The 60,948-nt window shown below is 45.8% G+C and overlaps 3 protein-coding genes and 1 long non-coding RNA gene across 14 annotated transcripts in view; all 4 read left to right on the top strand.

Annotated features, from left to right (window-relative positions):
• LOC133139483 (uncharacterized) overlaps positions 1 to 2,723 on the top strand; it is a 24,047-nt gene extending 21,324 nt beyond the window's left edge. The window contains exon 2 of the long non-coding RNA XR_009709818.1: positions 1,659 to 2,723. This is a non-coding gene — a long non-coding RNA (uncharacterized LOC133139483). The remainder of the gene's footprint in view (positions 1 to 1,658) is intronic.
• An 8,657-nt stretch (positions 2,724 to 11,380) lies between these two features.
• Positions 11,381 to 28,125, top strand: lemd1 (LEM domain containing 1). Of its 6 annotated transcripts, XM_061256795.1 has the most exons (12): positions 11,381 to 11,515; positions 11,773 to 11,926; positions 17,003 to 17,144; positions 19,283 to 19,423; positions 20,343 to 20,428; positions 21,068 to 21,136; positions 22,064 to 22,141; positions 23,018 to 23,141; positions 23,610 to 23,695; positions 24,204 to 24,338; positions 26,084 to 26,148; positions 26,964 to 28,125. In XM_061256795.1, exons 3-12 carry the CDS (start codon positions 17,066 to 17,068, stop codon positions 27,280 to 27,282), a joined length of 1,182 nt encoding a protein of 393 aa, XP_061112779.1. In that variant the 5' UTR covers positions 11,381 to 11,515; positions 11,773 to 11,926; positions 17,003 to 17,065; the 3' UTR covers positions 27,283 to 28,125. The 6 variants fall into 6 exon arrangements, with proteins under 6 accessions (XP_061112779.1, XP_061112776.1, XP_061112775.1 ...); XM_061256792.1 differs by lacking the exons at positions 11,381 to 11,515; positions 11,773 to 11,926 and adding an exon at positions 12,087 to 13,122 and having other exon boundaries at positions 24,204 to 24,332; XM_061256791.1 differs by lacking the exons at positions 11,381 to 11,515; positions 11,773 to 11,926 and adding an exon at positions 12,088 to 13,122.
• A 1,198-nt stretch (positions 28,126 to 29,323) lies between these two features.
• On the top strand, positions 29,324 to 41,056 carry LOC133139364 (N-fatty-acyl-amino acid synthase/hydrolase PM20D1.2-like). 6 transcript variants are annotated; one of them, XM_061258849.1, is made up of 14 exons: positions 29,324 to 29,693; positions 30,007 to 30,093; positions 30,799 to 31,034; positions 31,707 to 31,793; positions 33,219 to 33,352; positions 33,697 to 33,816; positions 35,404 to 35,479; positions 35,878 to 35,939; positions 36,041 to 36,119; positions 36,303 to 36,374; positions 36,521 to 36,686; positions 37,444 to 37,543; positions 38,293 to 38,431; positions 40,054 to 41,056. In XM_061258849.1, exons 1-13 carry the CDS (start codon positions 29,474 to 29,476, stop codon positions 38,420 to 38,422), a joined length of 1,569 nt encoding a protein of 522 aa, XP_061114833.1. In that variant the 5' UTR covers positions 29,324 to 29,473; the 3' UTR covers positions 38,423 to 38,431; positions 40,054 to 41,056. The 6 variants fall into 6 exon arrangements, 5 of the variants coding, with proteins under 5 accessions (XP_061114833.1, XP_061114832.1, XP_061114835.1 ...); XM_061258848.1 differs by having other exon boundaries at positions 38,293 to 38,418; XM_061258851.1 differs by having other exon boundaries at positions 29,551 to 29,742; positions 38,293 to 38,418.
• A 1,761-nt stretch (positions 41,057 to 42,817) lies between these two features.
• On the top strand, positions 42,818 to 60,472 carry LOC133138821 (solute carrier family 41 member 1-like). The gene is made up of 11 exons (XM_061257902.1): positions 42,818 to 43,064; positions 43,523 to 44,869; positions 47,106 to 47,213; positions 53,564 to 53,635; positions 53,977 to 54,121; positions 54,934 to 55,080; positions 56,105 to 56,252; positions 56,441 to 56,520; positions 57,011 to 57,145; positions 57,577 to 57,725; positions 59,173 to 60,472. Exons 2-11 carry the CDS (start codon positions 44,471 to 44,473, stop codon positions 59,356 to 59,358), a joined length of 1,569 nt encoding a protein of 522 aa, XP_061113886.1. The 5' UTR covers positions 42,818 to 43,064; positions 43,523 to 44,470; the 3' UTR covers positions 59,359 to 60,472.
• The last annotated feature ends 476 nt before the right edge of the window (positions 60,473 to 60,948 follow it).

Consider the following 60,948-nt stretch of genomic DNA (forward strand, 5'->3'; position numbering starts at 1 on the left):
ATCGATTTTTGGCTCGAAGAAGAATGAATTAAACTCAGACTGAAAAGATTTAACGGCCGAGATTTCAGCTTCGGCGACAAGCCTGCGATTGCACAATCACATTTTTTTTTTCATGTCTACGAATTCGGTGAGGACCCTGTGGAGGAAAATCAATCAAACAGCGTCGAGATCAGATGCCCCTCTCCAACGAGATCACCAGGGAGGGCTCCTCACCATGCGCCAATGGAAGAAATGTAATGCAACTATAATTCCTCTATCGATCATAACCGCCCGCTACAGCGCACCAGGCGTTTCCAAATTCGGAAACGAATGAAGGTCCATCCCCTGGGTGCATCACAGAACAGGGGGAGCGACACAGAGGCCGTTTCTGTCGTGTCGGTAATGAAGTAGCGGGTTAACAATGACATACTGGGGACTGCAGGGTGGCTCAAGTTCAGGCAATCTTCTACTGCCTGATGTCCCCCATGGTCTGGTATCTGTTAAGGGACTGTTCTAGTGCATGGATGGGCCCCACAGTCTGGTATCTGTTAAATCACTGTCCTAATGCATGGATGGGTCCCACAGTCTGATATCTGTTAAAGCACTGTTCTTATCCCACCCTTGCAAAAATTATTTCCAGGAGACCAACAGGGGGGAGGTACTTTGCGGTTCATCAATTCCCGACAGTTTACCGATTCATGACAGATTCATGGAGGTTTCTAAACTTCACAGCCTGTGGTTGTGGTCGCTGATCTGCGGAAGATTTCCGACCTCTTGCGAGCATCAGGGAGCTGATGCCAAATTGCGGGAACTTCCAGGAGAGGTGGGATGTCTGGATGAGCCCCACAGTCTGGTACTGAATCAGTATCGTGCCAAGGCCAACTGTCTGCACCAATTACGCATCGTCCTGCAGAGCTCTTGGCCAGAACCGGCACGGACAGAACTACTCCAGATGAAACGGCAGACTGTGGAGGTTCACCCACACCTCAGAACAGGGTCTAACCAGGATGAGCCACCCAGCGCTCTGAGTCATCCACCGCAGCGTGTGCAGAAGCACCGGTGACATCACGTACTTCGCGCTTGTCAGCGCTCCCCTCGGTTGCGAGGTTGCGAGGCGAGCGTGATTGGGCATTCCAAATCAGGGAGAAATAAAGAAAAAGAGGGAGAAAAAAAATGAAAATGACCCAGCGGGACCTGAATGAGCGCTCAGGCATCCGTGTGCAACCGGGGGCATAATTTGAAAAGGGCACCACATCAAAACAACTTCTCTACAGGAGATGCCAAGAAATGTCAGCGCACCCCTTACCTGGGATTAGCAGGCAGGAGGAATGAGAGGAGACGGGTCAGTGAGGCAGGTAGGGAAACAACCGGGCAGCACAGGCCTCTACTTACACCTCTCTCTCTCTCTCTCCCTCCCTCTCTCTCGCTCTTTCTCTCACTCTCTCTTTTTCTCTTTCTCTCTCTCTGACTCTGTCTCTCTCTCTCTCTCCCTCTCTCTCTCTCTCCCTCTCTCTCTCTCTCTCTCTCCCTCCCTCTCTCTCGCTCTTTCTCTCACTCTTTTTCTCTCTCTCTCTCTCTCCCTCTCTCTCTCTCTCTCTCTCTCTTTCTCTCTCTCTCCCTCACTCTGTCTCTCTCCCTCTCTCTCGCTCCCTCTGTCTCTCCTCTGTCCGTGTCTGCAGGAGGGTCGCTCAAGTGGAGCCAGGCTGAGGTTTACCTCCATGCAGTCCTAATGGAGCCCGGAGGAAGAGAAGAGGAAGAAGGCCTCAGTGTAGGACCCAGTGGCTTGACTGAGCTGGACCGGCCTACACTACACCCTCACCATCCTCTGGCCTAACAAAACAGGGTTAAGACAGAGACATTTACATTTTAGCCATTTTACCGATGCTCACATCTAGAGCAACTTAGATTACATCAAGGCTGCCAAATCATGTTCCTGAAGATCCACAATCCTGTAGGTTTTCACTCCAACCCTAACAAAACCTAACAACACCTTAAACACCTCATTCAACGGATAGAGATCTCATTGAGCTGCTAATTAGTTGAGTCAGGTGTGCCGAATTAGTTGAAAACCTACAGAATGGTACATCTCCAGGAACAGGGTCAGCAGCCCTGGCTCACTGTCTCTTACACATAACCCATATACACTATTATATGGCTGGACGGTTCAGGTTCAAGCATACAATGGCAGTACCCCACCTGAGAATCAAACCTGGAACCAGCTGCAAGCCCAGGTCTCTAACCATTGTTCTGCATTGGCCCAGACAGGGCTGTAGCCCATGCACTGACACAATACCAACACCAGAACTTAGGCAATGCACTTATGCATGGCACTCTGGTTTGACAACAACATGACTGCCTTCACCCTGTTTCACCAAAACTCCTCATCATTCCCACAATGCATCACTGAATGGTCAGAGGTTTCAGACTACAGTCAGGCATGTTGATGATACACAGATTTGGTGCTTTCAAAATAATTTTTAATATAGCATTATAATCATCACTACTACTACTAATGCTAATAATTAGAAGCAGAAGAAATATGGCTCTCACTAGCCTATCAACACTCTAATCACATGTATGTGGATGGACCTCCCAGGGACCCCTGGTAAAAGCATTCAATTCAGCCACTACTCAAGCTGTTTTCACAGACCCTTTTCTTTTGCAGATAAGCAGGCCTAATCCTCCAAGCATAAATGTCCATGTACATTAAAAAAATGAACAATAAATGTTTTCCCTACATACAAGCGGAGTTGGTATCTTAATGGTATACCAATAAATAGTGGTTCAGTATGTATGATCATTCACGTGCAGTCTATCTGATCACACTCTCGACACAAGCTGACCCCATCGGTGGCGCGACTAGAGTGATCACAATAATATTACAGCAATTGGCTGCTACCAGAGCATTATTCCTCGGTCTTTGTTATGATTGGTTTTGCTCTTTGAATGTTGTGTCATGTTAGAAGGATGTGTGTCGTTATGGCAACCTAGCCTCGCCGTTACCCCTGTGACATCACCGTGCACCTGCAGCAATCTGCCACTTCGACAGGCAAACCCCCAGAAAGCTACACGACTGCTCTATTCTACTCTATTACAAGGGGAAAAGTGAACCCGTGTGGCAGAAACCAACTGATAACTCAATGAAGTCTGTAGCACTAAAAGCTTGACAAACAATTTAAAGGTGGCTTTCTTTCCAGGAACTTATCTATCCACAAAGCTTCTGCTCTCCGCTGCTTATCTTGACAAGACACAAATTAATAGGCTAGCGCCGAGCTGGCCGGACGCAGCCCGCTGATATTACCGTAGTGTTTATTTTCCACTAAAAGCGTGGTCCTTCTTCTTAGGCTGACTTCACCGTGGAGAAACGGCGTTTGTGTTCCTCAAAGTGCGTGGCAGATAACTATGAGCAATTCAGTCCACCTGTCCAGGCGCTTTCCAGGCCTACTTCTGGAATGCTATGTGGATAATTTGAAGACAGCGAATTAAAATATGCGACACGCAATTTTATATCTCGCACTTGACTAGCGGGTGATTTCAGTGTAGTTGGCCGAGCTGTATTCTGGCAGCCTAATTAGTTGGTCATGCTGTAATGCTGATGATGTTGCTGAATGGACCCAATTAAAAAGAGCGTGGGTATGAATAATGTTATAACATCAGACCTCAGCAGACCAATTGTGTTTTGCTGATCAGCTGGGCCAAACTGAATTAATAACAGTTTATATTTACGACTGGACTGTGTGATTTTGAGCTGCCACCCTCTCTCTCAAATTGTCTTGTGAAAATATTCTACGAGAACAAACAGCAAATAGCTAAAAATAGTACTAATGGCAGTCACAAATCTTTTATTAATAAAGCGCAACGAAGTGGTGCTCATACAGGCTGTCGTTCTCCAGCAGGGCGTGGGCCTACAGGTTCTAAATTTACAACGTTCATCTCTGGCTTCCAGGTGCACTCCCCCGCGCTATCTGTCTGCAGACGAGGGCCGGTCACCGGCTTCTCCTGCGGCTGTTCCAGCCCTTCTTTTAGAAGATGCAGTTCCGTTAACTTTTTTTTGCGCTTATGATATGTAAATAAATAATGAAAGGCGGCTCCCGCCTCCCAGAGCTGTTCTACCTAACGAGGCAAACAGACAGGCGCGGGGAGAGCAAGCAGCCACCGCCTGTGATGTCAGCGCTGATGACAGCGTGTGGCGAAAGTGAGATTTTAATTGAGAAACTAATGGATTTAGGCAGAAGCAACCTGTCAAGACTCCTTTCAAAACAGGGGAATATGGGAGGGGAAAAGCTTGAGAGGGAGGCAGAGAGATTAACCACAAACACTCCCACCCACACTCGCTAGCTAGCTAGCTACCCCAGTCCACGGTTAAACTGTAAATATCTACCCTCTTATTAAAAAACAGACTGCAGTGCTTAGCACTGTGCCTGAGGCGAGGAGAGTTGACCAACCTTGGATGGACAGCAAAGGTTATATCGCACTGCACTTAATTGCATTGTATTTTCCTGTATGCAACGCAGTGTAGGTTGGGAGGCTTGACGGCCTGGTAATTGCCCAACAAAAAGGAGTAGCCTCACTGTCCTCGCCCCGCAGACATGGCTGTCTCTTAGCCAGCCGTGTCAGCGCTGATGAATCTTCTGTCTCATTACGTGGCTGGCTTCACATCTGGCTGAGAGAGAAATTTCACATCATTAAACACCTACGGTGTATGGAGCACACTGCTGCTTAATACACTTCCGAAAGCATGAAATTAAAGGGTATGTCATCTGAAAATCCATTCCTTTAATAGGTCAGAAGAATCAGTATGTGATTTTTGGGGGTTTTCACAGAGATTCCAGGTTTTTCACAGAGATTCCAGGTTATTATGTTTTTAGTTTTTACTTCAGATAGAATGCTGGAGAAAACCTGATTTCATTCAAGGGGGTCAGAAGGTGGGGGCGGGGCCGGGGGTACTGGTGCATGTGACAGAGGCACAGGGTGAAAAAGGTATTGATACGCCAGCATACAACATTTCAGACATGCCGGATTAGTTTAACAGGATTTATAGCCACTTCGGCTGCATCCACATATGTGCACCCAATATCTGTGAGGAACTGCAGGGGTCCCACGCGGTAATGCAGTCCCCAGATATGGGGCCGTCTGTCTGACGGCAGGAGAGAAAACAATAACTCAACGAGGACGGGCGCTTCAGTGGCAGAGACACTTCAAGCCTGGATAACGCCGTCCAGGTATCAACCCCTGCATCTCAAGTGCTCCTCTGAGACACACTTCACCTCCCTCATATTCCCAAGGAGATGGGATTTCATAGACTGACTTAAAAAAATAATAATACAAAAAAACTGCTTATTCTATTCTTAAAATGGTAAAATGTTGTCATTTCCAATGGATAAAGTGTACCAGCGAATATAAGAATCCAAATACTGGCTAAACCACAATGTAATCCCAGTCAGGTGCTTATAATCCAAAGGTAAGCAATGCTGTTCCTCAAATCTCACATTTAAATGCCACAGGATAAACTAACACTGAAGCAAGGAAAGTCATCATTTTTCTCCAATAAGCCTGTAGCCACACTTTGACAGTGCAATGAATAGTAGGTTAGGGCCTAATTTGCACATACTGTATGCACCCACTCAATTCGACTACAGCATACTACAAGGGCAAAAAAAAAAACATAGTGCTGAAAGTGAAAATATTGCAATGCCTTAAGTGTCAGTTTTTTTTTACACCGGACCAATTCTGTATCATTAAGCACTGACCTTCTGCCTCATCAGGCCAAACTTAAGCACAAAACAACACGAAAACCAAACAAGCGGAACAGAACAATGTCGGTGAGAAAACACGCCGGCTAATCTGCGACTGCGCGGACAGCTGGCTTCTCGAGCGGAAGCGACGGCATTAATTGGAACGAGCGCACAGCGCATCGACGGTGTCTGAGAGCGGAGAGCTGCGAGCCAGCGTCGGAACAGAGCCGAGCTTCCCTCCCCCCTTCCCTCCCCGGGAAAAAGGGGTGCGCAGTCCGGCGCCCTGAGACTGGGTTTAGAACAGAGGAGGCTGTGTTATAACGCGCCGCACTGGACCGCCGAGCCTTATTAGAGCGTCTCATGCAGCAGCCGTTAAACTGGGTATAAGTTACCAGCCCGGCAGCAGTGATAAAAGAGTAATGTATCTGCGGCGCACACAGGGGGTGATAAAAATCCATTTAATCCAGATGGAACGCACGCGTGGCCATATATCATGTGTTACAGCAGCCAGAGCTTCGTGAACGAGCGTCTTGTACAAGCTGCTCCGTCTCATTCTCCTCCCTGGGGCCAAGATATACCTACACGCGTCGCAAAAAAACTAAACTTTGAATAAGAAAGAGCACCATCATTAAGAGAGAGCGAGAGAGAGAGAGAGAGAAAAAGCTCAGTTACAAGCTGTGTTCTGTGGACACATCACTGCATTTCTTGCCCTACAGTGCCATTCTTGTATTTTATATATGTAGAGACATACATTGAAGTGTACTATGTCCTACGCGCTGAACACTGATAACCTGATGTTCCTCCATTTGAAGAGACAATCTACTGGCAGCCAGACCTATTCATTGACATCCAGCTAGAGAAACGCATGAAACAATAATAATTAAAACACCACGCACAAACTGCACATTGTTGCATTCAAAACTACCCCTCCCCCACCCCTTACCCCCAAGGCAACATGAATATTGGAGAAGTTCAGCGATCAGAGAGCCGTGGGTCGAAAGAGCAGCTTTTCTGACAGGGTGTCAGCGACTCTCCATTTCTCTGATCAAACGCCAGGGCTGGTGATGCCCGCTTGCATCATCTGCTGAGGGGGCTGTGGAGTGGTGGGGGGGTGGGGGGGGGGGGTTTAGCCCAAAAGGATGTGCTGCTGAAGTTGGTCATAATAGCCATCTCTTCCCCTTTGTCTTAGCATACTGTAGATGTTTGTTTTCTCTCCAGTTGTGCATTTTATTTTTATTCTGTCTTGAGAAACACTATGTAACTTTGTTTTGAAAGGTGATATATTGTAAAAAGATTATTTTTAATAGGCCTATTATTATCATCGAAACACAGTGTGTGCATGCATGTACAGTATGTGTGTGTGTGTGTGTGTGTGTGTGTTTCCGTCTTTGTGCCTGTGTGTCTGTTGCTGTGATGATCAAAAGATTACTATTCAATAAAAATGCATTTTCCTGGCACAGCGGAGACCGTTTTTTGTTGTTGTTCTGAATTGCATCACACACCTGCTCGCAGAAGGGCTGGGCGAGGGCGGGATCTCTCCGTTATCGCCAGGCGTGCTGCTTAGTGAGATGTTAGCAGACGCCTCAGTATCGGTGTCAGGGAGCTGTCACGCGCGGCAGCACAACTCCCCTCACGGGTAAAATTAATTCACCGCGTGTTATTTGACGGCCGGCTCCTTTGCACGTCCGACACGTTCCTCCAGCGCTTCGACACAAACACCCTGAATCGCGCGTGCACTTTCTCCCTCGCTCTCATCCCCGCCCTTTCTCCTTTAATCGTGTTTGCATCCTGCCTCTCTCCCTCTCTACTCAGACACTCATTTGCATAATGGGCCCTTTATTGCTCCGCAGAAGGCTTGTAATTGTTTACAACCAGATAATTTCAGAGCGGCGCAGCCATGCTAAAGGCGGAACGGCAGCGGTGCGGGTGACTGTTTTTATCTCTTTATTTAATTTTAATCTTCTGTGGCTGGGAGCGCCCGCGTTACGGAGGGGCCTAATCCCACCAAATCCACAGACTCGATAAATAACAGACCGTCTGAAAAGGCAGATACCGCGGGCGAGAAACTGACCGCTGGTGGAGAGCCGCTAAAGAAAGGTAACAAGCCACATCACACAAATTCTCAAGAGCCTGGTAACCTAGCAACAAAAGCAGGCCAATCCCATTCCTTATAATTGCAAAGACTCTGGTTTACTATGTACATCAAAGACAGTAGAGATGTAGCCTACATACATACAGCCAGTGTCGTACGCCGCATTTACATTTATATAATACAGTGTGGAGGGTCTATGTATTACAGTGCTGTGGTTTCTGCATGGTGAACCCACAATGTTTAAAAATAGCGTTTAATAAAAGCTGAGAATCTAACCACGTGTGAATTGTTTGATTCCCAATATAAAATTGTGGAGTACAGAGCCAACTCTTGAAAAAATGTGTTTGTCCCAAAAATTATGGAGCTCACCGTATATCAAGAGAGATAGAGATTACCTCTCAACCTGTTTTGTGCTCAATTGCGAGTGGATATGCAAAAGATGCCCACTTACCCAATCTTGTGAAACCCTGCTCCTAAGAGGCTCTGAGAGAGAGAGAGAGAGAGAGAGAGAGAGAGAGAGAGAGAGAGAGAGAGAGAGAGAGAGAGAGAGAGAGAGAGAGAGAGAGAGAGAGAGAGAGAGAGAGAGAGAGAGAGAGAGAGAGAGAGAGAGAGAGAGAGAGAGAGAGAGAGAGAGAGAGAGAGAGAGAGAGAGAGAGAGAGAGAGAGAGAGAGAGAGCTGGTTTTATGCTAAGACATAATCAGGACCCAGGAGGGCATCTACACTGGTTCAGTAAAGACAGAGCAGAATTAACCAGCTAAAGCCCCTCCAGGATTACGGTTCAATTTCAAGTCCACACAACAACTTATTAGTTCAGGTTATTATCTGGAGATGATGTCCACTAGTCTAGTAGGTGTAAGGTGTAAATCAACTGCTAAGTCAAAAAATCAGGGTCTGAACCTGATCCTGTCCGATCTCTTTAAAGTTACAGTGACAATATCAACAGTGATTACATGCAAAACTGTGGATATGGGTACCATGGTGCTCTCCGCTAATGTAATATGTGCACTGAACACAGTGTCGTGTTCTCATTGTTCACTTTAGAAAATTCCCTAAATTTCAGCCGCTAGTTTTGATAATCAACAAAAGTGGCAATTTGTATGCAGTATATATTTTATCTCAGGAATGCCAGAAAAACGCAACAGCTATTTCCCCTCCCCCCTCAACCGTAAACTCACCGTGAAGACAGGTGGAGGGGGAGAGTGGTCATGGTTCACATGCACAAAAAAGGACTTTCTTACTTACCCAATATCCCAAAATTAGTCACACAAACCATGACAGACAAATATAAGCACACGCTTTCTTGGGCACTCACCAAGTCTTTGCTGAAGAAAATACCAGATGCATGCCTAAGCACAAAACAACCAGGGCTGGCTTTCTGAAACAAGCAATTAGCATCGTCTCAGGAATAGGGGGGCTGTGTACTATAATGGGTACAGAACTGGGCTTGCAACTCAAAAGTTGTGGATTCCTTTAGCTGGAGTGCTTTTGTTGCAGGCTACTCTTAAGCAAGGTAGATAACCTGAATCGCTCCTGTAAAAATATCCATATTTATAAATGGATTGTATGAAATCTGTACAAGCAAAGAAGAAAAACTAAGAAGAATAACTGACTCCCAGTATTATTATTATTATTATTATCATTATTATCATTATTACTATTATTATTATTATTGTTAATTAGTCATTCCTTGACAAAAATACACAACCACTGTACAATTACAAAGTCCCTCCATTCATCTTTTGAATGGGGTGAGAGGCCTTGACTCTGTAGTCACTACACATTCCATGGTGCTTATTGAAAAGACTTGGGGTTCTCCTGTGACCTGAACCACATCTTGACCAGTCTCTCTAAATCTCAGCGCCTCACAGAGCCACTCCACAGTCTAACTGGCTTCTGAAATCCTCCCACACCGTACCTGTTCAAGGAGCCCCTGAGCCCTGTCAATCTAGCCATGTCATTCCAGTGCTAATGGGATCTTGTGCGACCAGACGTGCAGCAGAAATCTAAAGTAGTTCAATAATAGATGAGATTACTCTGCACAGTTTTCATGAAAGGTACCGTGTGGGAGGAGTATTAAAATCAAAGTAAGGAAACAGAGCTCATGAAGAAAGAAGAAAGAAGAAAATAAGACCCACCAGCCGGGGGAACTCTTTCCTAGCCCTGTGGTGCTACGCCATTTGAGCAGAAATAACTGGAAATCAGTTTAAAACAAAAACAAAAAAACAAGACAGAGACAGAGAACTGCTCGGCAAACAGCGATAAGAACGAGAACAAAACAAAAAGACAGAGGCAGAAAGGATCATTGTATCCAAACCGCCTCAGGAGAGACAGCCCTCTTTGATTCCATTTTGCGCGTCAAGGTTTGTACAGTTGTTGAATACGGTCCCTCCCCTGGTGTACAGCTCGTACTCTGAACACAAGTGCACTGTCTGGAAGACGGCCCCTTTCTCGAGGACTTTCGGAAGAGCGTGTCGTTCGTTTGTGCTCCGCTCAAGCAGTTCCTATTATGCCCTTCACCTTGAAACTTCCAGAGAGTTATGTGAGTACTAGGCCACGCACACCCAAAGAAAAGCACACAAATGCAATACTTTACTGTTCAACCTGTTCAAGGTCTAAAAGCAAATGAGTTATTAGTTTAGCAAAATTGTGCTCATACGGAATTTGTATTCTTGTTTCTTGTTTTTATGTTCCCCTCAAGAGTGTCAAGACCCCAGCCCCCTAGGACCCAGCTCCTACATAAATACTATGGCTCAGTCCATGCCAGAGCGAATAAGGTTTTATTTTCTTCCAGTCACAAAGGTGATAGAATGTGCATCAGTGGTAACTCAAACCTCTTGTTGCTTCCATATTCCAATGCCAATTTCTCAATCTATTTTCATAGATGGGTACGTAGGATACAATTCTTCATCGAGGGTTACGTGACTGAGCCCTGCCTAGCAGGCCAGTTAAGTAACTGATTTGGATTCAAATACTTTTCTGTGCTCGATTGATCTTGCCTGGTGCAACTGAGCCAAACAAGAGGACCACAATGCAGGGCTTGCATTTTTTGTATTTCATAGGTTTCAATACACCAGACAAGCCACATAAAGCGTAGAAAAGTATTTTAATCCAAAACAATTATGTATTTGACCCAGGTCTGTTGCCTATTAATCATACAGACATCTGGTAAGCCCATATTTAAAAACATTGTATAACTGCACCGATTTTATTTGCATATTTAAATATATGGTTTTTAATACATTTTCAGTCTAACTAGATTTGATCAAATTGAACCTCTGGAGCACCCAGCTGAAGATCCAGACTGTTCATTTGCCTCTGGATCTTCAGGAATCACACACTCCTTCCCAACGTCATTAACTCACTGCAGCACCATAGACCCCTTGTGCTCTGCTACAACCAAAATACATAAATTTAGAAAAATAATTTACCTCAAAAATGGTAAACAAATACTAACCCTGTCCTTTATTAGGCCTACAGAATTAGTGATGCATACACACAATAAGGGCTATGCAGTGACCTGATTTGCATGTTATATGATGTATGTTATCTTCCTTGTGTAATGGGGTGGGGCCTGCGCAGTCCAAAAGGGCACCCAAGGAAACATGAGTAGTTCCCTTGGCATACTGTTATTTGTTTTGGCTCCCGGTAAAAAAACTAAAACCTTCATTAAAATACTTAATAATAGAGCACCTAAATCCTACTCCAGGGGTATGTAACCTTTTTTTGTGGAAGCTGCGGTGGTCAGATGTTTGGGGATAAGAGAATGGGTGTAAAATGAATTTGGGAGATTATTTGCATTGCTTTTTGTAGTATAGGCCTATAGTCAGCAAATGGCGTCCACATCTTTGACATTAATTATTTTTTAAGCAAGGTCAGAAAACAAGAGGTTAATACGTCCAGTACTGACTAGACCAAATGAGAAGCCTAAAACGGCACAAATAATCGAAATACTAACTTAATCACAGGTTTCTTAATTGACTCGTGGCTTTTCCGAGTGAAGACTTCGCTAACAGCTGTTTCCACGGAGATAGTCCTGACAACCCACAACCCACCACGCCACGACACCGTCGCGCCAACAACTAGCGGGCCACGGTAGCTAATTAAGAAGGTGCGGTTTTGGTAAGTTACTAGCACGCTTGAGTATCTTTTATTCATTCCGTTTATTTTATGCATTTTTATTGCAGTCAGTATGGGAGAGGAATTACCGTTTTGGCTGGATCGGGGCGCTGAAAGACCACTGATTTATAAAATATGTTCGTCAACTTAAATGAGAGTAATATATCCCACTTTAATCGTCTGTAACTCGTGATATATGGGAGGTGTGTAACTTAAGTTAAGGAAACTTAAGCAAATACCATTATGTACTTACAATGGCATTAAATTAACAACAAAATAACACGTGTTGGAGAACGTGGCTGGCCAAACTGATTTACGAGATCATGAGCTAGCTGGATAGTGGCTACATTTCGGTTCAACAAATACGGTGAAGCAAGAAGATAGCCAGTGTGTAGCCAGCATTATCGAGTAGACCAGCAATGAAGCAACCAGCAAACTAGATTTATTCGTGGCATCACTACTGGCTAGATTAATTTAATCTCCCTGGTGTCTCACTCAGAATAACCATCTACTAACTAGTCATTTCGGCAAGTGACATTGAGCTAAACCAATGTTCATTTTAGTCAGTGTTTCGATTCACAAATTAGCGCTCAGCGCGCCTTGCTAAGTTACTGGCTGTCTCGGTAAAAAAAAAGAAGGATTCTTTAAAGCTTGCAGTGCAGAAAACGAAGACATTCTGCTCACCATTTGCAGTTGTTTATAGCATAAGTGTTTAACTTGCCCTAATTAAAGTTGTTGTTTTTTTGCAACAAGAAGCAGCTGTTACGAGTGGGGAAGCGATCCTTCAGGCTGCAGAGGCCTTTGAAAAACGACCTTGTGCCCAATGCAGTTCAGCTGTCGGTGCGGCTGTTCCAGGGTTGAACACCCACTGGTGTCCAGCGTCATAGATCAGGTGGCAGCTAGCCTGTCAGTAAAGAAGGGAGACCCCAGCTGGGTCAAGTGTTGTGCAACAACAGCTTGGTACAGTGGGTGAAGGTTTTCCCCTTGGCGTGGACACCGACATGCCCGTGTTCGTGGAGGATCCGGCTCAGTTCTCTAAACAGAGACTGAAGTTGGAGTTAGTCGCCAACAATGTGGACCTACCCGCGGGGGAGAGAAAGAAACAAGTATATTTGGATCTGTACATGAAATACGTATCCAAGAAGGGCGCCGCCGATTTCTCAAGCGACGAGGAAGACCAAGTGCAAGGGAATGACGTCGTGAGTTGGCCTGTTTTCGGAAAATAAACGCAATCTGGAGTTTCGTGGGATTTTGATATGGATGCTTAGATTTTAACCTCTGTGGGACGGCTATCATTTTATATCCGTGCATTGCAATGTTATGGGATGACCCGGTAATTTTACTAACTGTGTGCTAATATTCTTTCCGGAACATTTTGAATAAAGTTTAATTGAATGTCAGCAGAATGGTCCAGCTGGCATTTGAACGGTGAAAATGTATTTCCTCTTAATGCCCACCTGACGCGACACGTGCGTGGCCTTATAGGTAGCCTATTACCTATCTAAAGTTCCACGTTTCAACATTTCAGAAATGACGTCAGTTCGCTTAATTTCTGTCTCCTCCAGGTTTAATTAAACTCGTCCTCCTCTTGCGGTTAATTCTCCCACGGGATTAGCAGCGCCGAGTTGATCCGAGGTCCATATTGTTTCCTGTCAAAAGGGAGCGCATTTCTCCCTCCTCGGACGTGCCCGTCCCCTTCAAATGCGGCTAGAATTCTGGCGCGTAATCCGCGCTCCCGCCTCTGTCTGGTTGGTGGGAACGCGAAGGATTAATCTCTAATCCCATATTAAAGACGTGTCACAGCCGGCCGCGAGTAATGTCCTTCATTTCAGCACCAACCGCACAGACCTCACTCCTCCACATGCCATCTGAACAGAGAGGCCAGGCTTTTATGAAATATAGTGTGCTGAAGCTGCTCCTGGCTGCTTACATTAATGGGGACCCTCCTCTCCACCTCTTGAAATTAAATGGGTTCTTTGAAAACAGGAGCTCACAGTGCCCAACCCTCAATTTTAAACTGACAGCAGTTTTACCTTCAGAATGTGTAAACTTTCCTAACTTGGGAGATGTATATTTTTTCTGTTGTAAATGGGATGGGGGGAGGAATGGTGTATCAATTTTTTCCCCCTCGGTGTGGAACTGCAGGTCCTCGGGGGGCGGGGGGGGGGGGGTACCTTTCTATTCAGACGATATCCAGCAAGGGCAGGAGCTGGAGTCAGCACACTAGCAGGACTGTAAGCAATGCAATCTGCAGCTGTCGCACGCCCAGGGCAACTGATACCCTGATTTCTGTGGGGTCAGCGCTAAAGTGTTAAAGTGCACCTGACAGACAGGGTAAGAGCAGAACTGAGGCTTCACTGAGAGGGGGGTGAGGCGGTGTGGGGCCGGGGGGTAGTAGCTGTAGCTGTGGTCACTGCGGTGATAACCAGCTGGAGCAGTGCTGCTCAACTCCTCGTCCTGCGGGCCGCATTGTCTGGAGGCGTTTGCTTCAACCATGCACTACACCACCTGATTTCACTAATTAGCGTATTATCTGAACCAAGCAGGTAAAATAATATTTGCACGGTCGGAGCGAATACCTGCAGGCACTGCGTTCCGCAGGACGAGGAATTGAGGAGCACTGAGCTAAAGCTTCCTATTCATAGTCCTCTGAACTATTCCAGGTTTTTCAGAATCAAGCTAGCTGTGCACTCCATGAAAGTCCTCTATTGGACTTCCATGCTTACCTGCTCAGATGTGGAATGGCTAAATGCGCTGCACTCCTGTATTCATTCCCACGGCACTGGGGGGGGGAAATGCTCTTCCCGAAAACTTTCTTTCCATTAATCTACGCTTTGATGAGTCACTCATCCGTAAGTGTAGGGAAAATGGCACCGGGACGCAGGTTTTGGTGCAAACGCAGAATGCTGCAGAGGAAATGGTGCATGGAGGATTTGTGCAGCTGAGGGCCTCAGGGAAAGGCTGGGTTTGTGTACAGATGATATTAAGGCATGTTAACAGAGAGCCTGTCAATGTTCCTCAGCTTCTGGCCTTTAATTTTATTTATTTATTAATCCACATGTTCCCATGGGCCAGTTTAAAATGTAATGCGCTAAATGTGATTACCGTGTCCCTCGGAAGCTTGAGCGAGACATTGTAATCACACTGATTCGCTGTCACACTCTTTAAGACATGGCAATGAACGTGTAACTGTTCCTCAAAGTTTGTGTTCTCAGGGAATAGCTCGTAGGCCTGGGTTCCTTATGAACGTCTGCTACGTTCTCCAGTCTCCCCGGATTCACTGTGTCTTGGGACAGCTCCCCTGTGGAAGCTACAGCCGGCCGCCAAAAAGTACAAAACATGACAAATGTTTACTCCCAGATTTACTTACAAAAATAGAATAAAATAACTGATGAATCCGACTCTTTAGCCTGCATATTAAATAAGTGTTTGCCCTCTCTTGCCTGAAAAGAAGAAACTCTTCTGCAGATTAACTTTCAGCTTGGCCTGGAGAAACTTCAGCACTGTATACTTTCTAAATACAGGCCCTGGCAAATCTTTCCGTCTGAATAATAACACTATTAATGTAATTAATCATGGAATGGTAAGGAGTATGTCAGATTGGCTGCATTTGACCCCCAGGCCTCTAGTTGAATTGCCCATCTTGACGGTCCCCTTGAATTATGGCTCTTAGAAGATCATGTGAAGAAATACAGTGAAAACTGTTGGACGTCTGTCAATGTCCCCTTATACTGCCGTTAGGCAAACTAACCACTGGCTTTTCATTATAGTGATAACCATGACATGAACTGTCTTTTTTTGTTGTAATAAATCTGAAATGACAGAAAAACAACAAAATATTTAGTTTAAAAAAAGAAAATGCTTTTCCCTTATGTTTTATCGGTGCTTATTCAGAGGGGTAGGGTGAAAGCAGAGAGGGGTTCTGATGGAGATGGGATCCCTTAACCGGTTAAGGGGGAGTGTAGTCTGTAGGGTGGCAGAGATATTAAAATAAAAACTATAAAATGGATATAAAAATGGTGGTGAGTGGGTGGGGTTGACGACTGAGGAGGAGACGTCTGATTGTGAACGCAGGACTACAGCAAGGTTAAAAAACGGCATAGTATGCCTTTAAGCTGGCAACCAAAACCAGCAGAACTCTCCTGAAACAGGGCTGTTGGTCTGGATGGTAAATGTGGGTCAGGAGCCTCCCCACATTTAAACGTGCTTGTGGTCTTGTGGTGCGGACCTGTTTGCTAGCGTGACTGCAGGCTGTGTGTTTTCATCCATTCTACTTCAGAGTCTCAGTGCAGAAGAGAATTGCATCTGGCCATAGAGTCTCTGTGTTTATTTCCACCTGCGCTTTGAGGCAGTTGAATTGGCTGTTTTTTTTTTTTCCAGTATGGTGATTCTATCATTATTCCCATTATGATACAAATCTGTGTTTGTTTTCCAGCCTGCCTATTGTGAGCTGATGAATCGGCGCCTAGATTAGCATCAAGGTGACACTGTCGAAATGTAATTGTACAGCTATGGGGAAAAAAGCCTCATTGTTTTGTGATTGAATGGTAAAGAAAACAGCACAAAGTTATGCAGAAGTTTTCAGTGGCAAAATGAACTCTGTGAAAGAACAGATTCTTTATAATGTCACTGTGGTTATATTTAGAATCTCATTCCTTTAGGATTAACTGGTACTTTTGCTGAAAGTGTGTAGGCAGTACTTCCTGCACTTAAACTGTATTTTATACCAGATCGGAATTTGTTCTGTTCACTCAAGTATATCTAGGCAAATTTTTATAAAATAGCAAAGTTTTGGCTCCAAAAGCTGATGAAATACTGCTTTGCTGCATTGTTATTGGGAGCTGTTCCATTGTGGAATAACATCCCGAAGGATTACAGATCTGTACGTCTCCAACATCACAGAGTGAGCCAAAGGGAAACATCCTTTAATTCTTTATATCGTATCTCTCAGTCCATCCAGATGATGCGAGGATCAGTGAGCCTGCTTGGCAGCAGCTTCCAACAGACGTCCCGTTTAAGCCTTAAGCTCCCATCAAGAGCCTTCCTCTCACTGTGTGATGCCGCTTCCTGTTTCGATAGGACGACCCCGGTGTACGGGAAGAAGAGGAAGAGGAGGAAGATCAGGCGGAGGAATCGGACGTGATGGACGTGACGCAGCTGACGGATGATGAGCTGAAGGCCCAGCTCCTCCTGCTTGGGGTGAAAGCTGGACCCATTGTAGGTGAGAGCCAGTGAGGAGCCAGATACAGTGTAGAGCAGGGATCAGAGACTCACAGTCCTCCAGGGCTGAGAACTGCTGCTTTTACACCCTCCCTTTACCTGGGAGTCCGGTCTGAACCTATCAGTATCACTAGTTACCTGGGAGAAAAGAACCAGGGCTGGATTTGGATTTGGCCCGAGTCGATGATCCCTGGTGTAGAGTGAGTTCACCTCTCTGGCCAGTAGGTGGCAGTGTGCTGTATTGTTGATCAATCTGACCACTTGCTGTCTGCTTGTTGGTGATTGGCTGCCGCTGGTGGCAACAGCCAGACCCACCCACCCATCCATCCATCCATCCGCCACTGGGCTCTTTCCCATCGTGCCTCCTTCGCTCACGTCCTTTACTAGCTCCTTGGCTCCACCCAGCAGAGGATGCGAGGCAAGGACGTGAGGATGAAGGAACTGAGGAAACTGAAACGGAGCGTCCCTGTCAGTTTGAAGCCACGACAATTACAGACATGGCAGATGGGGAGAGGTGGATCCACCGGTCGATCATTTATACATCTTGTATAAAAATACTTCTGCGAGGGATGCGCTCATGATTGGATTTTGCCCCCCTCATTCCCTCATTCACTGATTGGCTCAACTGCTCGGTATGAGGGCTTATCGCGTGCTTTTGGAGCAGAGGTGCGCAGGGCCATGTCGGTTTCAGGTTTCCATGCTAACTTGATTACTCAGCCCGAACGTTTATTCCATCTGGCATTTTTGCTGCATTTCCTGATGAGCGCATGAATGGCGAAAGACCGCCCTTATGTCCTAATATGAAGTGTGTTACTGTGATCTGTGAGTGAAACCGTGTTGGTGTATGCAGCCAGTTGGCTCATTTAGCCGGGTTAATTGGTGGAAACCGAAATCTGCATACACCCCGGCCTGGAATTGCCCACCAGTGTTTTTAGAGGGTAAAAAGTTTTGCAAGCTATTTGTTGGCAGTACCTGTTTTTTTTTCCCCAGCTGTGCTTAAAAAAAATGCCTGATTCTTATTATGATTCTAAATCTGTCTGACAGTGTGTTATAATTCACACTTTGTAATTTCTATAGTAAAAGGGTGGCCTTTTCCTGTGTTATTACTATTAGGGCTATTTTTATGAAGACATTTAATAGAGACCATTATCTAGGGCAACCTGCTGTGTCAGAGAGAGACTTTAATTACAGATTGAAATTACGCTATTATCAAACGTAAAGTCGGGGGGTGGGCTATGAACCCTCGGAGGAAGTGTGTAGCAGTAGGTATGAAAATAAAGTGTTAAAAGGGGGGTAATTAATATCGGAGTGGGGGCTCTGGAGTGAGGTTAAGCTTCTGCAGGGAGAGGGGGAGGGAGGGAGTGGGTGAGAGGGAGATGGATAGAGAGGTAGAGAAATGGAGAGGGAAGGATGGAAAAAGGGGGGAGATGGAGAGAGGGGGGAGATGGAGAGAGTGAGGTGGAGAGATGGGGAGAGCGGGGGCGATGGTGAGAGGGGGGAGGAGATGAGAGATGGGGAAATGGAGAGATGGAGGAGAGAGGTGGGGAGGTGGGGAGAGAGCGGGGGAAATTGAGAGAATGAGATGGAGGGGGGGATGAGATGGAGAGAGAGGAGTGTCGGTTAGTGTGTGCTGTGCTGTATTTACTGACCTGGAGGGCCAGCCGAGTGGTTTTCTGTAACTGACCTTGGGGGTAATACTCCTCTGGCTATGAGCTGTGGAAAATGGCTGTGTTTAGTAGTGCTTGTGTATTATTTTCATGTTGCATAAGGGTAGATGGGGAGAGGGAGATGGAGGGAGAGAGCGATGGAGAGGAAGAGATGGAGGGAGAGAGCTTGAAAAGAGGAATAAACAGAAGAAAGGCAGGGAGGAGTTTGTGTGAGGATTATAACTCGGCCCTCTTAATCCTCTCAGAAAGCAGCAGCTCTTAGACCGTGAAAGGATGACATGCATCACAACTTTTGTTTTGTGCAGATTTAAACCAGTCAGCTTGATAACATTTTTGTGTGTGCGTTCGTACGTGTGTGTGTGTGTGTGTGTGTGTGTGTGTGTGTGTGTGTGTGTGTGTGTGTGTGTGTGTGTGTGTGTGTGTGTGTTTGTGTGTGTCTTTTGGCGCATGGTGTGTTTGGGTTTTGTGCTAGACTCTACTCGGGTTCTGTACGAGAGGAAGCTGCAGAGGTTACTGGATCAAGCCCCGCAGCCCGACCAGAACGGCACCAACGAGGCGGACCAGTACTCCGACAGCGAGGAAGACAACGACGACGAGGAAGAGGATAAGCCAGGTACGAGGCGACGGTCACCCTCCTCCGCTGAAGTTTAGGGGGGGGGGGGGGGGGGGTGAGTTATCACAAAATGGCCGAATCCTCGCAAGTTGTTGAGGATGAATGAACCGACCAACCAACCACTGTGCTGCGGAGCTCAAAGCCTGCCTGTTGAAGTGAATCCGTTAATGACATCACACAGCCCCTCCCGTCCCGGGGTTCCTGAAGCCTCGTTCTTCACGCTCCGCTGCGTCGGTTAACTGGCACGAGCGGAGCCCCGTCCGCACATTCCCGCTCGAATCGCGCCTGAACAGACGGCTCGCCTTGTCGTGTGTGTGTTATTTTTGTCACTGCAAATATTTACTGTTTTCGGCTTGGCGAGAGAAGCAGTCCCGTGTGTGGCAAAGTCTTTTGATTTAGTTTTCTTTGCCTTTGGGGGTCTTGCGGAGCTTTAATATGGTTTAAGCCCACTAACCCATTTCAGTCTGTGGGCACTGAACACGGGGACCGTGTCCCGTGGCAGGGGGACTGTGATCACACATTTGCATTGGGCAAATCCCCGCCCGCCCTGTTTAGGGAACTACATTCACATGCACCCCCCCTGCCCTGGGAATGTCACTACGCTCCTTGACATTCCAGATTACTCCACTCAATGACTTGGCTTCAGCCCAAACCCCAAGTGATGGTAACCCCCCCCCAACCCCCAACCCCTCAGCTTTTGGAATGACATTCACACCTTGCGCAGTAATGCATTGACTCTTTTTAAAGGGGGGGGGGGGGGGGGGGTTTAGGGGGTAGGATTAGCGGGTGCCTGTGTTGCTCTCCCGTCTCTTGCTGTGTTTGTGATTTTATTTCATCAGCTTTGACATTTATAGTGAATGCGTTGTGAACGCTGCTCCTCCTCCGATCCCTGTACGGCTCCTCTCTCGCCCGTCTCCAGGTGGCGACGACGTGCACGCAGGTCCGGAGCCGGTGGCCGTGGCCATGGTCACGGGTTCCAGGCACAGCCAGCTCGGAAGCAAGCCGGTGAGTGGGCTCATGTTCACCTCCATGGGTGGAGGCGTGTAGTTCTGGGGGTTTTTGGGGTTTGGCTAGAGTGTGAAACCGATACGGTTGCGCATGTAGTCCCGTTGGGCGCTATCGGTTCTGCAACCAGCAGGGCGGCGCTGTTTTTGGTGACGACCCATCCAGAAAGCGGCAGATTGGCATCTTGTGTGGAGTGCTGCTCTTGCGCCCGACATGATCTCAGGAGATCTCGTTGCAATAAGGGGATAAAATGGGACATGGGAGGTGAATCACCCTGGGCGAGGCAAGGCTTTCTGGGAACTGCATAAAGACCCGCAGTAGTTGTGAGGATCCTGTTTAATGACTAATGGCTTTATTCACAGATGTGCCCTTCATGCAATGTTTGCAGTAAAACAAAATCAACCAAGAAAATAAATCTAATCTTACATTCATGCATCCAGTACAAGGACTGTGAGAACCATAAAAATTGGATTTTGGGGAAGGGGGAACACTAAAATTGTCCGTTAGATTGTACCAGTTTTTTTTTTTTTTTTTTCTCCAGTGGAGCACTGCCATCTGGTGGCAGAGGTGTGCAATTGTTTGTGAAAGTGTGACTGCACAGAGGTAGCACTGAGACGTTATTCTGCCCCTACTCAACAGGTGGGACTTCGCTCTGTGGACGATGAGAATTATTACTATCCACAATGTTTTATTCCTTCTTCAAGAATGGTAAATCCGCCATGAGAAACTGCACACTGCCCACGTGTGACAGTTTCACAGATTCCTTGTTTATGTAGCGTGTCGTAAAGCTGTGGGGGGAGGATGGAGGCGGGTGGGGGGAGCACGGAGGCGTGTGGGGGGAGGACGGAGGCGTGTGGGGGGAGGACGGAGGCGGGTGGGGGGAGGATGGAGGCGGGTGGGGGGAGCACGGAGGCGTGTGGGGGGGGCACGGTCTCCGCTGCAGGTCTTTACGGCTCTGCTCGCAGTAAAGGTCTGCTCTTACAGCTGCAGTAAAGTAACAGCACTGTAGCTCTCCTGGGCGCTGGGCGCTGGTTGTTTTCTGACATTAGTGACGGACAATGGAACTTGATGGGCGGGAGTGCCAGTGTAGTATAACAGGTAGGGAACTGGGCTTGTAACCTAAAGGTTGCAGATTCGATTCCAAGATAGGACTCTGCCCTTGTACCCTTGGACCCTGCCTAAACTGAATTGTTTGAGTATACATCCAGCGATATATACTCTCAGTGAACCCTTCATTAGGTATTTATTAGACGCAACTCTTCTGCTGCTGTAGCCTGTCCATTTACATGACCATCCTTGGTCCTGGAGAGCTTTTGTTTTCGTCCTAAAATCAGCAACCAATTCAGAGTAATCAACTGCTTTAATTGATTAATTAACTGCTGAGTAACAAGGAAAGCCAGCACACTCTGTGGCTCTCCAGGACTGGCGTTGCATTTAAATATTTGCATTAACAAGCTGATGTACAGGTCTACCTAATAAAGAGTTTAAATGGGTACTATGTATAGAAACATTAAAAAAATGAAATGGCTGCAAGTTTTTCTGGATAAGAGTGTCTGGCAAAAGCCTGTAGTGTAATGTGTTTGTAATGTAATGGCAGAGGTTTGGCCCTGACGCAAACGATCTGTCGCCCCTCAGAGAGTGAAGCACGAGGCCCCCCGTAAATGGGACGCAGAGCCCCAGGGGAACCTCAGTGCCACTGCAGACCGGCCCGTGGTAGGAGGGGTGTCCTCTGCTGTCCCAGACTCACCACTCACCCCATGGGAGGGGTCTCGCACTGACTCACAGAGCGGGGCGGTCTGGGGGCCAAGCTCAGGGGAGCACGTGTCAATCAATCAATCTGTCAATCAGACTGTCAGTCACCTGGTTCATAAGATGGCAGATCTCAGATCTCCTGGTACTTCATAGGTGACGGAACTGCTTCACGCTGACTTTCTTTCTGAGAATTCCAACACAATTTGGGTGTTTCCTTGGGCGATTACTAATCCTGGTACACGACACCTCTCTTCCTTCTCTCGTTCCCTCATCACTCTTTCTCCTGTTCTTTTCTTCTTTTCCCGCATGAATGAAATGGTGGCTGTGAGTGACTATCGCCTCAGAGCAGTGATTTAGAGTATCACTGTCACCCGCTGACACCAAATCCTTAAACATTCATTCATTCTGAGAATGAAGGGTCTCTGAAGCAGAGATGCTCAAATCTGGCCCCCAAGGTCAGTAGTGCTGCTGGTCTTCATTCTGCCTGATGGCCCATAGTCCAGTAACGTCAATGATGGACCAGAGATTACAGTGCACTCACCACGGCCGTGTTTCCCAAAACAGGATTACTGAATAAAACCCCAAACCCTCCCAACTCTGGGACATGGACTGATCTAGAAAGAGCTGTTCTGGCTTTTCTTTTACTCAGCAGAGGTATCCAGCTAACTCTGTAATCTTTGCTTTCAATGCTTTGTGAAATACCCCCCTGGTGTCCCAGGTTCAAATCAGCCCCTGGTTGGAGTAGCGGGAGGGACACCAGCAGTGCTACAGGCCCCGGGGGCTGGATTTCGGGGGCGGATGTGAGCGCCCCTGGTCTAAAGCTGTGGTCTTCTGCAGGGTGTGTCTCCCTACAAGTCGCGGGAGGGCAGTCGGGTAGCTTCGCCCTCTCCTTCCACCTCCAACTACACCTCCGCCTCCACCTCCATCTCATCCAGCTTCAGCATCACCCAGATGGTGGAGGAGGGAGGTTTCTGTCCATTTACCCTTTTCACCTGTGACCTCCGAACTCTTGGCCTTGGCTGAGCACTTTGTCTTTACACTTGCTATACACTTTAACCGAAAGATTTGTCTCCTTAGCGCCGGAGCTGAAGCGTTTTGATTTTGCATCTTTAACATAGATCCAGTGATGGCATGATTAAGAACAGTGGCGAGTGATAAAGCATCATAAACCTGTTCCCAGCCAGGACCTCCTGGAGCTGAGAGAGTATCTGCTGAATCTATAATAATCTGTGGTCCCAGCTGGCTGACCAGATGCTCTGTTTGCTTGACAATAAATCGTAGCCCTTGACTACTGGGTTAAATGTATTTTTTTTAGTACTTTAACAAAGATTTGAGCTTGTGGAACGGCGCTGGTGTTTGGTGGTAAATTTGCGCTTATGGAGGCAGAAAACTGCGGTGGTGACTTGGTGCTCCTCTCCACACTGACTGCAGCTGGAGAACCGGAGCCCTCACTCCTCCAGCAGGGCGGCAGCAGTGAGCAGGTCCAGCTGGAGTCTGTGGGACAGGGAGCCGGCGGTCAGTACTGCCCAGAGGGGGAGGGGAACAGAACCGGTCCGAAATCGGCCCGGTACCACCCATCGAGTCCCGTCAACTTCATTTTGTGAAATTTTACCAGTTCTTTACCAGAACCACAGGTATAGACCCAGTTTAGGGGTAGGGGGTGAGAGGGGTCTCATTTCTGAGGCTCATCTGAACCCCAGAGACAGGTTGGCAGGGTAGTATACTGCTGAGAACTGGGCTTGTACTCAAAAGGTACGATAAGATTTGATTCCCAGGAATGTCTTCAGTAAAAAGTATCCAGCCATTTAACTTTTATGTAAAAATGTGATCTGTCATTCTGGATCTGCTATATAACCTAAATGTAATGTTTTATGGCTTTTTATTTCTGTTGTAAATGTGTAACGAGGTAAGCTCATTATATAACGCTGTCCCCTCCTGTTGCGCTGGAGTCTGGGGTGGTTTATTTGTCGGTGTGGCCGACATCAGCGCGTGTCTGGCGCTGAGAACGCCCCTGCTGTTACAGTGTGGGTCTGCTTCGCTCGGGCGGGCCGTGAGGAAGATGGATAAGTGCACCATGACGGGCAGGTCGCCCCTGAGGCCCAGGTCTCCTCTCGCCGGCCCCGGGGCCCCTCTGTACAGGCTGCAGTGCAAGGCAAATGTACCTCATTCATTTCTTTCTCTTTCTCGCTCACTCGGTTCCCTCCTCTGTGTGGCTCTGGGTCTCCTCCTTCCTTCCCTCTCGCCTGTAACGGGCTTCTGTGTTGCGTAGTCTCTGGGTAATTCATTCACATCTATGTCCAGCGGTTGTAGCCTTCACCCACCCCCCCCCCCTTTCAGTGAAGCAGGCCGTTTGAACATTAGTATGGTGTTCGTGGTGCGAGCTGTCCAAGGCTTTGGAGATCATTCTCTGGGATATTGAGACCTCTTTCTTTTTTTTTCTTTTTCTTTTCTTTTTCCTGTAGGAATTCACTTTCAATTCCTGTCTTCATCCTCTTTGTTTGCCTTTTCAAACAATGGCTGTGTGAAAATTTTTTGACGTCTCGTCCTTTTGTGTCTGCACCGATAGCTTGCGACTGGCAGTGGCTTGGCACGTTTTCCTTTTTTCCTCCTCCATTCATATTTATTTATTTTGGCTTTGGCGGGAGACAGATTTGTATCGGCAGAGTGCGTCTCATCTCTGCGGGCCGTTTAATTTAGAAAAATCCCTGTACCCCCCCGAACCCCCCAGCGGAGCCGTTATCGGCCTGCCACCACACTGGCGTGAAGAGAGCTGAAGATCCAGATATCTGGGGCTGTTGCCATGGAAACCCCCCCCCCCCCAAAAAGTCACCTATAACATTGCATTTGGCAGCATTTGTTTTTGTTCTTTTTTTGGTTGGGGTGGGGGTGCCGTACTGTTGTGATCATGACTCTTGGGTTTAAGCATGTGCCCAGTGTACCATATTCTTCAGAGAAGATGTCTTTAATCTGAGGAGAGCTTCTTCGACCGAAATAACTCCTGATCGTACTTCTTCGAACTCCAGAATGGATGTTTTTGCCACACCTTATTTTGGCAAAGAAAAAGGGATGTTTGAGAGTGCAATACCTCGATACGGTGTAAGTGGTGGTGTAGAATAGATTACAAGTCGGTGTATGATTGGTTGAATATTTTAACCATAAGCCATCTCCTGTTATAGGGGGAGAAGAACCATTATAATGCGCTTCAGTGTTCAGTAATGTCTGTTCACCAAAGTGAACACGCGTTATGTTGAGTTATGGCAACTAGTTATCGATCGTTCATTTTCATAAGGAAGTTTGTTTTGTTTGTTACATTTTATTTTAGTTCTGTGCCATTTATGAATATCAGTAGAGTAGAGTAGAAACCTGACACTATGTTGTGGTTCTGTAGTTAGCCTAAAGTAATAATGCACTGACCTGACTAGAGAGAAAGAGACTTCATGAACCAATCAGAAGAGTACACTCAGTGGCAGCACACTATGATTGGTTCAGAGCTGTGAAGTTTTTTGAGAGAATTGTAGGTTTCGTAACCTGGTTGACTGTGCTGTCACTTGTACTGACTGGAGCCTGTGGTGGTATGTGGGATTGTGTGGTATTGGGGATGTGGGTGGTGAAGGTTCTTCCAAGCTATTTCTGGAAGTTTTGCAAGTTTCATGCCACCTCACCTGCAGAGGGCGCTTTCTCCCATCACCTGTGGTGGCTCCGGTCCTCACCCCACCCCCCACCGGTCAGTTACCCCACCCCCCACCGGTCAGTTACCCCACCCCCCACTGGTCAGTTGGCCCACCCCCCACTGGTCAGTTGGCCCACCCCCCACTGGTCAGTTGCCCCACCCCCCACTGGTCAGTTACCCCACCCCCCACTGGTCAGTTGCTGATGCTACTTCCTGTCCTGTCCTTTTCCCAGGCTCCCGTGACCGATGTTCTGACCGAGATGTTTCCGGATGCCAATCGCACGCCTACTGGGATCGCGTGAGTTTACAATGTGTATTTAAAGACGCTATTTTAACTATTTGGTTTATAAGTCATCTCGCCAACAACTCCTTAAAAAAAGAATAAAAAATGTAATATATTTAATAGGTTGGTGAGCACTTTAATGCAGGATGGCTTTTACAGCACTCAAATTTCACACATGACCGAGTCAAGGTTAAACTTAATGCTCAAGGGTAGAAGAGCCCCATATTTCTGCCCTATCCACAAGCCATTGCATCCTGCATCATGCTGGCGAACATGTAAAACACGCATTTAAGAATTTCATGACCTAGCTTGTAGAAATAAGTGGTGGGATGGAGTGGGGATAAACCATAAGCTGAATATATCAATCAAAATTTGTTACAGTTCATCTGGGCCACACATGCAAATTGTGATATTTGCAGTGTGTGATGATGGAGATATTTATATTAATGTTCTCAGTTAAAAACATGGTGAGACACGGCAGTATTGAAAAGGTGAATAGTAAACTAAAACCGAGGGATCAGTTGTAGAATTGCATAAGGTGATAGTCTTGATATTTACTGGGTGATCTAGCTTATCCCTGCACTCCGATATCAGCAGCAGATCTGGGTCAAATACATAACGCTTTACTGGGCTTATCTGGTGTATTTTAACGTATGAAATCTCAAAAAGTGCCTTCTAGTCCTCTTGGTTGGCTCAATTGCACCAGGCAAGATCAGTTGAGTCAATTGCGGGTTTGACCCAGGTCTGATCAGCGATGTGCACGGTGTGAGTGGCCGTGCTGGTTTTAACGGGCTGTCCGGACCTCCCTCTGCTCCCCCCTCCTGCCCCAGAGCGACCCGCCGGCGGCCGATCAAGGGGGCCGCAGGCCGGCCTGTGCAGTACAAGTACCCCGACACTCCCCTGAGCCCCCCCTCTCTGGAGAGGCTGGAGCTGCAGCAGCGCCTGGTGCCCGTGTGGGTGCAGGCCCTGGTCTTCCTCGGCGTGGCCGCCCTGCTCTACCTCATCTACGGAGCCATGGAGGACAGCCTGGAGGGACCGTTCTCAGCGCTTCTGGACAACCTGAGCCAGGGGGCGGGGCCTGCCGAGGAGGCCCCGCCCCTGCCTGAGCTGCAGGACAGCCCCGCCCCCCTGCTCGCTGAAGAGTACTGACTCCGCCCCCTTTGTGTGTATTTGTGTGTGGGGGGAGATTTAGTCTAAACTTTCTACTTTGGCGAGGGTGGGGGGAGATGGGGGGGATAGGTGAGGCAGGTGACTAAGTTCCTCTAGGCTTGTTTCCCGGTTTTTATAAAAGCACAACATTCAGGTACAGAACTGAGAATATGGAAGCCCAATACTGTATTATTTGTGGTTTTGCGGATGGAAGAGGGGAAGTGCTTTCCTCATTAGTATACTGTAGGCTGTTTTAGATATTTCACGGCCATCTACATGCTTTTTAACCCAAAAGGTTGTTTTGTTCTGTGGGTGTAAAAAGGGATTGACAAGCAGATCAGATTGAGGGCCAAAACCTGGTCTGTATGGTTGTTTGTGTGAGTTGCGGAATGGGGCAGAAGAGCCTATACCACATGTTGTCTTTGCTCCTTAAAAGTTAAAGGTCCAGATGCATTCTGATCTGTTCAGGTCAAAACAAATCCATACAACAGCAGGAGAGTGTTGTGAAGAAACGGCCCCAATATCCCCTGGACTTTGTATCTTCTTGGGGATCCATGTCCCTATAATTCTGGCACTGTCGTTTCCTGTTTACATCAAGATAATTTAGTTTTTTTTTTAAAAGATCTGTTTTTGAGATATTTGAACACACGCATGGAAATCCAAAATGAGTGGGCAGGATCATCTAGCCCTTTCTTAAAGGTGGTCAAAATTAGCTATTAAATATGTTCCTTCCTGTTGGATTCTGTTTTTACTGGAATTATGTTTGTCATTCTGTCACTAGCTGTGATGTTTTTCAATGTTTTTGAATAAAGAAATGATTTATTAAATTACCCGTGGACTTCAGAGCTGTGTACCTCTATCTGTCCCAGTTCTGTAAATGTGTTGGTCTGCCTTAGTCACACACTATTCTCTGAGCTTGGACATGAAGCTCCCACCCTCGATGCTGCAGTGAATCCATTTCTCTAGTTCAGTGATCTTCATTCCTGGTCTGCTGCAGGGTCTGCTAGTTTTATTTTCACCTTAATATCAGCAAGCAATTCAGTCCCAAGTTAACCAACTCCCTTTTTTTCCCCTCACTGTTTGAAGGTTTTTCCGTAAAAAGCACTTTACAAAATAAAACTGAATTCATTGATCAATTAACTGCCAGATAACAAAAACTGGCTCTGCTCTAGTTCAATGCATATATACTGTGTTTAAATACTTTCTTGTTCATCCGACGTATTACCCATCATATAGCTTGACTTGTGTGGTCCACTCACTGCAAACCTTTTCTGGTTCGATTTTGAGGGAAGAAACCTACGAAATTGGCTGCGTTCATAGGTGGAAAAAACAAATGGCAAGGCTTTTAGTTTGTGACCCCTGCAGGTTGCACGTCTGCACATTCGTAGAATATATTACGTCCGGCACACTGTAAAGGACGTTAAAGTGACGTTAACAAATGTGGAGGATTTTCATTACTGGCAGTCCAGTTTGGCGGCACAAATCAGCCTTCGGGTGGCAGAATTAGAAGGCAATGTCGTTTTGGAAACTACGACGTTATAAAAGCATTCAGTACACCTTTGTGAAAACATCCCTGGAGACCACGTGTTGCCAAGTTATATAGATCCCTGAAGCTCATTAGCGCCATAGAGTTGACTTAAATACATCGCCACCTGTGAGATGGATGCGATTTCGGATTCTTTTGTTTCTGGTGTCCCTGTCTCAATCACACTGTGCATTGGAGCTGAAGAATAATAATAATAAACCTCCCCTGGACGCCTCTTCTCAATGTCGTATGCATAAAGATTGGTGCATACCATAGACCGTAAAATGTGCATACTAATTGAAGGATCTAAATAAAATTGTCAATGTGTAATTTAGAAGAACATGTAATCTGTATAACATTTTAGAAGAATTGAGAAATATTTTAGCAAATTATATCGTTATTTCACAGTTTACTGTGTTTTGCACGTTTTCTGTTACTGCTGCTGTTTGCATTGAAATCAGTGCACATGGGTATGACGTATGCGGAAGTAAAGCTAGACTGACATTCACGGAACAGTTATGTTGCAGTTCAATGGCGTGAACCCAACCGTACAGTTCAGTGGGGTAAACGCAGAAAGCTCTCGTTCGCTTATTGTGTAACATCAGCATTATTACAAGTACGAGTCAGTACAGAGCCACTGCTGCCGCGACACAGGGGTGGCTGAACATGGCAGGCCAGTCGACGAAGATACGCCTTTGGAAGTTTGTGAAAATAACGTGTCTAAGTTTGACGGGTTTGCTGATTGTGCTGCTGTTGGTGGCTGCGATTCGGACCTTTTCATTAGACGTGAACGTGGGGCTTAACTTGGCGAATTGGGAGAAGACGAAAACTATTGCTCCAGATATCAGCCATAAACAGAGAGAGCTGCTCTTAGCAAATTTCAAAGGTGAATGAATGCAACTAACGAATCGAGTACACATGTAGCTGCATAAATGGTAACTTGGCTTTTTTTTTTTTTTTACTTCTTGATTGATGACATGTTTCTTTGCTAAAGGTAGACAAGCAAAGTTGCAGCTGCAAGTAATCATTGTCGGTTCGCTTGGTTTGCAAGCTAAAGCTCGATAGATTATTGTATTGTCATTTATAAAGTTTGAAACCTATGGCGAAGTTATCCTGATCCTGCTTAATGGTAATTTGTTATTTTTTAATTATGCGGAAGTTGTTTACTGACTTTGTTTTCTTGTTTTCATTCCACCAAGCGGCGATTCGGATTCCAACCGTATCTTTCAGTGAAACGGACCTAAACACCACCGCGCTCGCAGAATTCAACCTTTTGCTGGAACGAGGTTCTGTTAAATCTTTGTGTGTGGGCGTGGGAAGAAGAAATTCTTAGCATATGATGAGCTAATATAAATCATTAAAAGCTCTTGAAATGTATGACGGCTCCGCCCATTTTGGGGTTGCCGTACAATCACTGCTAATATTTAGTAGGATCCATAAATCTTAATACTTAATACCTTATGCCTAATATAATATGGCAGCTGCCGGAAATTGTGACAGAAGGGCTCATATCTTATGATGTAGACCAGCAATGATATTCATGGAAAAAATTAATATGTCAAATGTATGTCATCACTTAGTGAAAAATCATTGTAAATTGAAATGAAATCATGGCAAAAAGTTGAAGCCAGGAATGAGAATTGTCGGTAGTGGCCATATTGGCTTTCACGTGACCTTGATCTCTAAATCGTTAAATGATGGCTCCTTTGAATTCAGCATCATGGAACGCCCCCAAAAAAGGCACCAAGATCATATTTATAGCATGTATATGTCATGAAATACAAGTATTTAGGTCAAAATAAAATTTTAGGTGGTGGCCATTTTGGATTTATGCAAATTATGTCCTCTTGGGTCCCCACAAGGTGGATCTTAGGAAAAAATGTTTGAGGGTCTAACCTGCAGTCATGCCAAATGGCAGACTTCTTTTCTAATTTGCAGTATTTGTTGGCTTAGGGAGCCTAATAATTATTTGGGGGGTATTCTCTGTTTAGCGTTCCCCATGGTGTTCTCCTCTGACCTGGTCAAGCATGAAGTGGTGGCGGATTACAGCCACCTGTTCTGGGTGCCCGGCACGGACCCCACGCTGATGCCCTACATGCTGCTCGCCCACATCGACGTGGTGCCCGCCGCGGAGAGCGACGGCTGGGAGGCTCCGCCCTTCTCCGCCGCCGAGATCGACGGGTTCATCTACGGCCGCGGCACCATCGACAACAAGCAGTCCGTCATGGTTAGAGCGTTTCTTCGCTTCTGTCACATTAAAACACATTTAACAAGGAGGCCTCTGCTCGTCTTTGCCAGTGTGTAAACTCTTATCTCACACTCACTAATATATGGGATTACCAAAAACGCTACGCTTGTGAGGTGCATTGTATTCTTTGCCTGCCGATTTGCACAAAAACATTACAAAAACAGTGCCCCCTGGTGGTGCTTACATCGTTCAGCTGCCGTTAACTAAACTTCACTTGCCAGTGGTGTCAGGTCTGTATATGCCTGTGCTGACACCCATGCTCTAATCCAGTTGTTCAGCTAATTACCCAGGAGGAAAGAAGACCAGGGTTCGGTCTGGATTCTGATTCAAAGGCCGAATGTAATGATCCCTGCTCTAACCTGAGTCTAACCTGAGTCTAACCTGAGTCTAACCTGAGTCTAACCTGAGTCTAACCTGAGTCTAACCTGAGTCTAACCTGAGCATACAGACCGAGCAAGCAGTGCCGCAATCACAGCCCACGCAGACCATGCATAGTTATCTTGATTAAAGGGCATGGATGTCCAATGCAAAGCTTGTCGAACCGAGCTCGCCTGACTTTGGTTAAAAATGAACTTCTTTTATTGTGTAACTGCAGAGTAAAAGGCATCCAGTGAAGGCACTGATCAGAGTTTCTACCTGTGCCTCTTACAGGGAATCCTGCAGGGCCTGGAGTACCTGCTGGAGAGGGACTACAGGCCCCGACGGGGCTTCTACATCGCCCTGGGGCACGACGAAGAGGTCAGTCACTGAGCACTTTATTAGGTATTTATTTATTATTTATTTAATAGCTGTAGCCTATCGACTTAGAGGTTTGATGTGTTGTGTGTTCAGAGATGCTCTTCTGCATACCACTGTTGTAATATGTGGTTATTTGCATTACTGTCACTTTCCTGTCAGCTTTGACCAGTCTGGCCCTTCTCCTCTGATCTCTCATTATCAAGGTGTTTTTGCCTGCCGAACTGCTGCTCACTTGAAGTTTTTAGTTTTTTTTCTCCCCACCATTCTCTGCAAACTGTAGAGATTGTTTTGCGTGAGAATCCAAGGAGATATTCAAACCACCTGGCACCAACAATCATTCCACAGTCAGTCACTTGGATCACATTTCTTCCCCATTCGTATGAAAAACAGCTGAACCTCTTGACCATGTCGGCATGCTTTTATACATTTAGTCGCTGCCACATGACTGGCTAAATAAAAATAAATATGTTAAACTTTTTTGGTGGGCAATAAATACTGTCTGAATGACTGAAGAGTTAGACCTCAGACCTAGAGCATTTTGCTTGGCTGAATCTTTAGTTATATTTATTATTTATAAGAATGTTTTTTCCTCTTTGTGTATTGCCATTGTTTTTGGGCCTTGCTTGTACAGGTGCAGCTGTGGTGGAACATGGCTCTCTAATACTTATCAACAATTAACATGAGAGATCTGTGGAGTAGCACAGTGATTTGTAGCATATTGCTCGACATTATGACAAGTGATGTGCTGTTTCAGTTAGTGTGATTAACAGCGTCCCACAAGTGTGTTTTTGAAACATTGAATTAACATTAACAACACATTAAATGCTGCTGAAAGCTCAAAATGCTGAACTCATATTTGACTGTAGGCATTTCTTTCGCATTTTGCCTGTGCTATTTGTGTCTATTTTCAGCCTGTGACCGCACCCAAGCTTTTGTAGATGACGTATCCGTGGGCAAGCACAAAGCATCCAGTCACTCAGTGGGCAGATAGAACATATGAGTGTTTGTTTTGGAAGGCAGTTCTCAGCCACTGGAAAGCCTGCACGTCAACAGTAGTGGAATGCAGCTGTTATGTACACCACTCAGTGATTTGGTTTCTGCTCACTAAAGCTATTCCTCCTGGTTTTGATAACAGTGGTTCCCAGTTTCAAGGGCCCCGGTCGGGCCATGAATCCACATACAGACTACAGGAGTGCTACACCCATTTATACCTTCCCCTCCTCAAGTTAATTCTAGTGGCAAAGGATTACCTATTGCCAGAGTGTTCTGGCCTGACCATGGTGCTTCTCATTAATCGCTACCCGGGATGTTGGTGATTTACGAATCTAGGCCTTTGCTTGCTCTCATTGTAACTCTCTGGATAAGAGCATCAGCTAAAGGGCTGAAATGTGAATGTTGATCTGACCCCTGACCCCTGTGTCTCAGGTGAATGGGAACGCAGGTGCTGCAAACATGGCCAAGGTGCTGAGGTCGCGCGGTGTGCAGCTGGCCTTCGTTCTGGACGAGGGCCTCGCTGTCCTGGACGGGATCATCAGTGGCCTGGACGGCCCTGCTGCTCTGTGAGGCGCGTGTGTGTGTGTGTGTGTGTGTGTCTGCGTCTGCGTCTGTGCGTGTGCGTGTGTTTACCTCTGTGTCTGTGTGAGTGTGAGTGTGTGTCTGTGTGTGTGTCTTTACCTGTGTGTGTGTGTGTGTGTGTGTGTGTTTACCTGTGTCTGTGTCTGTCTGTGTGTTTACCTGTGTGTGTTTGTTTGTCTGTGTGTGTGTGTGTGTGTGTGTGTGTGTGTGCGTGCGTGCCTGCATGCATGCGTGTACCTGTGTGTATTTTTGCTTCTCTGATGTTCAGCACGGTTTCTCTCTGTGTCTGTGTTGAACGCGTGTCCCTCCCGGGCTTGCGTCCCTGCAGGATTGGGATCAGTGAGAAGGGCATGGCCAATGTGAAGCTGAGTGTCACTACCGCCCCCGGCCACTCCTCCATGCCCCCCAGGCAGACCAGCATCGGCATCCTGGCTGCCGCGGTAACCAGGTGAGGCGCCCACAGACAACGTGAGGAAATGTACTTCCCATGAACTTACAGTAAACATTTAGGAGGGACGGAGATGGTGAACACAGCTGTTAAAATTGACTCACTTTCCAGGGCCACTTCCATGCATTGTGCCCGAGGTTAATGTTCTCCTGTCAAGGCAAGCCAGCAGTTTGTGGGCAGTTTGTTACGCAAAGGGCAGTTTGTTACGCAAACACGGTCAATAAAACATCCAGGGTACGATATTCAGCATGCTTATCCCTGTGGCTTATAGAACTGAAATGAGAGCAGGTATTGCATCAGACTATTGCTGATTTGAAGGGAAATGAACTCCGTTTCATCAGACACGTATACGCAGAGTTCTTCAGTTGTTCTAAAGTGTTTTAGCAGTGCAAGGCAGGCCATCGATCTCAAATTATGTCACAAACTAACTGAGTGCACTTTGCTTGACTAAAGATACAGGTTATTGTCAGAATTGGTGGAAAGAGAGATGGGATCCCCGCTGTCTGCTACTGTTTGTGTAGTGCACCCATACTGACTGACATCCCACAAAGCAAGGCAGAATATGTCTACTAAACATACTGCAGACTGCGCAACATATCCCCATGCTATTTTCCAACGGTATGGTGGAAGTGTTGTAAGACGCCCGCCCTCGTAACAGAAAGCCCCTGTCTCTTTCTCTATGATCTACGGGACTGTGGACCCAAAGATGGCTCCGCCTCTTCCTCTCTGTGGCACCTCCTGAAAAGCCTGCTCGGCAAAACCCCAGAAATATGAATACTACATAAAAGTAGCCTACTTAACTTTCCAAAGTAGTCATGGTCTGCATTGCGGAACACATACTAATATAGATCAGCAGTATGTTTAGGAGACTTTCAGAGAGATTTTCAGCACACAGCAGTTTGGAAGCTCTTTCGGACATGACCATAATGTCATTGCTCACCAGCGACTCCTGCTGGTCAGTCTGTGCTCCTGGTTCAACTACTGAGCTGCACACAAAGAGCCTGATTTACTAACCAATAACATCAGCAATGATTGGTGCAAAATAAATTCTGAAAAGACAAAACCCACACACTCACTTGAGGCTCCAGAAAACAAATGGGTAATTTATTGAGCCATTAAAATGGTTAACATTTTGACCTCAATGGTTCAGTTGAGGTCAAAGCATTCACGATTTTCAAGGCTCAACTAATTACCCATTTGTTTTCTGGAGTTTTCTGGAGTCTTTTCAGACATTCAATTGGTCCTGTGAGCCAGAACCTTGCATAAACCTTTTTGGTGTGCAGTTGTTTTTTGTTTGATATAGGTGCAAAAGAAATACCATGGCTATTCATTGATTGTTATTGGTTTTGTGTGTACTGAAAGGCTTAGCACATGCTAAAGGCCTTAGTAAATCAGGCCCTGACTGCCTCCCACTGACCTGCCTGAACCTGCGGAGTGCTGAGAAGCAGCGGGGACATCACACGTTTCAGAGGAGAGCGCACGCTTGTCTGAGTTCCCCAGAGCATGACCGGGCATTCTGAGGAGGAAAAGTTATTTAAATAAAGAGAGAAGGAGCTGTGGAAAGCGGCTGAAATCTTTTCTCTGCAGACTGGAGGACAGTCCAATGCCCCGCCTGTTTGGTAGCGGCCCAGAGCGTGGGACCTTTGAGCACCTGGCCCACAAGGTAAGCCCCGCCCTGCCTCACACACACCCTGCCTCACACGCACACTGGCCTTCAGGCTTCCCATGATCCTTCAGGACCACCCGGCGCTTCTAACTGGTTTTGGGTGTGAATTTTGCTCAGTGTTTGTAGTGTTTATGCTTTTTAAATACGAGACACCGTTCTAAATTCCATGTCATTGTAATTATTTTTCCCTAAGCATTTGGCATGGTTAGGACTTGCTACATATTTACAAATTATTTCTAGAGGTTATGTGAACTTTTCAGATAGGTATGATGTTTCCCAAAAAGATGTGCATATACTTTTGACTATGAAATTCAAAGTAATTCAGATCTAGAATTAGTGAGTCAACTTGCCTGTGGTTTCCTTCTTTGGTCTTTCCTTGTTTTTTCTGCTGTCAGTTTGGACTCCCTCTCAGGTTCATTATGTCCAACATTTGGCTGTTTTCTCCTTTACTTGGAAGGTAAGTACAGTGTTGAAGAGATTCTATTGGTTCGGTCATTGCTACATTACATTAATTGCATTAAAGAAATGTATATTTACAAATGACATTGCTGTTTACAGGGTAATGGAACGAAAACCAGACACAAATGCCTTTGTCCGAACAACAACGGCCGTCACCATGTTTAACTCCGGTGTGAAGGTACACTACAAACCCAGATGATTAGAAGTACAGACTCTAAGGATGGTGAACTCAATATTTATTTGATGTGTGCTGCAATTATGCCTTTTTCCCTGCAGGTGGCACTGTTTACTACAATATTTGTCAGTGCTCTGAGGTTGCTTTTGTATTATGGTTCATTTGAGTCTCTCTCTCTCCTGACAGATTAATATAATCGCTCCGTATGCTGAGGCCTTTGTCAATCTGCGCATCCACTCTGCGCAGACCCTGCAAGAGGTGAATGTTTTATTTTGACTTTTGTGATGTGTTGACAACCCAAGCAACCGAACCTTCTGTTAATATACTGAGGCACTTCAGTGAGCAGTAACACTGGTTCTAGTCCGAACAGCTCAGTGACCCTGTGGACTCCCTCCGCCCCCCAGGTTCTGGACCTGATCCGGTCCACAGTGAGTGATGAGCGGGTAAAGGTGGAGCTGGTGAATGGGTTCGACCCCCTCCCTGTCAGTGCTTACGATGAGGCCGCGTTTGGGTTCCAGATCATCAAGAAGACTGTGCTGGACATGTTTCCACAGGTCACCGTGGCACCAGGTGAGGGACCTCACACAGGTCACCGTGGCAACCGGTGAGTTACCCCACACAGGCACTGGGGTTGCCAGGTATAGGGAATATCCCACATCCACCACCTCCTCCACCCTCCTGTAGCAGTATAGACCAGTGTTGATATAGGTGATTGGGATTCCTGGGTGATTGATATAGCTTTAATGGATCCAATGACATGATTAGCGATATTGCAGTTAGTGCACTTATCACTTTCTGAAATTAACTATGTTTGCAGTGATCAAACGACAAATAGTTTAAATGTGTTACTGAATGCAGTGCATTGTGGGCAGGTAACAGCCAGGTCGTAGTCTTTCCTTCCACACATGACTGTTTATACCAGGGCGGCCCAACCCTGTTCCTCGAGATCTGCCGTCTGGTCAGTTTTCACTCCAACCCTAACAAAGCACACCTCATTCAACAGTTAGGGATCTCCTTGAGCTGCTTATTAGTAGAACCAGGTGTGCCAAATTGAAATAACCTACAGGAGAGTAGATCTCCAGGACAGTAAATCTCCAGGAACAGGGTTGGGATCCACTGGGTTAAAATGAGCACAGTGTGCTGAACGTAGTGTGCTTCGCTAAATGCAATAATAATCTTTTGCTATTAAATTCATTAAAACAAGAATCTCTGATGCTCCAAGTTTGAAATCTATACTACCAATATCATGCACATTTGGCTGATTTTGGAGAAGGCATTGCACAGTTTTTGGTGCAGTTACTATTTTTGCCTGCTTTTGTTTTGCCAGGTGTGTGTGTTGGAAACACAGACAGCCGTCACTACGCTGACCTGACCAGAGACTTGTACCGTTTCGCTCCCACCTGGTTTAAACCTGGAGACCCACAGAGGTGAGCGATGTCTCTGTGCTGCTGGATTCAGAATGACAGCAATGGGAGGCACACAAGGGCACGGTACAATCAAGAGCAGAACACAGACTCCCACTTTAGCAAGGTTATGCCAGGGTCGTCGCAGAAGCTGTAAGCTGTCAAGTATTTATACCCGAGAGAACTCCAGTTTAATCGGCGGGACCGTGCTGAATTGCGCGTTAAATCATTTTTATAAGGAAGGTCACCTCTTTTCCTCGCAGTGACAGAGTGTGAAACACAGCCACGCTGAATGTAATGGCAGTAGGCCACAAAGTGGGAGGTGCTGTCCTTAACCCTTTGAAGAGCAGGTTTTTCAAGTCAGTGAACTGAAGACACTTATAGAAATACCCACGGTCTGTGTCACATGGGTGCAGTGACAGTGTTCCATTCAGAACATTCTAATCGCATATTTGTGACCTCACACCTTAAAGGAGGGGTGCCCCATCAGCCGAGAGTATGCAGGTTTTCCTTCCAACCAATCACTAAACCAGCTGATTTCACTAGTTGGTTCCCCCCTCTCTGGTTGAAGGTGTGTTGATTGGTGTTGGAATGAAAATCTCTCAGCCCTCTATGGCACATGACTGGGCTCCCCTGCCTGAAAGGGATAAGAGCCACATCACAAACCCAGTATTTTCAGAGTTGAGCTCAGCTCCAGTGAACCCCAGTGGTGTCAGCATTACGCTCAGCTCCAGTGCGAACGTGTCTGTGCTCCTGTCGCCCACCTGATTCAGGTTCCACGGCCTGAATGAGAGGATATCCGTCAAGAACTACGAGGAGCTGGTGACGTTCTACTTCCTGCTGTTCCAGAACTGTGACATCACAAAGCTGCCGGAGCCACATGGTAGTGACCATGAACTGTGAGTGGAGGGGGTGAGTCTGGCCCCACCCATGGGCACGCCACTGGTCCAAGTGCCTGAGGAACCTTGATCAAACAGGACGACCTGCGCTGTTTGGGCGCCATTCACGTTCACGCCTGTTTTCCGTTCTGGTTCCTCAGTGGTGGAATGACTTGCCTACCACTGTCAGGACAGCAGAATCCCTCCCCCTATTTCGACGCAGACTCAAAAACCACCTTTTCAAACTCTACCTTCGTCCTCCCTCCTGATTTCCCCCGCCCCTCCTTTCCGATATCCCTATCCTTGTCTAACCATAAATGTAAATGTAAAATTTTGTCAATGGGGCATGGAAAAAACGAACAAATCAAAATAAACAATGGCAGAGGTAACCGTTGCTGTGTGACGCACGTCATGCGGCCTTTTTCAGAGTGATTAGTTACTGATTAGCCGTGTCAAAGACATTTCGACTCTGATCATTTACGTGTTTATGATACAGTCCATAAATATTTGGACAGTGACATAGTTTTGGGTGTTTTGGCTCTGTACTCCAGCACATTGATTTTTAAGGAAAAAAATGTGCTGGAGTATGGGGTCACAATGCTTAGCTTTCATTTGAGGGTCCATATTGGGTGAACAATGTAGTAATTATAGCAGTTTTTATACATAGTCCCCCCCCCCCCCCCATTTTAGTGGGAAAAAAGTAATTGGACAATAGGCTGCTCAAATGTTTCTTGGACAGGTGTGTTAAGTTTAATCATTAGTTCATGCATAAAAGAGCCAGCAAAAGGTCTAGAGATGATTCTGGGAGTGCCATCTGCATTTGGAGTCTGTTGTTGTCTCTCAATATGAGGACCGAAGAAGTGAAAATGCCAGTAAGCAGGCCATCATTAGGCCTTTTATTAAAATCAGAATAAATCAATCAAAGATATAGCCAGAAAATTAGGTGTGTCACAACTGTTAAGTGGTACATTAAGCAAGAAGGCTTCGCAATACGGATATAGAAAGCCTCAAATTAAAACATTAAGTCAGCACTTTTTTCTGGAGTACAGATAAAAAATTAAAAGAAATGTGTCACTGTTTTTAAGTACTTACGGACTGCATGGAACTGGCATATGCCTTTATTTCCCAATACAGTTTCTGAGCCAGTGCAAAATCTTCTGCTTAATAATAACATAATACTACTGCTACTACTAATAATAATAATAATACAATCTTTAAATCTTTGATCTGCATTTTCCCCAGTCAATTATTCTACTGTCTGGCCCTACTCATACTCAGATTACATATTGTAGGTATATATCACTAATAGTCCACCATTATAGCAGGGTGTACATTTCACAGGCAGGGTGTGTGCAATTAGCAAAAATGAATATGAATAAACACCAAGTATAAAGTGTGTCCATTTGGAGCATGTGCCCACTCACAAGTGTTTTTGTAGCGGACACTGGTGTGCTTTGTCTGGACATGGTGGGAAGTGATGGGTTTTTGTAGCAGACACTGGTGTGCTTTGTCTCGACATAGTGGGAAGTGGTATAACCTGAACAAAACTGAAGACACTTATAAAAATATCCACAGACCGTGTCACATGGGTGCTGGGGGAATGTTTGAAGATTGTTGTGTGTGTGGACACAGGGAGATCTCTGCTCCATCTTGCAGGAAACAGACTGTGGGGTGTCCTTCCTTTAGACTGTGACTCTGTCCCCTGGCAATTACTGTACGTTGTGCAGTGACGCATCAGTCCGGAAGACTGCAGCCAGCATACCATCTGTTCTGCTGCGATTAAAATTCTTCTTCAGAAATTTAAAAAACAAGTTCTGACTGATGTGTAAACTGAAAAGTAGAGTTGTTCACATATCTGGCGAGTTATAATCACATAATTTTATGGAAAGGTTTTTTTTGGGGGTTTTTTACCATTTAGTTTTTTTTTTTTATGTTTGGTTGCCTGTTTTCCCTGTTAATATTTGACATTGCATTTGCCCCCTGTTGAGTCTAATCAACTGTAAGCTGCTTTGGATAGTAGTTTCAGTTAAATAACTAATGTAATTTTGCGGTTGCTTCTGCCGGATTTTGTGACCCTCCTCTTCTGGGGTGACATTGGCTCAAGTGGTAAGAGCAGTCACCTGGCAGTTGGAGGGTTGCCGGTTCGATCCCCCTCCCTGTCCCTGAGCAAGACGCCTAACCCCCAAAGGCTCCTGGCGAGTTGCTTGGTGCCTCACATTGTAGCCAATCGCCATTGGTGTGAGTGTGTGTATGAATGGGTGAATGAGAAGCATCAATTGTAAAGCGCTGTCAATAGGTGCTATATAAAAATGGATAAACATGAATTTAACACATGCTCTGACTGAAGAAAGCACAGGAATCATGTTCTCAAGTCACAAAAATGTGATTTCTACTGATGAGTGTTTGAAATATTATTCTTGATTTCCTGCTATTTCGTAGAGTGCACATACATGGTATGTGGATCTGATTACACTGAAGCTTTGCAGTGTTATGGGCGTCCTTTAAGAATGTGTCAGTGCTGGTCATATTTCTGAGGATTATTTGCGTAAAGAGTGTGACAGAGATTTCTTAATGCTATGCTGTAAAAAAAATAATTTTGTGATTTCCATGGATATGTATTGTACTGCATTTGATAATAAAGAATGGTTCAAGAACCCAATTGTTTTCCTAATTCTGCCATGACTAATAATAAGGTTTGTCTTTGCAAGATTGGGAAATACCTTTTTCATGGAATTCTCTTGGACATGTGTCCTTTCCATTAAGAGGTGAAGCAATAGTTGTTGTGCATTGTAACTTGGCCTGGATTGGGTAATCACTCATAGTTGTTTCTAAACCAGGGGTCACCAATGCACTGAGAACTAGAAAACGCTGTGGACCAGGGTTGTACCGTTTCAAGTCTTCATGGTGGAATTTCCCCAACAGTTCTTGTATGAAGTTGAAATCATGGAGTGGATGGAGAGGGAGAACATGCCCATACGGATAACTAGCTGTTGCACACAAAACATTGCATAATTGCAATGTCTTTTGGTGTTGGTGGGCGATCTTTCCTCTGGTCAAACCACAATGCCCTAGTGCAGTGATGGGGATGCTGTGCTGTAGGAGATGCACAGTACACATGCACATATGGCGATGCAGTGTGGGAGATGCACAATGACTTTCAGATGAGACGTTAAACTGAGGTCCTGACTCACTGTGGTCATTAAAGATCCCATGACACCTTCCATGGTAAATTGGCTCTTTCAGTCTGCCTCCTAATCATCCATCCATCCATCCATCCATTATCTTAACCCGCTTATCCTGAACAGGGTCGCAGGGGGGCTGGAGCCTATCCCAGCATACATTGGGCGAAAGGCAGGAATACACCCTGGACAGGTCGCCAGTCCATCGCAGGGCATGCACACCATTCACTCACGCACTCATGCACTCATACCTATGGGCAATTTTGACTCTCCAATCAGCCTAACCTGCATGTCTTTGGACTGTGGGAGGAAAGCGGAGTACCCGGAGGAAACCCACGCAGACACGGGGAGAACATGCAAACTCCAAACAGAGAGGCCCCGGCCGACGGGGATTCGAACCCAGGACCTCCTTGCTGTGAGGCGGCAGTGCTACCCACTGCACCATCTGTGCCGCCCCTCCTAATCATCCCCTGTTTTAGTTTGCTATATAATTGTTCTCTCCCTCTCCACCTCAGCTGATGTGTGGTGAGCATTCTGGTGCAAATGGCTGCTGTTGCATCACCTGGGTGGGTGCTACATATTGGTGGTGGTTGAGGCATGTTTCCCCCTTATCATTGTAAAGTGCTTTGAGTATGAAAAAAGTGCTATATATAAATGTGAGGACATTTAACACAAAAAAAATGTGGATTAATGACACAATATTATTTGCTGTCATAGCCTCCAGACCAGGGGTGCACAACTACGGTCCTGGAGGTCTGGTCTGCGAGCTGGTTTTTGTTCCAACAAATTACCGTAATTTATTTTTCTGACAGTTCCAGAAATTATGCCGGTTCACAAAATCCTGAAGCCGATCGGCCATTGCTGTGCACCCCTGCTGCACACACAAACGCCAATGATGATTGGTTGTTTTGCTTTTCCTTCCGAACTATATCAAACACGAACTGTATTGAGATTGAGCCACGTCTGTTTTCAATCATCTTTGATGACAGTATGAATACTTGGGATTGTTGCACTTTGACCAAATTATAATTCACAAATAGGACTTCCATTCAATCGTAGAGTTAAAGTAGGTTACATAGTTTACTTTCATTCATGCACAGTCTACCTTTTAAAAACAAGTTGGCAGGCGTCAGAAACACGGCAGTAATCCAGATACTCATTAACTGGTCGCACTTTACGGGCAAGAGATTTCTGTGTATGCGGTTGTAATGTTCACGTCAGTATTTGCCCGCCTCTTTAGTTACTTCCTTTGTAGCAAAATAATTTGACATGCTGCTGGGGACAGACGGGCTGTAGACAATTTCAACAGGATTTGATAGACCAACGTTAGTCTATAGTTTCATCCTGGACTACCACATGAAAAATCACAACCAAATCACGAATCGCAGACTCACTGTTCAAAGGAATCCGGTTGGTCATGACGTGTTTCTAGTCAACTGATTTATGCCGGAGTGTTCGTGTCTTTTTGGACTCCTGCAAAAATTACAGGTAGTTGTAGCTATATCTGAATGGCTTAAGTCACAGATTGAATGTTGTTTTACGGAACATTTAGGTTGTTAGACTGTGCTATACTGCCTGTCCTCTGGTATGTGTCCTGTATATTCGCAGTCCTCCTTGATGTTATGATGTAATGTATGAGCGAGGCAGATGGGTTGGTTGATAAATGTAATAAATACAGGGCAATGTCTGTAATGTAGGAGGACAATGCAGTACAGTTTCAACATTACTACCGAATTACTATTATTATTATTATTGCTACATTGTGCGGTCATTTGGTCTCTACTTGGGAGAATATTACTGACTGGTAGTTGTTTTACATAAGGCTGTTTTAAAGAAGACCGTTCGTGTAGTATGTTATTTATCCGATGGTCCTCATGTGATTGTCGCGTGATGTAACTGACTTGAGCATTTTTCAAGGAATTAAGACAAAGTAATTTATTTTGTAGAATGAGGAACCAAAGGAATGCTGTTAGATGACTACACGTCACCCAGGCCAACAATTACCGAAGCATCACGTAATTTTATGTTAGGTGCTTTGCCACGTGGAGTACGGTGAGACGTCAGCTGCCTGTGGAGACTCCTGTAACCAGAAGAACCCCACAGTGCTGAGGTGGTTGCATAGCTCTGTGGTTTGCGACCCATTCACGGAGGAAACAATAATTCGTGTATAATAAGAAGATACGACTTTGTTGTTGTGCTTCACAATCCAAGTCTACCTTTACTATTGATGAACACAGTATTCACTCACCGGAACTTCTTGTGTTTTCTACATATACGTCATCACAGGAACTTCATATCCCGCCGAGGAAGGGAAGTAATGTGAGTGGTATCTCAAATGAATTATGGAAGGGTTTTTGGTTAGACCAATCGGCGGTTAGAACAAATTCGGCCAGTTTCTCAAAATTTAAGGGATTCGACCACTGTATACAGGATCTGCTCTTGCAGTGCAGCAGCAGCTGGCAGGAAAGTACGACAAGGAAACATTTTGTGAAATCTCCACATCCGTCACATTGGGATGTTGTTTTTCATCACGCAACGGACAATATTAACGCGAGCCACTTATTCTTCTTTGAGCCTTTAAAAAAATACTTATATGTGCACTGGATAATGAAGGACCGCAAGTCTGCGCTTCCAACATGCATAATTAAGATTTTCACGCGGACGGAACGTGCATTCAGCCCACTTTCTCAGAAGCAATGGGGTAAAATCGGATTATTTCGTTTGTAAGGGCAAATTATTTTTAATTAAAAAATCTCCGTTAACTAAGTTGGTTTTATTTACTACAAATTAAAGGCCCTTTACTATCTCGAAGCAAACTGCGCTTTTTTCATATTTAAAAGCAACATTTTTTATTTCATGCAGTCCTTGTTGGTTAATGGAAAAATTGCACAATTATGTCCTCTGGTTCATTAAAAACGAAAGGCCAAAGTGACCACCTGGCGTTCCCCCTTTCAAATGGCTCGGTCCACCAAGTCACAACGGATAGTCAGGCGGAGTGCCCACAAGGTGCAGAGGACTACGAGCTGGCTGTTTTGACCTGCGTCTCTGGGCAAACCGAGTCATCCGGGGAGAGGTCTGAGACGGTCTTCGACTGCAGTGCCAACGACAAGGGCGAGTGTGAGGATGACACTCTCCTGGAGCATGGCGCCGACCAGGCTTGGGGCAGCGGAGACCCCGACAGGCAGAGCATTCCGAAGGAGAGCACCTTCTCCATTGGGATTCAGATTCTGTTTCCCTTCCTGCTCGCCGGGTTCGGGATGGTAGCCGCCGGCATGGTTTTGGACATTGTTCAGGTGAGTGTGTAGCTGCTTATCTTGTTATTCGTGTCTGGCGACTTAGGGTGCACCATCTTTTTGCTTGTAAAAGATGTTTCTTAGTCTCCTAATAGAACATTATTGTACTTGCAGGACATTTTGAAAATGTATTTCTTGCAGAACAAAAAAACACTAATGCTATTACCTTTATTTCTGAGAGTGTAGCATATTTGGTCTATAAAATAACTCTATGTTAAAAAGGGCAGCGTTAGACAATAGGAATAACAAATGTCATGTTCCCCTGTGTGTGTGTGTGTGTGTGTGTGTTTGTGTTTGTGTTTGTGTTTGTGTGTGTATGTGTATGTTTAACCCCTGTGAATTACTACTGTGCTGATACTGCATTTTGCTGCTGACCCAAGAATCCACAATAATGAGTGAAATGAATGTTGTGGGAGTGGAACTGGAAAATTATAGGCTGAGCCCAGTTGCCCCAGAAATACACTTTCCAGTAAAGGAGAAAACATTGAAATGTAAACTATCTGTTATAGACTGTCCCACACACAGCAATTTTGGGTTGACCGCAACTATAGCATAGTCTACAATCGAGTCTGTCTTGTGAAGTAAACAGGCATGGCTTGGATTAATGTTAAAAACTGGAATGGTGAGACAAGGGCAGTCTATCTACCCTCTCCACCAGGGTTGCAGCTATGAATTCTCAGGCCCGGGACAAAATTATATTGTCGCATTTGGTGCTGGTCTAACTGGGTTACTGAAATAAGCCTGCTGTAAAAAAGTTATTTTAGGTGTAATTTTTTTAATGCTGTTATTCCACTTTCATTTGGGGACCCCCGAATGAAATTTGACTGCTACCTGACATGTCATCTCTCCAAATCCCTTTATCTTTAGCCACCTTTTAGATCTGTGTGTGAAAATGATACCTGTCTTTCCTAACCTGGCCTAGATGAGACTGCCCTAAGGGATGTGTAGCCTACATACATTTTTTCAGGTTGGTTATGCCGAAAAACCTGAAACCACGAAACCTGAAACTTACCCATCCGTGTCAGCCAGTTATCTTCTCCTTCCTGTTTTTGTGGGTTTGCTCGAATGTGGTTTCTCATCCTACATAGCCGTTTCTGATATCTGGTGGCAAGTACAGCTTTCCAGCTTTCCAACAGCCAAGTAAAATGTGACTGTTCCAGAGTATAGTGTTCCAGTGTAGTGTTTTCTTATTAGAAGGCTCAAGGGAGACATCAGTGAAGAAAGACCCAATGGCAACAAGACACCAGGGTTGGGGGCCAATTCCATATCTGCTCAGCCAGTTCAGGAAATTAACTCAAATTCAGTGAATTCCTTGTAAGTCACTTCGGGACCGTTATGGCCATTTTAGTGTTGTGCATTGAATTATATTAATTGGAATCGAGTCCGATTCTGCAAAACAGAGACCATAACATGCTTTCCTGGCAGGAAGAAGAAGAATAGTCATCATGACAAACAAGATCATTTTAATGTGAGAATTGACATTGTTGGATTTTTTATGAAGATAAGTAAGTGTGGCGGCACGGATGGTGCAGTAGCACTGCCGCCTCACAGCAAGGAGGTTCTGGGTTCGAATCCCCGTCGGCCGGGGCCTCTCTGTGTGGCGTTTGCATGTTCTCCCTGTGTTTGCGTTGGTTTCCTCCGGGTACTCCGGTTTCCTCCCACAGTCCAAAGACATGCAGGTTAGGCTGATTGGAGAGTCTAACTTGAGTGTGTGAGTGAATGGTGTGTGTGCCCTGCGATGGACTGGCGACCTGTCCATGGTGTATTCCTGCCTTTCGCCTAATGTATGCTGGGATAGGCTCCAGCCCCCTGCGACCCTGTTCAGGATAAGCGGGTTAGGATAATGGATGGATGGATGGATAATTAAGTGTGATTATACTGGCAGATTGTGTTGTTGAAGTGGTTGGTAGCTTGTGTTCTCGGTACCTTAAAAACTCAGAGGTGTTGCAAGCTTTTGCAATAACGGTAATAACTATATAGCAGAATCCTGAGATTGTACCACATACTTGGACTCCATTTTGAAGTGCATAGGTCCAGACTCTCAGCATTTCTGCTGTATCTCAATGTGAATCGTGTGACAGATGCAGTCCCCTCTGATTGAAGTGTTGGATACACACACCTGGTCATGTCTGCATGTCTGTGTGGTTTTTGTGTACTTGCGTGTGTGTTTTGTTTGTCTGAGTGGGTTTAACGTGTTTAAGGATGTACAGTATTTGTTCTCTGTTTGCGATTGCAGCACTGGACGGTGTTTAAGGATGTGACTGAGGTCTTCATCCTGGTGCCAGCTCTGCTCGGCCTCAAAGGGAACCTGGAGATGACCCTGGCCTCCAGGCTGTCCACTGCTGTGAGTGTCCACCCTGGCTGCCTCAACCTCACTTTCATTCACTTACCTGGATACATCTCATTATCTCAACATCACATTACGGTCACTTACCTGTCTGGTCAGATCTGGCCAGATTTTTTTCTTGCTGCAACATTTTTCTGTTTTTGAGTGGATACAGATTATTGTGGCAGTGCCTGGTGCACATAGAAACACAATGGAGCCACAGCCAACCTGGACGAATCCCCTTTAAAATTTGCTGAGAATATCACCAAACATTTTGCATAGTTTTTTCTAAGCTATGTCTGGGCAGTTTTCCAAAAGGGACATTTGGAGACTCCAAAATGACATGATGAATGGAAACTAAATGATATTATGATATTATGACATGTAAAATACTGTATTTTGCTTAAAGTTTAGAGCACTTCTTATTCTGAAAAAAAAAGTGTTTGCACTTCCACTCGCCTGTCACCCTGCCCCTGCCTCTCCCTCTCCTTGTGGTCTCCTCAAATAGCAACAGGTCAAAAAGATTGTACAAAAAGAAGTACAATAATCACAATAATGACATCTTGTATACTAATACATTCATTGTGGTCTAATTATTGATGCTTTTGTCAAATACCAAACCCCCATCAAACGCATTTTGCACGCTATTTATTATTCAAAAGCAGGCTTGCTCCTTATTTCTAACCATACTGAATAATAATACAATATTTTGAGACTGTATTTGATCAGTAATATAAATTGGGGTCATGGCGATGAAAACACCCTCTATTGCCTCAGAAATATTCACTCGAGAATACTAGAGGCTGGATAGATGAGAGATTCCTTGGAAGTCCCCTAAAATAAGTCCTCTATTCAGATGTAGTCATCGCAAATTTGTTGTAAGATGTCTTAAAACAAAACTTTTTGGCCATAAAATCTCAAGAACAGTTTTTGCCAAAAAAATGCTATGTTTTATGAAAACCTAACAAACTATACACTGTTGGAAATGTAATGTCATTAGCTACATTGCTTCTCAGTCGTTACTTTAATACCATACCACTAGTCAATTCTATATTCAGCTGAAGTTTTTGTTCACACCTTTACTGTGCAATAGGATTACCGATACTGGTCAGAGGACTTCATACATGGGCTCTTCATGAACAAACATACAACATGTAGGTAGTAGCATTCATATGTACACGTTCTTTTGTACACGTATGCAGCGGCGAAACAGACAGCAATGATAATTCCCCCAGAGAAATTAACAATGGACATTCTATCGGCATTTCTCAATCCTGCTTTTAGTTAGCACGTTTTTAGAATTGCATTATTATGCATTTGGTTTGCTGGACCCTTGCCGTGAAAAGGACACTTCATCTTAAAATAGGTTTTGCAGATGGAACCGTGAGTTTTAATGCTTTCAAATAGTTTATCTTGTTACCATAGCGATTGAAAACTGCACTGTTAAAAACAGAATTAATGCAAAACAACCCACACCGGCCCAGCCTTCTCATCCAGAGTGACAGTGTAGGAGAACACTATTAATTCATTCATGCATTATTTATTAAGCAATTTCATTTTTTTAGATGCCACGCGTACAGATTCACAGAAGACGAACAGTGTTCTCCTGACTCACTGTTAGAAACCCAAGTAAGCACCAAAGAAATCACATCAGTCATTTTAAATGGGTCAGGACTCCTCAGGTTACCTTAGCATTGGTTTCTCTTAATGGCATGCCGCCCCCCATCCTCACTCCCCCAGCTTGGTAAGGAGTCAGAGGAGTAAGCATATAACAAAAAGCTTATTATTATTCTTATATCATATTTGCAGTGCTCTGTTCATGGGGCTGGCGAGTGGAGCAGTGGCACATCCAGGCATGCCTGGCAATACAAAATCCGGTAGAGAAAATTGGAGGAAAATGGGTTGGGTGGCAAAAAAATTATTGTATTGCTTTGTCTGTTTAGCAACCAATGCTAACAGTGATTTAGTGGCCTGATGCTACCTGTTGATGAGGTCACCCTGCTCTTGTCTGACTCCGTAGTCATCATTAATTGTGCAGCAACTCGAGGAGCACTTATCAGGGCTGTACAAGCACATTTAATGCTTATTTATCCACGTTTCAGGAACACAGGGTTGTGTTTATAGTGCATCACAGCAGGCTGTAGTTTAGTGCCTCAGTTTGTTGGTGGATGAAAGAGGTTTGTGTGTGGAGTGTGATTTATGGATGGTGCGTGGCGGTGGTTTGGAAGGTTAACTGCGGAGCACCTGGAGGGGGGTTAGCTCAGTGGGGTGGGGGCAGAGGTCTCCCTCCCACGGGAATAACCTCATTCCCGCTCAGGTTGTCGTGGGCAGCGTCCTTTTCCAGAGTGGACCTTCAAGTGCTTTCCCGCACATCTCATGGCCGATGAGGCCTAACCTTGGCACTTGGAAGGCACAGGCCATGAGAAGAGGTTTTCAGCTGCATTGCTGCGATGTGCTGGGAGTTTCTGTGACTTTTGGCTGTGACACTGTGATGTGCTGGGAGTGTCTGTCACTTTTGGCTGTGACACTGATGTGCTGGGAGTGTCTGTCACTTTTGGCTGTGACACTGTGATGTGCTGGGAGTTTCTGTCACTTTTGGCTGTGACACTGTGATGTGCTGGGAGTTTCTGTGACTTTTGGCTGTGACACTGTGATGTGCTGGAAGTTTCTGTCACTTTTGGCTGTGACACTGTTATGTGCTGGGAGTGTCTGTCACTTTTGGCTGTGACACTGTGATGTGCTGGAAGTTTCTGTCACTTTTGGCTGTGACACTGTTATGTGCTGGGAGTGTCTGTCACTTTTGGCTGTGACACTGTGATGTGCTGGGAGTTTCTGTGACTTTTGGCTGTGACACTGTGATGTGCTGGGAGTGTCTGTCACTTTTGGCTGTGACACTGTGATGTGCTGGGATAAAAAGGAGAAAAACAAAAAACAAACACAGCAAGTAGGTGACTGTTAGTGTGGCTTTATGTGCAGAGTTAGGCGATGAGAGAAGATTGAGCATGTTATTAAATGTTATGACTCACACATCTCCTCTGATAGTGCACAGGGCCTTTTAAAAGTTTATCGCTGAGGCTCGCACCAGCTTGGTGTGAAGAATGATTGCTTTAGTTTCCTCTCTCTCCGGGTTATGCAATTCCTTGAGGGAATTATGGTCCCTTCTCCTGTTGCAATTGATTACATAAATCGCCCACTTCTCCAACTGGAAGAGCGAGACAGGCCACCGGTGTTGAATCAGGGCTGCTCGGAACCTTTCTACTTTTCAGGGTTTTATAAGCATTGTTCATCTTGCTTTTGATTCTCTTTTTATTGTCCCAGGTTGCATGTACTGTTTGTATTGTGTTTCTATTGCTTGTGCTGCGTTTCTTGTGTTTGTTTGTTTGTATGCATTTATTGAAAACTTCTGACTGCCCCATTTTAAGAGTCCCATATACTGTAAATATTATTTTAGATTATATATATTTTTTATATTAGTTTTTCTTTTTATTATTTTTTATCTTTCACGTGTATCCATTTATTCAGAGCAAAGCAGATTACATTTCACATGCAATACATTTATACTACAGGATATTTACTGAAGAAATTCAGGTTCAATATCTTTTGAGTACACCTGGCTGTGCCCCACCTTGGAACTGAACCTGAAACCTCCCAGTTCCAATCCAGTTAGCTAACCACTATACCGCAGTGCCGCTCCCTGGTTATTATTAACATCGCTATCGCCCTCCCATTCTGGAGCATCCAGAGGCCTGTATCATTAAGCAGGATTACAAGAGTTAGCTGGATAAGTACACAAAGTTAAACCTGGAACCCTCGTGCAACTTGAACATTGACTAAAGTAAATAGAGCTGGTTCGGGTTTTACTGAGCACAGTTATCCAGCTAATTTAGTAATCCTGCTTTGTGATACAAGTCCCTGGTTGGTATTCCTCGAGTTAAACCCGGAGCAGCTCTTTTTACTACAGTCCATTTGGGAGGTTTTACTTGAGGCAGATATTCAGCTAACTCAGTAATCCTTCTTCGTGTTACAGCCCCTAGCTGTATAACTTGTACAGCCGCTGTAACATCCCCCTCTTCAGCAAGCGGATTTGGTGCGTTTAGCTGCTCAGACAGGTCCTGGAGTGGGGCCTGCATCCTGCTGACTCACAGCTCCATATTTACCTCTGTACCCACCCTGGTCTTATACACACAGGGTTGCCGGTTTTATCCCGCTTTGGGTGTGTCAATGTGTCCCTGAGCAAGACACCTAATCCCCAATTGTTCCTGATGAGCTGGTTGGTGCCTTGAAAGGCAGCCAACCTCTGTCGGTGTGGGTGTGTGAATGGGTGAATGAGAAGCAGCAATTGTACACCACTTTGGATAAAGGCACTATATAAATGCAGACATTTACCATTTTTACCTAATCAGCTTAAGTTATGGTTCCCATGTGTCGCAGAGCATGGAAACGGTGTTATTGAAGGTGTGAAGCAATGTACAGGGCTCCTTATCTCAGTCACAGGGTGTGAGGGCAAAGGTACCACCCCACCCCCCCCTCAGCACGGCCATAGACTTCATTACGTGTGTGTGGAGCCCTGCGGCTCCAGTCAGGGAGGTCAGCCAGAGAGGGCTGTTTGGTTCAGCGTGACGTGTTTCTGCTCAGGTCTGTTTGGTTTAGCGCAACATATTTTTGCCAGTGAACTATACACGCTGTGTGGCAGGGATCATCAAATCACAGTCCTTGTGGGCTGCAAACTGCTGGTTTTCCACCCTCCCTTTACCTGGGAGTCAGGTTTGACCACCCTCCTTTACCTGGGAGTCAGGTTTGACCACCCTCCCTTTACTTGGGTGTCAGGTGTGTCCACCCTCCCTTTACCTGGGTGTCAGGTGCGTCCACCCTCCCTTTACCTGGGTGTCAGGTGCGTCCACCCTCCCTTTACCTGGGTGTCAGGTGTGTCCACCCTCCCTTTACCTGGGTGTCAGGTGTGTCCACCCTCCTTTACCTGGGTGTCAGGTGTTTCCACCCTCCCTTTACCTGGGTGTCAGGTGTGTCCACCCTCCTTTACCTGGGAGTCAGGTGTGTCCACCCTCCCTTTTCCTGGGGGTCAGGGCTGAAGCAAGTCTGGACAAGAAGTAGCACTAATGGGAAAATCAGGGCCGGGCTTGGATTTGATGATCCCTGCTTCATGGTTCCTACTCATGGCTGTGTTTGGTTGAGGTGTTGGTTTGGTGTTTTTGCCCTGTCACCGTGCCCCAGACGCATGGGCACCACTGTTCTCAGATCAGCAGCTTGGGCCGTTATCTGCTCCAATAAATTAGGACAACATAAACGCACAGCTGTGCCAGGGTCAGTGTGACCTCACAACACCCCAGCACCCCCAAATTTGGTATCAGCCAGGCATGGACTCACCACCAATCCCTTCTTCTGGTGGACATTTCTATTCTCCATTAATACACTCTCGGAAAAAATGCTTTGAGCTAAAAACCTGAAAACAGGAAATAAATGACTCCAATATCAGGGTAGCAGCAGGAGTATCATCGGTTGTTTAATGTGATGCAACCCAAGGTATCTCTAGAGTTATAACTGTTTTCATAACCGCCTTGTTCCCACAGCAGTTGAAAAACAGTTAATCTTCCAAAGACAAGACCTTCCGTACCCAGAAAAACAATCTTCTCCTTCACAAAGGTTACGCAAACTGAATTCCGCCAGGGAAGTCACCGTGTCTCTCACGTTTGAACACAAAAAAAAAAAAAAAAGAGGACTTTTCCTTGGCACGTGGTCTGGTGGTGTGTTGAACATTGACACTGTCAAACTGCTAGAACAGGCTGGATTAGTCAGACCACAGACCAACGCACATTCCCACCTCCCAGAGACCATACATATGCAACAACCTGCAAACAACCAGAATCAATTTGTACAGGGAACTGGGGGGTATAGCACGACACAGGATTAGCGAGTTTGCTGGATAAGTTCTAAAAACTTTCTGAAAAAACTGCAACCTTGAGTTCCGGGTTCTACTCGGTGAACGTATCCGGCTAACTCAGTAATTCTGCTTTGTGATATACCCCCTAGGCTGAGGACTGTCTTGAAATGGATAATATAATAAGCATGGATAGTTGGTGTCCTCACCATAGAACAGTCCACCTCAAGTAGAAACCCCAGAGAGCAGGTCCACCAATCATGAGGTATGGAACAATGGAACAATGGCAGCTGATTGGTGGATATTTCCCTGCAGGGCAGAGCACATTGGTCTTCTACCTGCTCTACTGTCACTGGGCAGAAACAGTGGAGCATTCAGTCGTGACAGGAAGTTGCATCACTCACCACCACATGCTCATGGGACCTAATTTCCTGCCAGATGTACGGCCTAAAGTTTTGCTCTCTGGCTCCTGCAGGCCAACATTGGACAGATGGACACCGGGGCTGATATCTGGAGGCTGGTGGTGGGGAACATGTCTCTCATTCAGGTGAGTGTAATCTCTTAATTAAATTACATTCAGGTGAATGTAATCCCTTTGTATCATTGAAAAAGGCTCACTAACATGTTGACTCGCCCTCTGCCTGTGAAATTCGGGTTTCAAAATACACAGTTGACACAAGGAGAAGGCTTGGGATAAACAATGTTGTGGTTTGAGGGCATTTGTTGCTGCAATTCCTCTCTTGATCGTTCCAAGTCCGAAATTGCCTATTGTACCTTTAAGGCAGCATCAATCGGGTGGAATGAAAACCGCCATACGCATTGTCCTCCGTGGCGATGAGTTTGAGCCCCCTGAACTACGCCCTGTTGACCGCCCCTCTCCCCCTGCAGGTCCAGGCCACCGTGGTGGGCTTCATGGCGTCCGTGGCGGCCGTGGTGTTCGGCTGGGTTCCTGAGGGTCATTTCGACATCCACCACGCCTTGCTGCTCTGTGCCAGCAGCGTTGCCACGGCGTTCATTGCCTCTCTGCTGCTCGGTAATACAATGTCTCATTCATGCTTTTGTGTAATTATAGGGCTGTCACATATTCAGGTCACACGGCTCTTATGTCATATATAGCGGTTTTACAGATGGTAGCAAGCATTTGTAAATATATTGGACCTATATATGTCAATATGTGCTCTGAACATCACACAGTTCTCAAACCAGGATAAAGTTAAACAAAAGAAAACTGGCAAGGCAGGTTTGAGTACATAAAAAGGAAGGGACTGTCTTCCTGGACAGGATTTTTAGACTGACATTTCTGTGTGATTGCTGTCAAAACACAAAATGATATGTTAATGGTAAAATAATAATGAGTGTAATGATAAGTTGAAACTTTCAGTTGTGTGTTCAGAGATGCTCTTCTGCATACCACTGTTATAATGTGTGGTTATTTGTGTTACTGTTACATTTCTTCCCCATTCTGAGATTTGGTCTAAAAAACAACTGAACCTCTTGACCATGTCTGCATGATTTTATGCATTTAGTTGCTGCCACATGATTGGCTGATTTAAATATTTTCATTAACAAGCTGCTGTACAGGTCTACCTAATAAAGTGATCACTGAGTGTACAGTACAATGCAGAGTAACCCTACTTTTTATCTTTTTGCTTTGTACTACATTTGCACATTGAATTGAAATACAGTAAAACAATGAATATGAAGATAAAGTGCTGACTCAGCTTTTTTGAGGGTATTTACATCCATATCCGGTGATCCTGGTTGCTGTCCAACTCCCCAAAATTACAATGGAGGGTACCCAAACACATTACTTCATGTGGGGCCCCTCCTCCGCTCTCTGAACAGGTCTGATAATGATCGGGGTCATCATCGGCTCTAGGAGGTTTGGCATCAACCCGGACAACGTAGCCACGCCCATCGCTGCCAGTCTGGGTGACCTCATTACGCTGGCCCTGCTGGCAAGCATCAGCACCGGCCTGTACGAGCAGCTAAGTGAGAACCAAGGCTCTTATACCTCCCCTCTATTACCCCACAGATCTAATACTACCCCTCTATTACCCCACAGATCTAATACTACCCCTCTATTACCCCACAGATCTAATACTACCCCTCTATTACACCACAGATCTAATACTACCCCTCTATTACCCCACAGATCTAATACTACCCCTCTCTTACCCCACATCTTTACATTTCTATCACTAGGCTCCTTGTTTTTGAAGAGCAGGTCTTTTGGAATGTTATTTTGAGCATTCTACGTCAGTGTTCTAGAACTCAGCATTCCTGTCCGTTACCAGTAGTCATGGTTGCATCAGCATTAGAATGTTAAGTGAAGAAAATTGTAGTCACATACTTGTGATCTTGCTCCTTAAAGGGTTCAAATACTTCTGCTTGCCCCCACACCATTGTTAGGCCTTGGTTATACCTGTAGTATATGATATTATATTACAGTAATTTACTTTACATTACTTTACATCTCTGGTGTGTTAGTAGATGCTGTTAGGCAGTGCAGGAGAACAGAACTAGGTCAGCAGCAGTACCTGTCTAACAGCATTCCTAGACATCCGCAAGAGTGAGGGTAACCTTATTGTAAGCAGACTTGTGTCAGCCTTCTTGTAGCTTGTGCCAAGATTCATGTAGCTATTGCCAAGATTCATGTAGCTAACGGGCATATAAATCCAGCAGCCTATTACAATCCACCCGTGTAGTCACCTGGCATACACTCTCATCTAGAGCAGTGTGCAGAAGTGGAGAACATGTTTTTAACGTTCAGGAATACATCATAAGTTCATTGTTGCATCATAAACCCATTCATACAGCTGGTGTGATATCCTGAGTGGTTTTCCTGGTGCGATATCCTGAGTGATTTATCTGGTGTGATATCCTGAGTGATTTCTCTGGTGTGATATCCTCAGTGATTTCTCTGGTGTGATATCCTCAGTGATTTCTCTGTTGTGATATCCTCAGTGATTTCTCTGGCGTGATTTCTCTGTTGTGATTTCTGATGCTCTTGCAGAGGACAACGCCTACGCCAACCCGCTGGTGTGTGTGTTCTTCCTGGCGCTGACTCCGCTGTGGTTCCTGATCGCACGCCGGGTCCCGTCCACCCGCGAGGTGCTGTACACCGGCTGGGAGCCCGTCATCATCGCCATGGCGATCAGCAGGTAGGCCAGCTGTCGTGGTGACCTGTCAGATCTCTATGCTCCATGAAGATTGAAACCTGCTGAACTCAACCGGTTTGTTGATGATTATTTTTGTCGTCACTGATGACTAATACTTTATTGTACGTAGCGCCACATGATTATTTGTCTACATAAGTATTTCTGACGACCTTATTTCCCCCCTCCTCCAGTATCGGAGGGCTCATTCTGGATAACACCATGACCAACCCCAACTTCGCCGGAATGGCCGTCTTCACTCCCGTCATCAACGGTACCTTCCTCCACTTCCTTTTTCGTTTCTTAATTCCTTCGCTCCACTGCTTTTCCTTATCGGAAGCAGAACAGGCACTTCCTGTACGATGTGTGACAGTGTGGGAAATCATTTGAAGAGCAAGTTGTTGGGAATGTTTGGAATGTTCTGTTAAGAACAATGACAATAGAATGACGTATTAAAGGGTTAGAAGGAGCAGCATTCTTAAAAGGGGAATCTGTTGGGAAATCCGAAAGGGCGGTGCTTCTAGCGTGAAGAACTGGTCTTTGTGCGATGACACGCCCCAGTCACAGAGTACAGTTCTATGCTGTTTCTGACTGTGGCACTTCTGCATTGTGTGTATATATATTTATATATATCCTCAAAGTTTCACTTTTTCACAATGCGGAAGTGCCACTGTACTGTGCCTGAGGGGTGCAGAACACTGCCCCCTGGTGTTCATACAGGGCTGTGTCTCAGGTCTGTGTGTGTATTTCCCTGGCTCTTGCAGGGGTGGGCGGTAACCTTGTGGCCGTCCAGGCCAGCCGGATCTCCACCTACCTGCACATGAGTAACACCCCCATGATGGAGCCCAGCCCTGCGGGCCACAGCTGTCCCAGCCCCTGCCACACCTTCTTCAGCCCCGGTACGCCTGAGCCCAGCCCTGTCGCTCTCTCCGATTGGACACTGCATGTGTCAGTCATATATACTCCAACCCACTCGATGCTCTGTTTCCTGCACTCTCATATGGTCAGACCAGGATGAAATGAAACAAAGCTGGCAGGTTTAAGCGTGTAAAAGAAGGGATTGTCTTCCTGGACAGGATTATCAGACTGGCATTGCTGTGTTATGGCTGTCAAATCACAAAATGTCATGAGTGAAACAGTTCATTTGCTGAATGTTTCTAATGTCGAGCAGCGTACATCTAGAGTAAGTTGGAAATCTAGCAGCATAACTTTCATTCTGAAAAACAGAATAATGTGAACTTTTAGTTTAATGCAGTGTACTGCCATGTGGACAATATCTTGAGCCCAAATGTGTGTGTGTGTGTGCGCATTTGTCTGTACGCGTGTCCAGGAGTGAACTCTCGCTCTGCGCGGGTCCTGTTCCTCCTGGTGGTCCCGGGGCACCTGGTCTTCCTCTACACCATCAGCTCCATGCAGGCGGGCCACACCACCCTCACCTCCGTCTTCATCGGCTTCTACATGGCAGCAGCGCTGCTGCAGGTGAGCCCCCGGGAGACTGAGGGGGTACACGCACACATCCACACATCCCCCCACATCCCCCACACAATCACCACCACCACCACACTAATCACATCCACACATCCCCCCACATCCCCCACACAATCACCACCACCACCACCATCACACTAATCACATCCACACATCCCCCACACAATCACCACCATCATCACACTAATCACATCCACACATCCCCCACTCAATCACCACCATCACACTAATCACATCCACACATCCCCCCACATCCCCCACTCAATCACCACCATCATCACACTAATCACATCCACCCATCCCCCACACAATCACCACCATCATCACACTAATCACATCCACACATCCCCCACTCAATCACCACCACCATCACACTAATCACATCCACACATCCCCCCACATCCCCCACACAATCACCACCATCATCACACTAATCACATCCACACATCCCCCCACATCCCCCACACAATCACCACCATCATCACACTAATCACATCCACACATCCCGCCACATCCCCCACACAATCACCACCATCATCACACTAATCACATCCACACATCCCCCCACATCCCCCACACAATCACCACCATCATCACACTAATCACATCCACACATCCCCCACAATCACCACCATCATCACACTAATCACATCCACACATCCCCCCACATCCCCCACACAATCACCACCGTCATCACACTAATCACATCCACACATCCCCCACACAATCACCACCATCATCACACTAATCACATCCACCCATCCCCCACACAATCACCACCATCATCACACTAATCACATCCACACATCCCCCACACAATCACCACCACCATCACACTAATCACATCCACACATCCCCCCACATCCCCCACACAATCACCACCATCATCACACTAATCACATCCACACATCCCCCCCACATCCCCCACACAATCACCACCATCATCACACTAATCACATCCACACATTCCCCACATCCCCCACACAATCACCACCACCATCACACTAATCACATCCACACATCCCCCCACATCCCCCACACAATCACCACCATCATCACACTAATCACATCCACACATCCCCCCCCACATCCCCCACACAATCACCACCATCATCACACTAATCACATCCACACATCCCCCCCCACATCCCCCACACAATCACCACCATCATCACACTAATCACATACCAACACTTCATGTGGCTACAGTAATTCAGTTGTCACTGATCCTATCCCCACTGATCCTCAAGTTCACGTCAGTCAGGTCCCCAGAAGTGGCGCACTCTGTACACACACTCTTTACACACACTTTCCTACCACACATATTACACACATGACACGCTATACACACAATATAAAATAAAACACACCATATAAACGCACACTTTCGTACCAGAGCGCTGGGACTTACAGACAGTAACTGGGCCCCGCCCCCCAGGTGCTGGTCCTGCTCTACCTCGCTGATTGGATGGTGCACTGGATGTGGAGGCGGGGCATGGATCCGGACAATTTCTCCATCCCGTACCTGACGGCGCTGGGGGACCTGCTGGGAACGGGCTTCCTGGCGCTGTGTTTCCACATCCTGTGGCTGATCGGAGACCGCGATGCTGACGTGGGCGACTGAGACCCCCCGCACCTCGATTTGGCTGGACTCTGTACCCCTCCCCCCACTCGGCCAGTCTGATTATTGTGTGTTGACAGAGGCCAGAGCTCTCATTCATGTACTTTAGCAGAGATGAGAGTGTTCCTCTGTTTTTGGGAGGGGAAGGGGCTTCCTCCTCTAGTGCATTCATGTTTACCTCACTCTAATGGCTGAGATCCAGGTGTGCTAGAGAAGATGTTCAGACGTACACGCAGTCACCAAGTGCTAAGTCTTTACAGCTTTTATAAGCGTGGGCTGATAATATCTCCTGTGCAACGGCATAGGAAATCTCACTTTGTGCCTTGTGCAATTTTATTAAAAAGCCTTTAAGGTAGGCTTTTTTAAGAAAATGTGCATGTTAAAAAAAAATAAAATTAAAATAAAAAAACCCCCCAAAACTACACTGGACCAGTCGCAGCTGCTCAGGGGAGCAGTGGCGATCTCCCAGCGGGGGAAGAGAACACCCCGCTTGCCTGTCCCGTGCGTTTACCTGTGTCTCTCAGACAGCTGCGTGTGTGCACAGCGTGGAGACACAAGGCCTCACCGCCAGTCTCTCCCTCTCTGTGTAAGGGCATTACTTACCACACACAACAAGCTTCAAAGGATGATCTTTAACACTTGATTTTTATAAAATTCTTAAATGAATGTTAGTGTAATGTTTAAAACATTTGAATTGTGAATTGTGCGTGTGACCGCACGCGTATTTTACATGCGAAACGTTAACATCCCTTTGCGGCACGGGCGATACTGGACATATGAAACGGGAGCGTGGTATTAACCTGGTGAATGTCACACTGCTACTGTAGCCTTATCGTTTCGCACAGACTAATCCAGGTCACTGGGGACGTGGAGGTGCATCTTAATGACCACAAGAGGGCGATATTGACACAGGATTATCTGTTCTTCAAGGTCTTACAAGTAACAATATTAGCGTGCCTTTGTGTGCCGGAACTGGTGCCTGAAGTTTCTAATAATTGTGTTGGCAATATGTATTTAAAGGGAACGGTGGGGTGTTTTAATTTATTTTGTAAAATTATAAAAAGATATACATGCATCTGTTTATTCTATTAAGAATAAAGTGTTTATTTTAAATATACTTCCTGGTCTTTTCATTTGTGCATATTTTGGTGAGTTTATACACATCACAACACGTGAGCGTGCTTTACTCTTGCATCTTGTAAATGTTGCTATAAATAAGGTTGCATTTCAACATTGCTCTCTTTACTCGTAAAACTGTTTGTCATTTAAATGTTATTCTTAAACTGTGAACACGGCCCGCTTCAGGGATTCACAGTTCCTCCACATGACCAGCTGGTAATTAATTTACACTGAGTACGCGCTTTACGTTGAGATATGATCGTGTCCACATCAATGTGCGATTTCACAAATGACTACCTTGTCATGGTTTTCTACATAAGCCACTATTTAAGATTTTTTTTTTTAATTGTCAGAACCATATGAAGCACTAGAACTACAGCATTGATCTTAATGGTATTTGGGCATCTGCAGTGTTACAACCAGATGGAGCTACTGCAGGAGTGTGACATAGAGACCATACACATTACACACACC

The sequence above is a fragment of the Conger conger genome, chromosome 10 (genome assembly GCF_963514075.1).
Source record: "Conger conger chromosome 10, fConCon1.1, whole genome shotgun sequence".
NCBI lineage: Eukaryota > Metazoa > Chordata > Actinopteri > Anguilliformes > Congridae > Conger > Conger conger.

Excerpts from the sequence above, each read along its gene's own strand:
- lemd1 (XM_061256791.1), top strand. The coding sequence starts at position 12,925 with ATGCCCGTGTTCGTGGAGGATCCGGCTCAGTTCTCTAAACAGAGACTG. Across the intron at positions 19,424-20,342 it reads CGAGGAAGAGGATAAGCCAG|GTGGCGACGACGTGCACGCA; the intron begins GTACGAGGCGAC and ends GCCCGTCTCCAG. Across the intron at positions 24,339-26,083 it reads GGCTGCAGTGCAAGGCAAAT|GCTCCCGTGACCGATGTTCT; the intron begins GTACCTCATTCA and ends TCCTTTTCCCAG.
- LOC133139364 (XM_061258848.1), top strand. The coding sequence starts at position 29,474 with ATGGCAGGCCAGTCGACGAAGATACGCCTTTGGAAGTTTGTGAAAATA. Across the intron at positions 36,687-37,443 it reads ACAGGTCACCGTGGCACCAG|GTGTGTGTGTTGGAAACACA; the intron begins GTGAGGGACCTC and ends TTGTTTTGCCAG. Across the intron at positions 38,419-40,053 it reads CATGGTAGTGACCATGAACT|GAAACAGACTGTGGGGTGTC; the intron begins GTGAGTGGAGGG and ends TCCATCTTGCAG.
- LOC133138821 (XM_061257902.1), top strand. The coding sequence starts at position 44,471 with ATGTCCTCTGGTTCATTAAAAACGAAAGGCCAAAGTGACCACCTGGCG. Across the intron at positions 47,214-53,563 it reads CCTCCAGGCTGTCCACTGCT|GCCAACATTGGACAGATGGA; the intron begins GTGAGTGTCCAC and ends TGGCTCCTGCAG. Across the intron at positions 57,146-57,576 it reads CCACACCTTCTTCAGCCCCG|GAGTGAACTCTCGCTCTGCG; the intron begins GTACGCCTGAGC and ends ACGCGTGTCCAG.